At 39.4% G+C, this 72,089-nt stretch overlaps 3 protein-coding genes, 1 long non-coding RNA gene and 1 pseudogene across 5 annotated transcripts; 3 read left to right on the forward strand and 2 right to left on the reverse strand.

The window, feature by feature from the left end:
• Positions 1 to 39,875: 39,875 nt before the first annotated feature.
• On the reverse strand, positions 39,876 to 41,662 carry LOC120293344 (geraniol 8-hydroxylase-like). The gene is made up of 2 exons (XM_039312467.1): positions 40,761 to 41,662; positions 39,876 to 40,666 (listed from the first exon to the last, which is right to left on the reverse strand). Exons 1-2 carry the CDS (start codon positions 41,652 to 41,654, stop codon positions 40,061 to 40,063), a joined length of 1,500 nt encoding a protein of 499 aa, XP_039168401.1. The 5' UTR covers positions 41,655 to 41,662; the 3' UTR covers positions 39,876 to 40,060.
• A 690-nt stretch (positions 41,663 to 42,352) lies between these two features.
• LOC120293266 lies at positions 42,353 to 49,585 on the forward strand. Of its 2 annotated transcripts, none has more exons than XR_005551015.1 (4): positions 42,353 to 42,568; positions 42,684 to 42,978; positions 43,574 to 43,709; positions 49,488 to 49,585. It is a non-coding gene; the product is annotated as an uncharacterized LOC120293266 (long non-coding RNA). The 2 variants fall into 2 exon arrangements; XR_005551014.1 differs by having other exon boundaries at positions 42,689 to 42,978.
• A 7-nt stretch (positions 49,586 to 49,592) lies between these two features.
• LOC104445514 (calcium-dependent protein kinase 24-like) lies at positions 49,593 to 50,380 on the forward strand. The gene is made up of 4 exons (XM_039313846.1): positions 49,593 to 49,655; positions 49,974 to 50,023; positions 50,102 to 50,207; positions 50,303 to 50,380. Exons 1-4 carry the CDS (start codon positions 49,593 to 49,595, stop codon positions 50,378 to 50,380), a joined length of 297 nt encoding a protein of 98 aa, XP_039169780.1.
• A 390-nt stretch (positions 50,381 to 50,770) lies between these two features.
• Positions 50,771 to 51,802, forward strand: LOC104447441 (transcription factor bHLH121). The gene is made up of 3 exons (XM_018874843.2): positions 50,771 to 50,821; positions 50,906 to 51,373; positions 51,453 to 51,802. The coding sequence occupies exons 2-3, from the start codon at positions 50,993 to 50,995 to the stop codon at positions 51,741 to 51,743; spliced, it is 672 nt and encodes a 223-aa protein (XP_018730388.1). The 5' UTR covers positions 50,771 to 50,821; positions 50,906 to 50,992; the 3' UTR covers positions 51,744 to 51,802.
• A 514-nt stretch (positions 51,803 to 52,316) lies between these two features.
• LOC104447440 lies at positions 52,317 to 53,882 on the reverse strand (annotated as a pseudogene).
• Between the last annotated feature and the right edge of the window lie 18,207 nt (positions 53,883 to 72,089).

Here is a 72,089-nt window from a genome sequence, read left to right on the forward strand (position 1 = left end):
CTTTCTTTCATCAATGATGGGGGAACATCTTCTTGATCTGAATAATATCCGGCTCTCACCAGTCCATTGTAGGCATCTGCCACACGCGCCTTCGAGTTCTTAATCCGTCTAACTTCAGATTCTAGGATAGCATTCACTGCACCCTCATGCTTCGGTAGCAGATTCTTCTGGACGTTTGGCCAAGCAGTTTGAAATGAGAAGGCCTTTGTGTCCAAGAGATTTTGGATCTTGTGCTTGAGGGTGAAACATTTGTCAGTTGAATGCCCCAATTCACCATTATGGTAGTCACACTTCTTTGTCGGGTCATAACCGCGAATGTTTTCGCAATTGGGACGCTTTGGTTCATTAGTAAGCAAACCTTTCTTTCGGAAGATCGTCAACACTTGGGATGGAGACCCAAGGAGAGGAGAAAATTGCCTTATATTATTTTCTTGGGCAAATGATTGGCGGCCAGTGGTTTGTGGTTGTCTTGGATTCATTTGGATGGCCGGGGCACATTTGACATTTTCTTGGCTATAAGCCACATTCACATCCATTGCCGTTTCCTTCTCTTTCTTGGCAGTGAATCTTCTACTAGATGGCTCAGTAAACCATTCTTCCCTTATCCCCATCTCGATTTGTTCTCCTACAGGAATAAGCTGATTGAAGCTTTCGACGTACGTACTGGCCATTCGGGTGCAGAAACTCGGATGGGAGGGTCTTCACAAACAACTTCATCAGCTCCTTGTTGGTAGGCTCGGGAGTGATTTGAGCCGCCGGGTTTCTCCATCTTACAACATATTCTTTAAATGACTCGCTCTATTCTCTTCCATCCCTTCCAGGTCTTCTCGGGAAGGTGCGATGTCCATGTTGAACTTGTACTGTTTGAGGAATGCGTCAGCTACTTCGTTCCAAGTGTCGAGCAGGTTCACATTGTGACAGCCTGAATTTTCATAATTTCTTTTCGATTAAATAAATCGGGCCTTTCATCGAAACGCTAATAGTGCTATTCTCACGGCGATCACTCACGAGATAAGCTGGACTATAGGGGAAGCAAGTAGGGAATTTAAATGCAATTGCACTTGAGAATTCGACCAGAATGTTTGCTCAACCGTGTTGATCTGCAAGGGCCATTATGGCACCGTCAGAATCGATCGAAATCAAAGATAGGTCGATTCGGCGAGATATGTGATCAAATTGTGGGTGATTCCACTTGATTGAAAAATTCTCATCGATCGGCACTAAATTGATTTTACGTCGTTTTGGTACCGGTGCTGTAATTGAAACCTTGAGATTTTCACGACAGCGAGAGTTGCTAATGGGTCGAAGATGTACTTTGTGACTTGAGATAAATCGATCACGAGGTCAATTGCACCAAAAATTCCTAAAAGTTATCCGGTAGACTAGATCACGCTAAAAGCACGCCGGATTGAAAATAACCGCAAATTTGAACCCGATTTCAGAAATTGAAAGTTCTGAGGTGTCACAAGCTATTTTAGGAACGTCGACTCACTCTCCGAAGAATTTTCAGAGATTCCGAGATTTTTGTGGAAAATCGATACGGACGTTGCGGAAAATCAGCGGAAATTCAGATGGGCTAAATTGATGGAAATTGGGACTTCTAAGCCAAGCCTGTGAGTGTCAGGAATTTATAGAAAATCGTTCGGGATTTTTCTTCATCAAGATTGGACCTCAATTTGGGAAATTGAGTGAAGGAATTTATCCTAAAAATTAGTGAAATTCGGATCAATAATTGGGGATGGAATTTTGCACTTAAATTGAGTTATTTTGGTGGATAATTGATTGGAAAGTAATAGGGAACATCCAATTAATGGAATGGCTAAGGTTTGTCGAAATTGGGCCCCTCCTTGGCTTTCTTCACACGCCTCTCCACCGCCTCTCTCCCTTCGTGCGATGAGCTGAAGACCGATTGCATCTGTCCTTTTCTTTCTTTCGTTTTTGTCGAAGCTCCCTTCCCATGCTCTCTGCCATTCCCACCATCTCTTGTTCTCCACGTCCGCGAGCCACTCGCTTCCTTCGCAGTGTTGACCAGCAAGTTCTAGCGCCCACAGTCAATGGAAGACACGAGCAAGCTGCCCGTGTGTTGACTCCAACAAGTGGTCGAAGCGCTTCAGCGATCTTTCCCCCTGCGGCCACCACTTGTCCGTGTGCCATCTTTGTTCGGTCAACTTCAACAATCCACCGAAGCTGCTCCATCCACGTCCGCACGCCCCTGCAGCTCTTTGAAACCCCAAGTTCCGGTTAACGGTGCTTCCTCCTCCATCGGTTTGTTGACCGTAAACCCCCCCCACTCATCCATTTCAGCATCACCGCAGCTCTCCACCCAATCTCTCTCTCGCGTTGTTACTTCTTCGTTCAGTTCACGTCCGCACGTCCTCCACCGGCGATTTCTTTCAGCTGCCGTGTCCGAAGTTCCTCGCCAAAGAAGACTGAGCAATCTTCCTCCAAACCGAAGCCTCATGAAGCAGCTGCTCCTTCATCGTTAATCTTCACCGAGTCAGGCCCAGCATCACCGTGGCTCAGCCCATATCAACGGCCCAGCAAGTTACCATTCTTCTGCAACCCATCTTCACGTAAAGCCAGCCCATTTGAAGTCCATGGTAGCCCACAGAGCAGTTTAATTAATTGGGTCTTCAGCCCAATTCAGCAAGGCCCAATTCCAGCAAGTTCAATTGGTTTTAGCAGCCCATTTTGGGCCCAAGAAGAAGGCCCAAGCCCGCGACCAGCAGCTGCGAAGCCCAAGACCTAAACTCAGCCTTGCTGAGTTGTGTTGGGCCCGTTTTAGGCCCGGTCCGAGAGTCCGCCGCCCGCCGCCGAAAATTAAGGTTTCGGCCGCCGTCGCGTCGTTGTCGCGGTGAACCGGTTTCGCGATACACCGGTGAGTTTATACTCTAAACTCTGCTTAGTAGGTTAATGACGTTTAAGGGGTGTTAGATTTATTTTATTAGGAATTAGGTGGTTAGTTAGATTAAATTAGAAATTGAATTATTTAATTGAGCATGTTAGGTGGTTAGCATGGTTTAGCTAAGGCCTAAATAAATTGTACTATTTATCTAGTAGGGTTCGGGAATTTTCCGGGTCCGTATTGGTTATTAATTTAATGATTTTGGCCTAGGTTATTATTTGTAGAATTTAAATTGATTTATTTAATTAATTTCAGTAATTATTTAATTATTAATTATTTTTCCGGAAATTAGGCGGGATAGCCGATGACCGGAATTTCGTGCCGATTGCAATGGTGTGGTCAATTTCTGCAATTGAGTGCTAAGTTATGCAAATTGAGTGCTGATTGGATTTTGGTATTTAATTCCAAAATTGTGAATTTCCAATATTTATTCAGAAAATCCCGAATGTCGGGTTTTGATACCGAAAATAGTTTTTAGTACTATATGAAATAGTGGGATTTTCAAAAAGGATGAATATCAATTTTTCTGGATCAAGTTGACCGTGTACCCACACACGAGTAATTTCATGTGAATTTCTAATACGAAGAAAAAGGCCAGGCTCACCATTTTAATTGAAGCATTTGAGTGCAATGCACGGTGCCCTGGGCCATATTTGAGTGATCGTGTGATGGTTATGAGAAATCGTCCCGGGCTGTTGAGCTAGACGTTATCCTTATTTGGGATACCCCCTGGACAACGGGAAGCCGGTCGTAGTTGATTCTGGACCCTATGCTCCTTCGGGAAAGCCGTCTGATAAAGAGACGTTGCCGTGCTCAATGGGGTGAGACGATGCACGGCAATGCCGAAGACCACCGAAGCGAGAGTAGGCCGTGCTATATGCCGAGATCAAATCTAAGAACGCATGATTAATTGAGTGTGGCGTTTCAATTACCGGAGCTTATTTGTTGCTCATGCTCGTGTTGTCTATGAGATAAATTGTGCGACTGCGGGGGTGGATCCGAGACGAGGTAAGTCTCCTTGATTGTGTGATTGCGTGCTTAGGACGCTTCTTGGCGTATTTCCCTCCTAATTGGGGTTTAGAGCTTAGACTCGCTGAGATGATATCTCACCCCGTTGTGGGACAACATTTTCGGGGTCGTCGAGTGGAGGACCGGAGCCGAGAGGAGGTGATTGGAAGCGTAGGTCGGTTAGGACCGCTTCTTTTGGAAGGCCAGTCTTTTGTAGTTTTTTAGCCATAGACTTGTGTTCATGACTCAGTGTATATATAAAAGCATGTTTGTTTGTGAATCTATTATCCTGCCTTTCTATCCCGAGATGATTACTGTCAGGGGATTTCTTTTCGCTTCCGCATGTGCAATAAAATGGAAAGGGTCGGCGACTCATCCTGGGAAGTCGCAAATTTTTATCGACCAGATAGGGATGGGCACGCGCTCGGGGTCTGGGGCGTGACACACATTCTTCATCACGTACCAGTTTAGTGCTGGTCCAGTCAAACTCGCATGGAATGATTGGATTATGAGGGGCTCATTTTTTATGTGCTGGGCCATGCGCACGTGGTACATCTGCAGATGAGATTTTGGGCAAGACGTACCGTCATATTTCTCAAATTCCGGCATTTTGAACTTGCTTGGCATTTTGACATTCTCATAGACCGAGAGGTCGATCAAGAGGGAGCTTTGTGACTCCTGCAGCTGTCTCACTTTCTCTTCTAGCTTCGCAACACGCTCATCCTGATCTATCTTAGGAACGCCGTCAAGCTTGGCCTTTCCAACAATGACCGAGTCATCTTCCAGGAAGAGCGAGTGCAGCTATTGGATTCGCTTGGAGGAATTGGAGTTGATCTGTCACAAGCTGTATAGGCGAGTACTTGTTGGAGTTGAGTCTCCACAGCGGACATACGATCACGCATTTCATTTTGGTCAGCCATTTTAGCCCTTGATCGTGTAATAATAGGTGATCGCGGTGGATCCGTTACGACCTAACATAAGAAATGAACAAAAATAAGCATTCTTATAAGGAAATACACTGATCCATGGCGATATTCTATAACTTTTATTCATCAATGGAGCTTTTGACAGACTTATCGAAATAGAAACTCGAAATGTCCTAAACAAATGAACTAGGAAAGAAAATGACTCAAACTCCCTAATCATTAATCTAAAACTGAAAATAGCAAGATTGATTCAAGCATTTCATCTGGCTTGATCAATATACACTCGGGACACCATTCGGTGCAAACGTTTATTCTCCTCTTGAGCCTTTTCAGCAACTCTTTTAAGGCGTTTATTCTCAACTCGATTGGTGATCTTCAATGGCGCCTTCGGTATCTTTGGAAGCAGCTCCTCGGGAATCTTGTGTTGTTGGATATACTTGATCGAGGCATAGTATTTCCTTTCTTTGCCCTTCAACTCCTCTTCGGGCCGTTTGAGTTTTCGTGGACGGCACATGTCCTACATCGATTTGATGGCGAGAATGGAATCTTCATGGCCTCAGCTTCCATCAACGAAGCTGACTTGGAGCGGCTCTGCTTGTAACGCTGTGGGAAACTCTTGCACGACTTGGTACTGACGAGTCACTCTAGTCGGATAGTACTCCAATGCTCTAGTGAATCCCAATAGAGGGATTGGGCCAACTTCTCCACACGAGAGTCTTGCCACCCGAACTTGGAACCATTTAGCATGCCATAGGAAACCTTTGGAAGTCGGTTTTTTCATGAAAGCTAGCCACCTAGAGTAATGGTAATCCGGTGCATGTTTTTGATTGTTCTCAAATCTCATAATAGGGTGATTAGAATTACTAACATCATGTATAGTCATTAAACCACCAAACCCCTTTATATGAGAAAGGAATCAGATTTGTAAAAGTTCAGGAGAGGAATGGAGAGTCTTATCACCACCTCCTTTGAATCAAGTGAGAGAAAGAAAAGTTTCAGTCAAGATAATGCTTACAAAAATTTTTCCTTCCAACACTTGCCTAACTAATTGAGCAATCAAAGGGTTAATAGCATTCTTGCAGTAAGGAAATACTATAAACCCAAAGAAAGATAAGAGGAAAATCATATGCATTTGAAATGAGGTGCCTTTTTCAAAACATTCTTTCAAAAAAGATAAAGGACATGCATTACGGTGGGCCTTTAAAACCTTTCTTATGTCATCTTCTTTAATTCTCAGAAAATCATATAAGGCCGTAACAGGATCTATTCCGATAGGCGGACTGATCAATTCAGCTTTCAAGGACTTCCTTATGGTGATGCTATATTCTTCCAAGGTGGGAGTGAGTTCATGCTTACCGCCAAAGATGAAGGTAGAAGTCTCGGGGCACCAACAATGGGTGAGTGCTTGGACGAGGCCGCCATGGATGTTGATACGCAGCAGTGGAAGCAATCGACCAATATGTGACTCTACGAATTGACGGCTATTTTGATCTAACTTGTCCCACCAAGTGCTAAGCTCTTCCTTTGGAGGGAGAATAATCCGAATGTCCGGTGTCCCCATTGTATATTAATCAAGGCTCGGGACAATCCTAATGCCATGGACTGACAAAATAATGTGACAAAGTAAGTAAATAGCAAAGGCAAAAATTAGAGAACTTACTTTACCGATGATTGACAATCACATAGACATGCGCATGGTAAGTGGCTCAATTTCTAATCTATAAGGCTTATCAAGGTGGAGCCACAAGGATGATCAGACTAGCCACGGGCTTGTGGACTATGTCGGGTCCTCATGACTCCGGCTTAGTCAAAGAGCCGACCCGGGTCGCAGGCATGCGGACCGAGGTGGGTACTCTTGACACCATGAAAGAAACTTCGGGATTGAGATGGGCGACTCGTACCGAGAGCATGCGGTCGGAGTGGTATCCATCTCAATACCATCCTAAATGATCCTATGCGGCTCAGGTCCGACAGCAGGTTGTATGTGCAAAGTGTAGTGATAATGCAAGGCATGCATAGCAATTGAAATCAAACAACACTTCAATGTGAAAATAAACCATACATTCCTACTCCAACCTGCAAGATAAGGGTTAGCAATGACTTCTCCCCTTATACCTCCCAATCTGCAAGAACATTTAACACCTAAGTGTTAGGGACGTACCTGGGATCCTTGCTACCAAACAAAAATATTTTTCAAAAGAAAAGAAAAATTGGGCTATGTTGCAAATAACATTTTGCAACATGGCCCATCATCCATTTCATATCCATTTCTCAAATCATCATAAACTTTTCCATAAATCAGTTGCAAAGCAATTTTATATATGTTTCTCCACAAACCTTATATAACGTGCTTTTCAAAGATTCACAATCAACCAAAGAGTAGCCATTGCTCAATCTGGCTTTTATGCAATAAAAATGCTCTTCTCAATTAAATATATATACATATATATACATCAAGACATGATTTTATAAAATCAAAGAAGATATAGTACCACTCACCTTGTCGTCTACGACCAAACGACAAACGATACTTGTATCGTCGAACTCAAAGCCCTATCAAATAACCAAAGGATAATGTTAAAATCTAATAAAATTCTATCTCGACTAAAAAATGACTAAGTTACGCCTTAACTCTAACAAAAGGAGTTCTGCACGCTAACAAGTCGCATAACCAAAGCGATTGTTCAAGCCATTCGCAACATGAAGTTTAAGCGCAAAACTTGATCGAGCCTTAACTCTCTCTTCCAAACCCCGATCCAAACGTACTTATAGTCAATAGAGAGCCCTTGACACATATTGCAAGAATCTCAACTTCACCGTCCCAAAATCAAGCCGAAAAATGACAAAATACGGGTCAAAGCTGCTGGACGCGTACTGTTCACTGCGCATGCGAAACTTTGAAATTTTGTTTCGGACAAACCATAAGCTCAAATCATGATCCATAAAATCCCACAGCTCCACAACACCCTAAACTACCATTCCTACAAAAATACATGGCTCAACGACTCCAAATTCGAACTTCGCCGCTCGATTTTCCAAAAATTCCGAATTTGAGTCCCAAATTCAAAAATTACTTCAATTGGACGAACGAGGGGCTTGATCTCTTACCGGATGCTGCGTTATGGAGTCGAGTCGGCAGTGAGGCATCCGAGGCATGCACGTGCCAAAACTCCTTTCCTTTCTTCCCCTTTCTCTTCTTCTTCTTCTTCTTTTCTTTCTTTTTTTTCTTTTTGGTCGAGGAAACTCTCAGCTTCTATTTAGCCGAGCCCTCTCCCATCTCCTTTTTCTTTTTCTTTTTTTTTTCTTGCGTTATTAACTTTTCGACTTCTTTTTCCGTTTCTTCTTTTGGAGCCTTTAAAACTTCTTTTTATATTTCTTCTTTTGGGGCCCACTAGCTTAATGTTACAAGAAGAGAAGCGAAACCGATAGCCAGGGCAAGCCTAGCTTGTCATGGTCATGAACTGTGATGGAGCTGGGAACCGTGCGATTCAAGAAGACAGCGTCGTGGGTCTGGAGGATCTCTTTGGCGAGCATCGGCGAAGAGACCACCACCGTAGTCACGAAGCCGAGTTCTAGTTTGATGATGGGGCCATGGGTGCGGGCGAGCTTGGCTAGGGACTTGTGGGGAAGATCTCCGAGCTCGAGGAGGTTGCCAATGATCGGGAGAGGCCGCGGACCGGGGGGAAGGTTGGAGGGCCGAGCTCTTCGGCCCTCGTTGGCGACGAAGGAGAGAGCTTGGAGCAAGCCCCAGAGGAGGTACAGACACAGAATCAGAACCAAGCAATCCATATCACTTTCTGAATCCACAATTACAAGAAGTGCGACCACTTCCTTTGTATTTATTACTAAAGTAGACTGCTTCTTCACGGTCACGTGTTTGACTTAAGCCTAAATTTCCAGGCCACATGTTTGACTTAAGCCCGTGAAAGATTGGATTGTCGGCAAGAGCAATTCTACTTTTGCCGAAAACAAAACAACTTGTCGTCCCACGTGTTTGGTCATATGAACTTGCACTAAGGCGACGGCAGATGTCACCATCTTGCGTAAATTTCCAGGCCAAGACAAGCCCTCATGATGCATCCAACCGAGACGATGGGATAATAACCACATTAGTCACTAAATTATCTCATCACAGTCAATTATGTCCCAAATTTTCCAATTTCGTCATCACAGAGACCTTTACACAAAATTTTAAAGTCATCTTTCAGATCAATTGCAGTTAAAAATTACTATTTGCATCTAATCATCCTCGATAGTCCTATGTTTTGCGCCTAGCATAAACAATTTTATTGAAACAACGTCTAGTGTGGACCATCACATCAATGATTTTCCAGTGGCAATTGATTGGAAGAACTTTTGTTGGAATTTCAACAAATTAGAGACTACACTTGCAACATCTAAAAGTTTAAGATTGAATTAACATCTATATATTAGATTTGAAACTGAATTGTTAAGTTTTCCTTTGTCTACCCACAACAGTTGAGTGTGTGCATTAAATGGAAGAAAGACCGTTATGTGTGAGCTTTCAATTTATTTAATGAGATAATAAAATGGGTGGTCTCTGAACTTTTTTTAATATTCAATATGGTCACACTAGCTAACGGTGTTACATTTTAACGAAAGGGGTACATCGAGTGAATTTTTGAAAGTTGAAAGAGTAAGTTGAACAACGGGTAATGCAACAACTCCAGAAAAAAAAAGGGGGGGGCGCTATGCAACAATAACGGGCAAGAAAAGACAAATTTATCAGTAGTAATGGAGAAGGAACCCAATCGGCTGTCATCGGCGGAATTACAGCTGCCAATCTTCGTTAAAAGTCTCATTATAATTGCCCAAACAAAAATGTATAACATGGTTTTGTTCCGCCGATGACGGTCATTTGCTTCTTTCTTTTTTGATAGGTCAAAAGTTTTTGATGATTCATACAGCAAGAGTTTCCCTCGTTAAGTTGGCAACTAATAGAACTTCCAGTTGGTTTAGTATACAGTAAATGTAATAAATTAATTAAGGAAAGATTCTTTCAAAATAGTAGTACTCCTAAGGCTTAAGCTGATTTGCATAGCGTTCACATGCGTTGTTGACACCTAAATTTTGACGACCCAGTCATTTATTCATAAAAAAATTAGGGATTAATTTTTAACCCCTAGACAAAAATAACATATAGTTTTAGAAGAATCCAATATTTAGTTTATATTATTTTTATTACATTTGCATTGGACCTTCGACGGATGATTTTGAATCAGTGGTTTTGAGCTTTAATTTAATGAGTTTGGACTAAGCTCACGGTGATGAAAATTTGGCTGAACTCATCACTCATATAAGCCCGTCATTTCTTTAATGAGACCGAAATTGACATATGCTTGGCACGTGCGAAATTTCAAGTTAGGAAATATAAAGAGCAATACCATAATCTTGAAAATTCAGTCATGAAAGAGCAACATCCTGGGTATAATATATACGGTCAAGTGCAGCCTGCAATGAATAAAATATACATTCACATGGTTGAATGGAAGAAGGAAAGAAATAAAGGGATAATATTGATTGTTTTATATGAAGGAAAATCTGGGCGAGAGAAGGTCATACATTTTTACAGTAAAAGAGACGTCCACATTGGAATGAGGGGAGCACTCGTTGGTAGAAGGGAAGTCAAAATTGGGAGGACTTCTCCTCCGTGGGTTTTGACTTGTGTGACCAGAGACGCCCACGAAATGAACATATAAAAGAAGAGAAGACTTTTCTTTTCTTTTTTTAAGTCTTCCCACGAGATCGAGTGCTATTGTCCACCGTTCTTCGTCGCTGTCTGGCTCCCTTCGATGCAATAATCCGCTGTGTTGAACTACTGCTGGTACCGAGCCACCGTGAGTGCCACAACCCTTTCCCGCTCATCTGTAATTGCACGCCAATTTTTTATTCCATCTATAAGGCTTTAGATAGAATAATTAATCACGCGGAAATAAAATTGACATCATGATCTTTAAAGCTTAACATCAATTTATCGATTTTATTAGCAAAATAATCAAGTTTGATTTGAATATTGTTTGCTAATTGGAACAATGGATTATGTCTTTGATGACCATGAATGATTTGATGCTTATCTTCTAATTGCTTTATTTATCCCAAAAAAACAAAAAAGATTACATTTGCATATCATGTAGATTACAATTAATTTCACGGATAGAATTGCATGATAGAATAGTTAGATACCTTTCTAATTATATTAGAATGCATGTTTAGATTATATCTATGTTAGATGGTATCTTGGAATTAAATTGCATGTCGAGATAAATTTCTAAGTTAAGATAGGATTCAGATTTGTCTATTTCCTAACTTAAAATAGATAATATCTCACTTTAGTTAGATTTTTATTTTTAACAATTACTAATTTCGAATTTTAATAAAAATACAAAAATATCATGTGCATGTCATATAGAATTAGGTTCACAAGAATGCATGTTGCTAGGTCCATTTAATTAGAAATTGTCCGTCATTAGAATTAAGTCATTTGGTTAAATTGCATTGCACATAAATTATATTTTGTTAAACAAGAGAAAATCCTTAAAAAAAGATTGAGTGACTACGTGTTAATTAAGAATCATATCTAGGGCTTTTGATGTGAATTTTGAGCTAACATTGCAGGTGTTCTCGTTGTTATGAGGTAAGTCTTGCAATTTATTCGCTACTTTATCTGGGTGTTAAATTTTTTGTTTGCACACCCGCATTATAACAATTAAAATCAATCCAAGCTGCTTACAAAACATTTTTTTCAAAATAAAAAAGAAAGGTACCGAAATGGCGTTAGAAAAATTTAGCATAACTAAGTCCCCAAACTCACAATCTATCGTTCGCAGAACTAAAGTAAATCTCCCGTTACTTGGGTTTCTAATCGACCCATTGAAAATAAATTAGTGGCAACTCATAATCAAAAATCAATTGTATGTTAAGGACTCGAACTTAGGTCGCAAATTGGTATGAGTTTGGGAGAGCCCGAACTAAGTTTAGGCTTAGTAATCCATTTGGTGGACCCAAGGTTAGGCCGCGACATGCGTCTAATCTCATCTAGTCCTCACTAGTACAAAGAAAAGCACGTTTGCTATGCTTCAACTAACATGACTCCTGGTTTTTCTACATTCAATCACGGGCATGTCCTTAAAATTTTCCGGTCCACGTCCCTTTTGAGTGAAACTAATCAGGCTGAAAAGTTTGGATAACTTTGTGTTATCAAAAAAGAGAATAGAATAGAGAGAGAATGGCTAACTAAGAAAATGATTGTTAGAGTCAAAGATTTGATGGACTAATTTCTAAAACTTTAATGTCGGGAGAAGTACTTATGGTTCTTTTCAGTATAACAAAATATCCTAAGCATACTAATACATGTAAGTAAGTGTGCAGAAGATACTACTTCCTGATGTTATAAAAAATTATTATCTTCTGCAGAACTTCCTCATTTAGTTGTGAGCAATTGAAATCAAACAGATCCAATTTTAGGTTCAGAGCAGGAAACATATTTCATGGATTTAAGCAACGAGTGCATCTCCTTTAGCCAACTCTTGAGGAGTATTTACCAAAAAAAAAAAAAACTTTTGAGGAGTGATTGTGGTTGGAATTTGAATTGAATCTCTTGATTCTTCAATGGATCCAAAGGAGGTAGGTTTGATTGGTGTTGTGACTCTCACATCATTTTGAACAACCTTCCACATCAGACAATCGATAGATTCGATTAAAGTTTTGATTTTATTCTTCCAAATGTCATAATCTTTCTCATCAAAGTAGGGACGTCTGGTGTTGCTCTATCCTTTGAGAATACTTCCTCTAAGCATGCTAGCTATAATAGATCATGAACTCAAAAGTAAACATTTCAAATTAATAAGCACCTTGCTTTGATACCAATAGATGTTAGCTAGCAAAATCACCTAAAGAGGGTTGAATAGGTGATTTCAAGAGACCTACCAAATATTGCAAAATTAAAATAGTCAAGCTTGATATAATCTGAACCAGGTGAAATAGAGCATTGATATAAGCACAAATTGTTTTATTTCGTGTAATGTAGTGTAATGCTTCAATTAGGCAATTAGTGAAAATGAGCAAAGAGAGAGAACAATGCACATAGAAATTATAGTAGTTCAGCTTAATGTTACAAAAACGACCATTCTCCCACATCAACGACTTACTAGCTAGATTCCAATAAAGATCTTCTCAAAGTTACAATACTATGTGCTACTTATACTCAAACACTTCTTCTCAAAGCTTGTGTTGCTTATATCCAAGTTGATAGATCTCACTCTTTCACACCTAAGCACAAAGTTTCATACTATCAATACTTTTTAAAAATTATAAATTTAATACTCTTAGGAGACAATGTTAAGATGTAGAGCTATCTCTAAATTTGGATTTTATGAACTCTTGATGTGTATTGATCTCCTTTTATACTCCTCCACATCCAGTCATCTTGTTGGACAATCTTCAAGAGGTATAATTTCCAAACTAGTTGTTGGACAACTGTTGAGAAGATCAATTTGCCATTGAAGTTGATCAATCAGAATTCTCATAAATTTGGTTGCACATACAATCAAATATTGGCTCCCAAAAATGGAGTGATTCAACTATGTAAATTATCTTGCCTTAAGGATCATTATCAATCAATCAAGATATCTTGCGTGATTGAATATTTCACATAAATAATTTTAAAGATTGGTGATCAATTAAGATCTTCTAAATTAGGAATCTATACAAGATCATTAGCTATCAGGAGATGAGATTAAAAAAAAAAAAAAACCACAAAATAATTATCTTGGGCTGCGTTTGGCAGTCAAGATAAAATTCAAGATGGGATAAAATTTATCATTTCCTACGTTTTTGGTACTTGCTTAATACAGGTTAAAGTCGAATATAAGGGAGATATAAATTAGATAAAATTATCTCATTGGGGTGGTGGGTTAAAGGTACATAAGATTTCTAACATCTATAATAGGAAAGTTATTTTCCTCAAATGGCAATCTTATTAAATTAACAAAATTAAAATTATATTTTCATATAAATAATATTTGAATTCTAATATAAGATATCAAAATAAAAAAAAAATTATTTATTTATTTTAATGTAATCTTACTTTTATTTATATATTCAAATTTAATTCTATTTTATAACATAAATTCAATATATATGTTATTTATATTTATTACTTATTTTAGGCATTTTAGTATTTTAAGTATATTAGTATAGCTTACTATTTAATAAAATTTTATTAAAGAATAATGGAAGGGAAAGAAAGAAATAAAGAATTAATTTAAAAGAGAGGAAATAAAATAAAATAAGCACATAAAAATAAAATAGGCGAGAGTGTCGTGAGACATTTTTACTATCTCTATTTATAAAAATTTTATTCAATTATATTAATGTGCACTTTATAATAAATAATATGATATGATGTGAATATATCCAACTTTATTAAGACAATCACCAAATAATGGATAAGATATAGTAAAATCCCTTTGTTTTTATATCCTATCATATCCTATCAAGTCTTATCATGATCAGCAATTTAGATGATCAAACGTAGTCATGAAGTTTGTGACAAGATTGATGTTGTGGGTAGTTTGAGGCTTCTACTTATATTCCCAGTTCTAATTATGTCAAGCTTTCTAGCTATCTAATAATATCATATTTTTGTAGTATTCTAATTATATCCAACCTTTGCAATACATTGTTGATATCCATGCAATATGCTACTAATATCAAGCTTCCACTTATACCAAGCTTCCATCTTCTGCTCCTTCCATAACTTTTCATTTTAGGCTTGTTCACGTTCTGCTCAATTAACCTTCAGCTTGTAGACACATTTTCACCCAATGCCTTAACTTCTCATCTTTAGACGATCCTATTAGCACATCATCTGCATAACAACTTGTGTATCTTTCTCGTGGTTACTCAACAATTAAACACATTAGTAACTTTTGATTATTTCATCATCTTCGAAACATGATAAAGGATTTTCCCAACAACTCCATTAATACAGTTGTTCCTCAATGCTCAAGCCCTAGTCCAGTACAAAAATTGAACAAAAAGATCTAATGCAACTAAAAAAAATTTGGATATATAAATTTTTTTGAAGATAGGACCGTTTTGTATATTATGCTTGTCTTAGAGTACATAAAAATGTTAGTAGAGCATTTAGGCATGCAATCAGTGAAACCAGTGAGTATCTTGTGACATAGATTAAATTTTCTACTAATGCTCCATTCAATAATGTTCTTATTTCTCCAAATTTCTTTTCTTTTAATTCCTAAAAAAAAAATATAAATCCATTTGGTAACGTTAGCTAATTTTTTTATTCCATGGAATAGAAAATTGGCTAGGGAATAGATTTGAAACAAAAACAAAAAATAGAAACAGTAACTTTTTTTTTCTTAGAAACAATTTCTAGAAGTAAGTTTATTTCTTCTTCTTTTTTCCCTTTCCTTCTTCTTCCTCTTTTAATTTGTGTCTCCACGACCATGCCAAATTCTGTCATGGACATTGTTCATCTCCAAAGTTCGGGATTCCTGCTCAATGGCAGAGAACAGGAAAAAGAAAAAAAAATTAGCCTTCCCATTAGAAACACATGATAAACAACCGCCTATGCAGAATTTTGGCCAAACCAATCTCATAGAGTTTGAACATGATTTCAGGAGAAACTTTACCTGACATAAGGCGCAACACGGACATATGTGTCCATGTGCCAATCCCACCTATAAACACTAAGGGGCTGTTTGTTTAAATTTATTTCTGTTCCTCGGAGCACAAATTTTTGTTATCTTGTTCCGGGGAATCAAAAAAAAAAAAAAAACAGAAATGCGTTTGTTTACACTTTTATTCCCGGAAACAAAAAATCTATTTTTTTTTGTTCCTGGAAACAAATTTAGAACAGAAACAAAAAGTAGAAAAAACTTATTTCTTGTTCCTGGGAACAATTCCGAAAAACACTTCTTCTTTTTCTCCCTCTTCTTTTTTTTCTTCTCTTTTTTTTGGCCGGTCGCCGACCTCAGCCATGGCCAATGACCAACCATCGAGGGCGGATGTAATAGCCTGAATTTTCAGAATTTGTTTTCGATTAAATAAATCGAGTCTTTCATCGACGCGCCGATAGTGTTATTCTCTGAGCTAATCACTCACGAGATAATTGGACTATCTGGGGAAACAATTAAGATATCTAAATGCAATAGACATGAGAATTCGATCAAGAATCGACTGCTCGATCGTGTTGGTCTGCAAGAGTCATTACGACACTGTTAGAAATCGATCAGAGATCGAAAATAGGTCGATTTGACTAAGATATGTGATCAGAGTGCAAAATACTTGCCGATCGATATTAGACCGATTTTTCTATCGTTTTGTTATTTGGTGTTCGTAATTGAAATCTTGAGATTTTCACGACAACTGAGGGTCGCGAATGTGTCGAATATGTACATTGTGACTCGAGATAAATCAATTACGGGTCAATTGCACCAAAAATTCATAAAAGTTACCCGGTAGATTAGGTCACGCTAAAAGTGCGCCAGATTGAAATTAACCGCGAATTTGAACCTAATCTCATAAACTAAAAGTTCTGTGGTGTCACGATCTATTTTAGGAAGGTCGACTCATCTTCTGAAAAATTTTCAGAGATTCCGGGATTTTTACAAAAATTCGATTAGGCCGTTGCGGAAAAATAGTGAAAATTCATATGGGCCAAATTAAATAAAATTTGGATTGCCAAGCAGAGCCTTTGAGTGTCAGGGATTTACATAAAATTATTTGGGATTTTTCTTCAACGAAATCGGACCTCGATTTGGATAATTTAAGCCAAATTAGTGAAATTGGAATTTTGGAGGGATTATAATTTTGGCTTCAATTTAGATTTAATTGGGGCATTAGCTTGTAAGAAAGTATTAGGGGAGATATGTAATAAATTGAAGAGATGAGATTTGTGGACTTTTGCCCCTCCATCCAACACTTCTCCCGCACGGCTTCCCCTCCATCTCCATCAACGCTCAAAGCCAACTTCCTTCGATCCTCATCATTTCTTTTTTTTTCCTCTTGCTAGACCGTTCCTCACTCTCTCTATTCATTTCCTTCACTCCAAACACCCACATGCCTCTGCCCCCTTTGACTTCCTCCTCTGGCCACATGTTTGCTTTCTCCTCCATTTCTCTCCACCTCACGCCCATGCGTCCAAGCCCCAGCACCGTTGGTCAAAGCATAATTGAAGTCTCCATTGTTGACTCCATCCCTCCACGTGAAGCCACCTATACAAAAACCGTTTGTGCGTCCATCTCCAAGCATGGTCTTCTCTAGCAGCTCAAGGACACCCCACGAAGGAGCAAAGCACACAAAGCCACCAAAGTAGGCCATCCCCTTCAGTCTTCACGCCTGCAATCGTTGCCTTTAGCCACGCGTCTTCGTCTTCAATAGCCACCATTGTCGCTCGTGGATCGGTCAACCCATTAGCCCATCTCCCTCTTTCATTGACCCCTCTGCGTCGCCAAAGCTGCCCCGCGCGTGACGCCAACAAAGCCCATCTCCACAACTACTTCTGGTTCGGCCAGCAGTTTCTTTTGTTGTTCGACCCAGCAGCCCAAGAAGCCAGCGAAACCCAACGAATTTGGTCTAGTGAAGCCTGCACGTTTAGCCCATCAACTCCAACAGCCCAAGTGAACTTCCATTCTAGCTCACCTTCAGTTTTGGCCAAGCCCATTTGAAGCCCAAGCCCGCGAAGAAAGCCCAGCCTAACTCAATAACAAATCTCAATTTGGGCTGAGATTTGTTGGGTCAATTCCAGGTCCGGCCCAAATGTTTGTCGACGCCACCAAAAATTTGGATTTCGGCCGCCGTCGCGCCATCATGGGGATGAACCGATTTGCTTAATAAACCGGTGAGTTTATGCTCTAAAATCTCCTTACTAGACTAATGACGTGTAAGGGGTGTTTAGATTTAATTAATTAAGAATTAGGTTGTTAGTTAGATAAATTTAGTGATTTAATTATGCAATTATGCATGTTAGGTGGTTAGATTAGATTAAGCAAGACCTAGATAAATTGTATTATTTATCTAGAAGGGTTCGGGAATTTTCCAGGCTCGTATAAGTATTTAATTTAGTGATTCTAGCCTAAGTTAATGTTTTTAGAAATTAAATTGAATTATTTAATTAATTTGAGAAATTAATTAATTATTAATTATTTTTCCGGAAATTAGGCCAAGATAGCCGGTGACCGGAATTTTGTGCTGATTGCAATAGTATGGTTAATTTCTGCAATTGAGTGTTAATTTCTACAAATTAAGTGCTGATTGGATTTTTGGTATTTAATTCCAAAAATTGTGAATTTTCAATTTTTATTCAAAAAATCCTAGGGGTCGGATTTTGACATCGAAAATAGTTTTAATTACCATATAAAATAGTGAGATTTTAAAAAGGAAGAATGTCAATTTTTTTGGGTCAAGTTGACCATGTACTCACACACGAATATTTTCATGTGTATTTCTAATACGAACAAAAAGGCCAAGTTCACCATTTTAATTGAAACATTTGAGCGTAATGTATGGTGCCTTGGGCCATATTTGAGTGAGTGTGTGATGGTTAAGAAAAATCGTCCTGAGCTATTAAGCTAGACGTTATCCTTATTTGGGATACCCCTAGACAATAGGAAGCCGGTCGCAATAAATTCTAAACCCTATGCTCTTTCGAGAAAGCCGTTTGAAAGAGATATGCCATGCTCAATGGGGTGAGATGAAGTCTGGCAATGCCAAGAGACTGCTGGACAGAGAGTAGGCCGTGCTATATGCCGAGATCAAAACTAGAAACGCATGTTTAATTAAGTTGAATGCGCCGGATTATGGGACAAAATTGTGTGGCACGGTATGGGATGTGTCATAACAATTTGGCCCTATAATCAGGACTCTTGTGCTTATTTGAGAATTTTAATATGGTGTTTCAGTTCATTGAGCTTAGCTGTTACTCATGCTTTCATGCTGTCTGAGATATAAAATGTACTAACCTGAAGGGTGGATCTGAGACTAGGTAAGTTTCCTTGATTATGTGATTATGTGATTAGGACACTTCTAGGCGTATTTCCCTCCTAATCGGGGTTTAGAACGTGAACTCGCTGAGATTTATATCTCACCCCGTCATGAGTTAAATTTTTAGAATCGTCTAGTGGAGTACCCGAAGCCGAGAGGAGATGATCAGAAGTGCAGCTCAGTTAGAACCGCTTCTTTTTGGAAAGCAAGATTTTGTAGTCTTTTGGTCATAGACCTTATACATGACTCTATGTGAAAATAAAAGCATGTTTCGTTTTTTGTGAATCTATTGTCCTGCTTTTCTATCCCGAGATGATTACTATTAGGGAATTAATTTTCTCTTTCGCATATGTAATAAAAAGAAAGGGTCGACGACTCGTCTTGAGAAGTCGCAAAATTTTATCGACCAAAAAGGGATGGGCACGAGCTCGGGGATTGGGGCGTGACGTCCCCATTTAGTGGTATCAGAGCAAAGTCTGTATTTGGAGTGATAAGGTGCAATGGGTTCTTGGGATAGTTAGTAGGAGTGGCATTTATTTTATACCGATACATATGATTGATAGCTATTTGGTAAATTGGTTGTGGTGATCACTCAATTTCTAATTCTCTATGTAATTGGAAAATAGGTATTTTTAAAGAGCCTGTAGGATGAGTGATCGGGAGCCAAGAACTCCTAGGCAGAGGACCATAGTGTTAGTGACTTGAGCTAGGATGCCAACAAGGGTCGGTCCCTGAGGTGGTCAAGGTAGAGCATAGGCTGAGGCCAGCACAAGTGGTATAGTACCGCCGTCGGTTCCACTGGTTGGTGTCGAGGTAGCAGTCCCTGGTGATCCCAGATTTGAAGGGATCATGCAGGCGCTTTAGACTATTGGTAATCTGATGGGGCAGCAGCAGTTGCCTTCAGGCACATGTCTTCATCTTCAGCAGCCCCCATCGTCGCTGGTGGATCGGTCAACCCATTAGCCCATCTCCCTCTTTCATTGACCCCTCTGCCTCGCTGAAGCTACCCCGCGCGTGACACCAATGAAGCCCATCTCCATAGCTGCTTCTAGTTTGGCCCAACTGTTTCTTTTGTTGTTCGGCCCAACACCCCAAGAAGCTAGCGAAGCCCAATAAATTTGGTCCAGCGAAGCCTGCACGTTCAGCCCATCAACTCCAGCAGCCCAAGTGAACTCCCATTGCAACCCACCTTCAGTTTTGGCCAAGCCTATTTGAAGCCCAAACCCGCAAAGCAAGCCCAGCCCAACTCAATAACAAATTTCAATTTGGGCTAAGATTTGTTTGGCCAATTCCAGGTCCGGCCCGAGTGTCGTCAACACCGCTAAAAATTTGGATTTCGGCCATCGTCGCGCCGTCGTCGCGGTGAACCCGTTTCCGCAATAAACCAATGAGTTTATGTACTAAAATCTTCTTAGTAGGCTAATGATGTTTAAGGGGTGTTTAGATTTAATTAATTAGGAATTAGGTGGTTAGTTAGATTAATTTAGTGATTTAATTATGCAATTATACATGTTATGTCACTCCCTGACCCTCGAACGCATGCCCATCCCTCTCCGGTCGATAAAATTTTGCGACTTCCCAGGACGAGTCGCCGACCCTTTCCATTTTATTGCACATGCGGAAGAGAAAATAAATCCCCTGACAATAATCATCTCGGGATAGGAAAGCAGGATATCAATTCATAAAATAACACTTTTACAAATAACAAGATTCAGGCACAATACGAATTTAGTCGAAAACCTACAAAAAGGTCAACTCTCACAAGAGGTTGTCCTATGACATACTGGTCGATCCTCCATACTCCTCCTCAGACTTCGAGACCTTGGTCTTCCACGACCACCTTCTAAGGACCTGAAAATGGTTATTCAATAACCAGTGAGACAATGTCTCAGCAAGTCCACCTACTAAACCTATATTATGAGGGAAATACACTTCAGGGCGCTCTAGCCACACAACCACACAATTGGCATAGAGGACTTACCTTGCCTAGTTTCCTTTCTACACGTCAGTGCAATTCATATCGCAATTGTGACACCCCGAACCCTTCAAGGGTCACCACAAGCACCAACGTTACACCTTACTACCTCTCCCTAGAAGAACCGTCGTAATTCATAGACATTTTTTTTTTTAAAACGGTCCCAGCGCGACTCATTAGCGGAAGCAAAATAAAACATCACCATCTCTCCCCCTACCAACCATGATACAAATACACACCACTAATCACCATGATTAATAGACAAGCCACGACACTTTATTTACATATATTTTCAAGATGGGATTTCTTTGGGTCGATACATCAAAAGGAAAAGCCAGGACTCAGCCATGTCCGGCCTAAAACCCCAAAAAGAACCCTCGACCCGCTACAACTCACGTGCAACAATCCCCATCATCAGTGTCGGCTAACTATCCCAAAAAATCCAGCTCCTACTCGTCACGCACGGGCCCTCACACCCAACCCGGTGCATCAGGCGGTGGCGGCGGCAACATCCCTCGCATCACCCCATCGCGACGAATGTGGATGGAGATGAACTCCTAGACAACCGGGCCCCCAGCCAGGCCTACGTCATACATGACTAAACAGCGCACTCGAATATACATCAATCCAAGAACAGAAGGACAACCAAACTCCTCGCACTTGACCTTGACATCGGATGGTAGACCATAAAACACACCCCGCGTGACGGCAGGGAGCGGCATGCTGCTAATCTGAAATGTTGGTCCCCAAAAGGGGTGAGTACAACCACTCAGCGAGGTAAAGGAATCCAATAGCCACTCAAAGCATCATACAAATCATACATGCATTCCAGGCATTACTTACCTTGAAGCCATGCATATACTATCATGCATCGTCATCACAATCATAACACATACATGCATACCATCATGTCATACTCGTATCATCGTCATCATGACATCATCATATCATATCATATATGCATCATCATCATCATCATCATCATCATATAATGTCATATGTGCATATCATCATCATCATCATCATGCCGTATCATATCATATGTGCACATCATCATCATATCATGCATATCATCATGCCATAGGTGATCATCATCATCATGTCATATCATATCATGCATATCATCATGCCATAGGTGATCATCATCATCATGTCATATCATATCATGCATATCATCATGCCATAGGTGATCATCATCATCATGTCATATCATATCATGCATGGTTCAATTTTCCACTTTTTAACTTTCCATTCGATCACCACATCACCCTTCCTCAAATCACCAATTTCATCTCATATTATACACTCGCGCCTCATCCTGGCATTGCGAGAAAAACCTCCGGCATTCAACCATTCCAGGCCACCGGGCATCCGGCCCCCCACATTCCGGGCATCTCGCATCCTAACTGGCACACGAGGCATCCCCTCGGGCAAAGACCTCCGAGGCTTCCGGCATTTACACTCCCTGGCCGAGCATCCCGCACCCCTATTGGCATCACGAGACATCCCCCTGGGCACAAACCTCCAGGGCTTCTGGCACCCCCAACTTTCTGGGCATCCTAAAACTCCCAGGGCCATCCGTCAATGTATCTCTATACATTCCGGGCATTATCATCCGCCACAAAAATCTCCTCATTTAACATTATTCATGTTCACCAATTTCGGTCTCAATTTAGCATGGCATATGATGTAATGGCAATCAAAATCATATTCAGCATGAAATTCATACATGCATCTCAATTCATTTTCATGCATACATCAAGACCTCATCATACATGCTGCATGGTACAATAAAATTTATGGAATTTATGCCAATTAAAATAATCCATTTACCACAGCCTTTTACATTTATTTAAATTTCCAGCTTGTGCCATTTTCAAAAAAATACTAAATTTAATATCTATATAATTCTTAAAAATTATAAAAATTAAGGCAAGTCATAATCAAGGCAATATGATAATGATTTCATGCAAAATACATGGCCAAATAGAATTCCACACAAATCCACAATTCACACAAAACAGCATGAAATTTTCGGATGAAATCAGAATGCACAGTTTCCAAAATAATTTGATTAAAATATCCATATGACCTCAAAAAATTACGAAATTTTAACGAGTTATATCCAAGACAATAACGTACATTTTTCATGCATACTTCCAAGTCAGATTATTTTTATATTATTTTCTACAGTCGCACGAAGCTTCTGGATTTAACACCGAATCGTCCAGTGCATGCTTCTCCGAAATACTGAGTTTTCACCTACCTATTCTTCTTCATTTCCTCTGAAATTTGGATATGTTTTAAATAAATATTTTCTCTACAAGATTCATGAAGAGATCTAAGTCAAATAGCCAGAGTATAGTCGTTATTTAGGTCCATGAAGTCTCGGGTGTCCCGTACCACGTCTCCAGAATTTCGGTCTTCAAGATTTAGTCGATTTACTAGGTTATACTTGTTCATTTTGCTTCAAACTTGAGTATGTTGCATTTAAAGATGTCCACTACAAATTTCATGAAGAAATCTAAGAGATATTCTTAGCACAAATCAACATGCAACCACAAATCCATCAAAAGGTCAGTGAAGTCGTTCCAGATCTGAGGTCTCCGTAGGATGAGAGTTTAACCCCTTAAATCTCCATCATTTTCCACCAAATTTTAGTATGTTGTATTTTAAGATGTTAGTTAAAACTTTCATGAAGAGATAGAAGTCAAAATCGAACTCTAAACATGTATGCAAGCTCTCACAAATATCTGACTCGGACGGTTTTATACGAAAACAGCATGCAACCAAGAACAAAACACATAGCTTCACTCCCGTGCCTCCAAATAATCCTAGATTCCGACCATACATACAAAACATTGGTGCAAGAGTAGGAAGTGGATTTCCAACTTGCCTCTAGACCGAACGGACGACGGCACACGGCGGCGAACACGGCAGCACACGGCGGACGGACGGCGACTCCTTCCTCCCGGCTTCTCCTCCCACTCGGCCTCACTCTCCCTCTCTCGCACAATCTCTCTCTCTCTCTCTTTGGGCGAATGGCTAACCAGCCATTCTCTCTCCTCTCTTCCCTTTTTATCTCCCCCAAACCTCATCATTTGCAATCATTGTTTGCCACTCCAATTGACCAATGCATTCCATCCCTCTCTAAGCCAATGCATGAAGACCTTTGGCCACTTGTCTTTATAATGGGCTTTTGGGCTTGGGCCAGCCACTCTTGGGCCTCCTCTTGGGCCGGTCGACAGCCCCCCTTTCGTGGGCCTAATTGGGCTGACTAGCTTGGCCCACTAAAGCTTAGGCCAATGGGCCTAAGGCCCAACCTAATTAAATTTTAAATTTTCCTTTTTATAATTTCTTCTATGAATTTTAAATTTTAAATTCCACATGGCCAAAGTCTTGTGACATTTTATTTATAGGAATTTAATTCATAAGGTGCATGGCCAAGCATAGATTAATCCATCAAATTTAAAAATCTCATAAACACAAGCACAAATCACCTAATCTTAAAAAAAAAAAAAAAAAAAAAGACTAATGGCTAAAGCATAAACCATAGGTAATTTCATTACCTAATTAGAGGCTTTAACACACCTTATAACTTGATTTTGAATTTTGGGATGCCACAGCAATGCATATAATCAATGCACATAACAACTGGAACACCCCATCAATTCAATTAATCACCAGAGTCCTAATTATAAGGCTAAACCGTTATGACACATCCTATTCCATGTCACACAGTTTTGGTCTCATAATCGGGTGCATCAAACTCAACAATCATGCGTTTCAATTGTTAATTACACCTCTTAAGGGTACAACCAACTCTATTGGCGGTCTTCTGGCATTGCCAAGCGTCGTCTCACCCCCTTTGAGCACGACAACGTCTCTCAATTAGACGGCTTCCTCGAAGGAGTGTAGGTCCAGAATCTACTGCGACCCGCTACCCTAATGCATGGGTAACCCGAAAAGGGATTTAGTAACGTCCGGCATAATTGCTCGAGATGGGTTCTCTTAACCAACACACGACCACTCAATCTCGGCCCAGGACACTATGCATTGCACTCAAATGCCTCCATTAAAATAGTGATCCTGGCATATTTCCTTCGTATTAAAGACATTCGGTGAAAATAGTCATGCGTGGGTACACGGTCAGATTGGACCAAGAAAATTCATAACCTTCTTTTTAAAATCCCACTGGTATATATAATATATAAAAACCATTTTTGGTGTTTAAAACCCGTCACCTGGGATTTTTTGAATAAATAATTAAATTAACAATTTTTGGAATTAAATATTCAAAATTCCAATTAGCACTCAATATGCACAAACTAACACTCAATTGCAGAAATTAACCATACCATTGCAATCGGCACGAAATTCCAGTCACCAGCTATCTCGGACTAATTTCCAGAAAATGATTAATAAATTAAATAATTTCTAAAATTAATTAAATAAATCAATTTAACTACTAAAATGCCAACCTAGGCCAAAATCACTAAATTAAATACCAATAAGGACCCGGAAAATTCCCGAACCCTTCTAGATAAATAGCACGATTTATCTAGGTCTCACTTAATCTAATCTAACCACCTAACATGCATAATTGCATAATTAAATCACTAAATTAATCTATCTAACCACCTAATTCCTAATTAAATAAATCTAAACACCCCTGAGATGTCATTAGCCTACTAAGAAGAGTTTAGTAAATAAACTCACCAGTTAATTGTGGAAACCGGTTCACCGCAACGACGACGCGACGGCGGCCGAAATCTGAATTTTCGGCGGCGTCGGTGGACACTCGGGCTAGGCCTAAAACGGGCCCAACAAATCTCAGTCCAATCTTAGATTTGCTTTTGAATTGGACCGGGCCTGAAGTGGGCTGACTTCTCGAGCTTGGGCCTCAAGATTGTAGGCTTCTGATCTTGTTAGGCTTCGCTGGACTAGGCCAAAATCCAATGGGCTGAAGACACTTGCTGAACTTGAAGACTTCAACAAAGCTTGCGGCAGAAGATGGACTGGAATTGCTGGACTGATGCGAGCTGAAGAAGAGGACAGCCTGAGCTGAAGACATTGGGTGATGGACTAGGCCACGAAGAAGCAAGTGAGCTGCTTCGGTCGTCTTCACGCGGCCACGAGATGAACTGAAGACACGCGCAAAGATGGAGCTGCTTCGTGGATGGTGTCAAGGATGTGGAGAAGGAGCTGTTGCGGTCACGTTTTGGTGCTCGACAAGTGGAGATGGTGGTCAACAAAGAGAACTCAGTTGGTGGACTTGGACGCGTGGAGAGGCAACTTGATTTCGTGGTTGGACTTTGGTGAGTTATTGGGCTTCTTCAATCAACTAAAGCTTCAAGGGTTGACTTGAGGCATGAGCTATGGACATGGGGTGATGGTGGAAGATGGGATGATGACAAATGGTGATGATGGTTCGTAATGGAGTGCAGAGGGAAATTGGCCGAGAGATTGAGGGATATGGTGGATATGGGGATGATGCAGATGATGAGGATGATGGAGCACAATCGAAAGGAATTGATGGGCAACACAAACAAAAGGAAAAGATAAGTGAAGGAAAAATGAAAGTGAAACAAAGCTGAAGGAGTTGATTGCGTCTTTGAGGAAAATGAGAGAAATTAAGGCAGTGAGATGGGGATGCAGCTAGCAAGGCTCGCCGAAGGAGGGGGAGAGGATAGCGACGGGAGGGGCCCCAAAGTCAGAAATTTTATCCCCTCCATTGATGGCCTTGTCTCCCCTATTACTTTCCAACCAATTTCACCAAAATAATCCAATTCAAATGTCCAAAATGCAGCCTTCAAGCCTAGATCCGAAATTCACTCCATTTCGACTCCAATTTTCATCCTCAAATTCTCCCAATTTGAAGTCCAAAAATTGATGAAGAAAAAAGCCCACAAAATTTCCACACTTTCCTGTTGTCAAGTAGCTCAATTTGGAAGTCCCAATTTCCATTGACTTAGCCCATTCGAATTTCCGTTCATTTTCCGCAACGTCCGAATCAATTTTCCATAAAAACCTCGGAATTTCTGAAAATTCTTCGGAGGATGAGTTGACGTCCCTAAAATATATCGTGATACGATAGAACTTTCGATTTCTGAAATCGGGTTCCAAATCGCAGTTAATTTCAATGCGATGTGTTTTTAGCGTGACCTAGTCTACCGGGTAACTTTTATGAATTTTTGGTGCAATTGACCCGTGATCGATTTATCTTGAGTCACATTGTACATTTTCGACACATTGGCGACTCTCGATTGTCGTGAAAACTTTGAGGTATTAATTACGGGCACCGGGTACCAAAACGATAGAAAAATCGATCTAGTGCCAACCGACGAGTGTTTTGCAATCAGGTGGAATCACTCATACTCTGATTACATATCTCAATCGAATCGACCTATCTCCGGTCTCTAATCGATTTCTAACAGTGCCGTAATGATCCTTACAGATCAATACAATTGAGCAGTCGATTCCTAGTCAAATTATCAAGTATATTGCGTTAAAATCCCTTAATGGTTTCACCCAATAGGCTAGTTATCTCGTGAGGGGCACTCTTAGAGAATAAGGCCATAAGCGCGTCAATGAAAAGCCCATTTCATCTCATCAAAATCAGACTCGAAAATCAAGATGTCACATGTTAAGTGGTTAAATTAGATTAAGCAAGGCCTAGATAAATTGTATTATTTATCTAGAAGGATTCGGGAATTTTCTGGGCTCGTATCGGTATTTAATTTAGTGATTCTAGCCTAAGTTAATATTTTTAGAAATTAAATTGAATTATTTAATTAATTTGAGAAATTAATTAATTATTAATTATTTTTTTGAAAATTAGGCCGGGATAGCCAGTTACTAGAATTTTGTGCTAATTGCAATGGTGTGATTAATTTCTGCAATTGAGTGTTAATTTCTGTAAATTGAGTGCTGATTGGATTTTTGGTATTTAATTCCAAAAATTGTGAATTTCCAATATTTATTTAGAAAATCCCGGGTGTCGGATTTTGACACCAAAAGTAGTTTTAATTACTATATAAAATAGTGGGATTTTAAAAAGGAAGAATGTCAATTTTTTTGGGTCAAGTTGACCGGTACCCACCCACAAATATTTTCATGTGTATTTCTAATATGAAGAAAAATGTCGGGTTCACCATTTTAATTGAAGCATTTGAGTGCAATACACGATGCCCTAGGTCATATTTGAGTGATCGTGTGATGGTTAAGAAAAATTGTTCCGAGCTGTTAAGCTAGACGTTATCCCTATTTGGGATACCCTTAGACAACGAGAAATTGGTCGCAGTAGATTCTAGACCTTATGCTCCTTCGGGAAAGCCGTCTAAAAGAGACGTGTCGTGCTCAATGGGATGAGAGTAGGCCATGCTATATGCCAAGATCAAAACTAGAAACGCATGTTTAATTGAGTTGAATGCGCTGGATTATGGGACAATATTGTGTGGTATGGTATGGAACGTGTCATAACGATTTTGCTCTATAATCAGGACTCCTATGCTTATATGAGAATTTTAATATGGCGTTCCAGTTAATTGAGCTTAGTTGTTACTCATGCTTTCATGCTGTCTGAGATATAAAATGTACTGACTTTCATGGTGGATCTGAAACAAGGTAAGTCTCCTTGATTGTATGATTATGTGATTAGGATACTTCTACGCGCATGTCCCTCATAATCAGGGTTTAGAACGTGAACTCGCTGAGATTTATATCTCACCTCGTAATGGGTTAAATTTTCAAGATAGTCAAGTGGAGTACCCAGAGCTAAGAGGAGGTGATCGGAAGTGTAGGTCAGTTAGGGTTGCTACTTTTTGGAAAGCCAGATTTTTGTAGTCTTTTAATCATAGATCTTGTACATGACTCTATATGAATATAAAAGCATGTTTTGTTTTATGTGAATTTGTTGTCATGCTTTTCTATCTTGAGATGATTATTGTTAGGAGATTTATTTTTGCTTCCGCATGTGCAATAAAAAGAAAGGGTCGGCAACTCATCTTAGGAAGTCGCAAAATTTTATCAACTAGAAAGGGATTGGCACGAGCTTGAGGATCGAGGTGTGACATCGACGACCTTGCCGGAGCATCGCCGGCCCCCGGCAAGGCTCGGCCTCGCCTTGGCTAGGCGTGCTTGAGTTCACCCAAATCCCTCGAGCTCGCACAGATCCGGCGAGGCCGAGCTCGTCGAGCCACCGCCAGGTCGGTGTCGCCCAGTGGTGGCCCGGTGAGGCCAAGCCTTGCCAGTGGCTAGGTGAGGTCGACCTCGTCGAATTTGGGCGAGCTTGAGCTCGCCCAACTGAGGCTAGGCCAAGCCTCGCCGTGGCTAGGCGAGGCCAACGACCATCCAAAAGGAAGAAAAAAAAACGAAAAAGGAAAATAAAAAAAAAAATACTAAAAATTAAAAGAAATTAAAAAAATTATATAAGTTTACCAAACGTGTTTCTGTTCTTTTTCTATTCCAGGAATAAAAATTTTGTGCAGTTACCAAACACATTCTTATGTTAAAAAATTGTTCCCAATAATAGAAATAGTTTTTTCTATTTCTATTCCTGGGAACAATTTTTTAACATAAACGTTACCAAACACGCCATAAATCTCCAAAAGTGGGAATGCAAAACAGCGAATGTTTTGGCTAAACAACATTTAATGGACGAAACGGGTGTCCAACAAGCTACTTTGACAATTGAACATATTTGTTCACAAGTCATATGCTTCAAGATTGACTCGTTCCCAACGAAAAATTCATCAGGGACAAGAACTAGGGCAAGCTGATGCGTGTTGCGAATGCACAAGGGTAAAGTGGACAAAATAAGCTGTAAGGAGCAAATCAATATAGATGACAGACATCAATTGAATGTATTTTTCCCATGAAAGTAAGAGGAGAAAGATTATGAAGTAGCAACTACAGGTTGAAAATGGGCAAGTCGGGTCTATTTCGTATTCATATAGTTTTAAAGTCGGTTACATTAGGTTTTGCTTCCTAGAAGACGAGCCCGGTTCAGGTTTGGCTCTCAACTCATCTCACAATTCAGTTCCTTCGGACATAAGTCGGGAACTACTGCGGTTTAGTCGGGTCAGAGTCGAATGTTTCAAGATGTCTAGCATCTTTTATACCCTTTGGTGTCATGTTCCGTCAAGTCTATTTCTTTCATATAATTTCAATGGAATGTACATGCGCTATATCGAAGACGGCGACCGCATCGGAAGCGTAATGCACAGGGGAACCATGGAAATGTGGCAGGTTAAGATCAGTGAATGCGAACTCCAAACTCTTCAAGATCCACATGCATCGTTCCAAATGCGGCCGCATCAGACAAGATGCAGCGTGTCGCCACGCATCGGTCGTACACTTAAGAAACCAGAAACACTACATCGACCTAGAAGCCTAGAAGACAAGAACAACAGAAAGAAAAGCTCATCCAGCTAGATCAACACACGCTGTAAGACCAAAACAAGAAGAAACGAAGAGAAAAGCGAACCTCTAAAAGCTTTTCTGGGGCTGAGACCGCACAAAGCAAAACGTGGCAACTCTCAAAGGCTCTCTTCTTCTTCTTCTTCTTCTTCTTCTTCTTCTTCTTCTTCTTCGCTCAGTCGCTGCTGCTACTCATACTCCGCTGCCCGGAGTCAATGCACGTCGATGTCCTCTGGTCTTCGTCTTCGTCTTCGCCTTTTCTCTCTTGTCCTTTTCCTAAATCAATTCACATGACAAATTTATCCTTATTAAATTTTATTATTAAATTATTGAGTCAAATTATGCATGATAATTAATGGATATACTGATTTGAAATTTTACTTACCTAAATGTACCGGTTTGATATTAATCTAATTTAACGAAAATTAACTAAAAATAAACTTTTCACAAATGTATTAATTTGGAGCATTTTATGATCAAAAAATTAATTTGAAGTAAATTTCTACTTATTTGGAGGTTTTGATGATGAAAAATTAGTTAAGTATAAATTTATAAATGTATCAATTTGGAATTTTTCATAATATTAATTCTAAAAACAATAATATAAAAGAGAAAAAAAGTGGAATGTATGTATTGCCATATATTTAGAAAAGAGTACATTAATTTGCTTTATATATTATTATCTGAGGTACATATATTAATTGAGATATGCATCATCAAAAAGAGATATTCTGGCAATTTTCAACAAAAGAAATTATCTTCAAATTTTTTTAATTATTTCTAACATCCCAAAGGATAAAGAAAATTTGCACATGAGGACCCGCAACGACAAATTATCACGCGCTATTGCCTTTGTCGTTTGAATCTTGCAGGCATGGTCTAATCATGAAACTTCTTTTTACTTATTTCTATCATCCGCTCGACGAAAAGTGAATAATTTAAAAATCAATTTTTGAAAAATGAGCATTTATATCATTTGAAATAATTAGTTAATTTAAAAAAAAATCATCATTGACGACAATTTATATCTAAACATTTTCATCATTTTCGTGGAAATAAAATCATTTTCATTTTATTCATTTTTATGAGTTGTACAAAAGACCATTTTTAGGGAAAAAAATTCAAATTATTCAGTTTTTGTGGAACAAATATACCCTAAAATTAGTTTATATATTCCCGTGATGTTTTACTCGTATTAAAAATCCTAATGAGAGTCTATTGATTGATGTTGTTAGACTTTGAAATGGGTTGAATTTGCTCGTATCCAATTAATTATAAATCTATCGTACGAATGCCAGCTATCAATGTAGTCCTAAACTTTTATACGAAATTTCAATATAATATATTTCTCACCAATTGCAGTTAGAAATTGCTTTACGTAGCATCCAGTCATCCTCGATCCTCATACAAATCCACTCGAAAACCACATCCTAAGGGATTACTACGTCAGCAATTTCTAATGACAATTGATCGGAAAGATAATATTGGAATTTTACACAAAAATTTTGGATGATACTTGCAAGATGTAAAAGTTTAGGATTGAAATGATAATTTTCTCTATATTAAAATTTTCTTCAACATTTGATATGGTCATATTAGTTCAAGAATTAAATTGAACATTAGATAATACAACAACTCTAGAAAAAAGGGGGAAATGTAACAAGAAATCCGTTTGCTAAAATTTCTGTTTCTTGATTTCTCTATTTCTCTGTTCCCCGGAACAGGTTTGGAACAAAAATCCGTTTGGTAATGCAATTCGATTTCTCTATTTCTGAAACAGATTTCTATTCCAGAAATAGATTTGAAGAAGAAATCAAAAGCTAAAATTTTTAGCTTCTCAGTTTCTGAAATAGAAATTGAGAAATCAATTTCTGGCCATAAATCAATTTCTATGCCAGAAATTTTGTCATGCGTACCCAAATTTGCAGTAGTTACGGAGACATTAGAAGGAACCCAACCATAACTTTTTCTGTCTAATGCCTTGTAGAGTTTATTTAATATTGACATTAAAGTTGCCAATCTTGATTAAATATCTTATTATATTTGGCCAACCAAAAATGTAAAACATGGTTTTCTTCTGCCCACGACCAGCCTTTTCTTCTCCCTTGACAACTAATCGAACTCCCAGTTGGTTTAGTATGCAGTAATAAATTAATTAAGCAGAGATTTTTTCAAAATAGTAATACCCGTAAAGCTCATGATTTAAGTAGCGTTCACATGCATCTGATCTCATCTAGTATTTACTAATACAAAGGGAAGCGGGTTTCTAATACTTCAACTACCATAACTCCTCGTTTTTTCCTCGGGCATGTCCTTAAAACTAACCGAGAAAATAAGTGGTGATGTCAAAGATTTGACGAACTAATTTCTCAGACTTGAAGCTAGGAAAAATCCACATGGTGTTTTGAGGATGACAATATTTTAAGCATACTAAGACGTGGAAGACCGGTTCTTGACAGTATAATCAACAATTATCTTCTCCAGATCTTCCTCATCTTGCTATGAGCAATTGAATTCAGACACATCCTATATTAGGTACAGCGCAGGAAACAAATCTCATGGAGCTTGAACATTGTTGCAGAAGAAACTTCACCTGACACAATGTGCAGCATGTATATATCAAGCAACTATCCTTTTCAAAGTTGAAAAGGCATGAACTTTGCATTGATTTCCTCATGAAAACCTGGATTTTAATACATGAAGATACGGTCTCATGCTAATATGGAGCTGAAGATGAGATGACTTGTGCTTCATGCTTGAAGGCAAGTTTTCCTAAGGGAAAGTCCAGTTAGATCTCTAAATTTCTTTTGAATTTTCAGTTCAATTATGTACCAAACACTCCGGACTGATGTTGATTTTAGTAATTTGTTGCGACATTGCCTGGTGAGGCTTTGAATACTTCTGTGCAGTTTGACGGTGGGTTATAGAGAAGGGAGATCAAACAGATGAAAAGCAGAGTTTCTCACGAAAAGTCATCTTCCTCATTGTGCTACTCAAAAAAAAAAAAAAAAATCAGACAAAAGAGCATCCGGAAATATCAACGGAAATATCAAGAACCTCTACATTTTCGGCTTCTCCAAGAGTTCCTTCTGAACTCTTTGAGATTTGGACAACGCCTCACTTTCAGTACTTGCAAGGAGGCCATTGTAACACCAATTCTCTCTCCAGCTTTGGTAGTTCCATAAGATCCAAGGTCTGCAATGTACGCTCTGCAGGGGCATGATGTTTAAATAGCTCTAGTCTCTCAGGCCTCATTTTCTGACCGCAAATGGTCTCCAGCCTAGTCGCACCGGAAATATAAAGAACTGCTAGAATTTTCGGCTTCTTCAAGACTTTTTAATAAACTCATAAGATTTGGACACAGTCTCACTTCCAGTACTTGTGACGAGGCCATAGTAACGCCGATTCCGTCCAGCTTTGGTAATTTCATGAGATCCAAGGTCTGCAATTTACACTCTGCAGGGGCACGAGTAAATGGCTCTTTGATTTCATCACAAAGTTTGATCTGGATGTAAGAGTTTTTCTAATTGTGGACTATATTAATTGATATTGTAATTTACCGTTTAACGTTTACCGTTTTATGGGGTTTGGTCTAAGGTGAGATAGAAAGTTTCTTAATTAGTCTAATATGGGCTGGCTAGTGTGGGCCGAGTTGAGCCTGGCCCGTAATGAGAGAGACTGGCTGGAAACTCTATAAATAGTGCTCAAGTCTCTCCTCTAACCCTAATTCTCACATGTATCCTCACCTAAGGGGCGTTTACCTAACGCTAAACGTGAGGGGGACCGCCTCATTGAGCCAGTGATACGGAGGGCAATAGAGGAGAAGGACTTGATGCGTGGATCCCCTTAATGTATGTGGGTAATCCTTTTTCTGCTTCTGCTTTATGTTCGATGGATCCCAAAACATGTGCGTTAATCTTTCTACTCAATTATGCATGTTCTTGTTCTGGTTATGGAGATCCTAGGATTGCGCAATTTGCGTCCAACAAGTGGTATCAGAGCCGACTCCCGACCGCGTGTGGGACCACAGTTTGAATGCTATTTTGACGCCCGTGAGGCCACAGCGAGGACGCTCTTCTGTTAAGAGGTGGAGAGTGTGATAGCCTCCTCTCTTGTCCCACATCGCCTAGGGAGGGAGGTCTTGGTTAGCTTATAAAGCTTTGGTCCCTCTAATCTGTGTAACGCGTTTTAAAGCCATGAGGGAAAAGACCGTGACTGATATGGTGGTTCGTCCGCATCAGGGCGGGTGACCCAAAGCGGACAATATTACACAGTGGGGCCTAGGATGTTACAAGTGGTAGCGCGTGGCCACGCGTGATCCCCACGCACCGCGCACTCAGGCGGCGCATGCAGGCGCGTGGGGGCTTCTTTTGGCGCGTGGTTGGCAGCGTTAGACTCGTATGATGATTTCCTATCTTGTGGTATATTTATTTTATATGTTTGATGGTTTTATTGATGTGAAATTGCATATGAAACTCTAAATACGTGTATTTTAAATGAACTTTTGGGTATTTTTCCTTGTATTTTTCTGTGATTTTGGAAATACAAGTGTTGGGTTATAGGTATATTATCACATAATCATTATGAAGGTGTGATTCATCAATAAAAATCAAAATTCATCAATAAAAATCATAATCATAATGAGATACAACCATTATGGAATAGTAATTGAGCTATGTATTGAGCTTATGAGAAACAGTAAAGATTATGAAACTTTTGTTGCTCAAGCATACTCCTTGACACGCTGATAATCTTTGAATGATGGATGTCTTAAGAACTCGTGACCAAACTGATTGTACTGATTAACATATCTGTTGTATGTGGGTAATGCATGTTGATTGAGTTACTGCATATTGTACATGAACTCATCTGATCACTTGTTAATGCCTATCAAGTTGAATATTTTTATGGTTAAGGAGTATGACAATATTTATGCAGAGCAATAGTATCTACTGTTATAGTTTAGATATTTAGTTATGTGGTTTGACTCAATTTATAGGTCACTGGTTGAAGTAATGATATTTGTTACATAAAATTGATTAATAAATCTGTTGTTGGCCTTGGAGTCATTTTTGCCTTATGAACTCATGAGTGATAATGGATCAGCTGTCAAGCTTGTCGATTTGGTGTACCCTGTATTACTATTGATGTTAATTTGTGAGAGATATTTTATATCAGCATTCTTTTTATGTTGTTCTGGTAATATGTAATTGGGGTGCATAAGAGATGTTTTATCCTTTATTATGAGAAGTTTCTTGTGTTACTGTGATCAATGATCTCATTGGAATCTGTCTTTCAGGTTCGTTATATATATATATATATATATATGTATATATTAATATAATTAATTTAATTAATTAAAGCAATATAATTAGCATGATATGTGATTTTGGTGATACGATGCCCCTATCACTAAAGTTAAAATCACATGTATATGGTGTATGTGAGAAGTAAAGTTTATATTCCTAGTATGAGAGAATTTCAATGATTCAATTGAGTAGTGACCGCCAAAGTGGCACGCTTGATTGGGTTTGAGAAATTTTGGTCTCGTATAATGATTGGGATGTCTCCTGGTCTAATGCGTAGTCATACTCCCAAAGGAGGTGATTGTGTATTAGTTCATGGAGGGATACATGATAGTGTGGTGGATGAGTGACTGATTCTAGTGATTCATATGCCTAAAGGTGATGAATTCACGAAGAATTGGAATATATTCTCATAACCTCTATCATGTGGGGAGTGTACAACTACATGTCATATATTCTGCCCAAAGGTGATTATATGATTATGCGTGTAACTCTCTGGATGTGTACTTGTACGTCAAGTTACACAGTACTCACATGATGCTAATTATATACATTGCTTGGTTTTCAGTCACATTTTCTGTAATTAATAACTTCATTATTATTAAGGTTTTTACTGTTTCAAATTTTAAGTTGTGGACATATGATTTGCTGCTTGAGAAAAGAGCAATAGAATTTGTTTACTGTCTATGAGAACACTTGAAAAGAGGTTTGCTTGCGGATTGCATTGCTATAAGATGATGGAAGCCTTAGTTGCTTGAAATTATGTCTTGTTTGATATTGAAATTAGGACATATCTGCAAAGATTGTGTTTAAGTCCTAATGACATATACATTTCGTATATGATTAAAAGGTTGTTTCCGAAATTTTTCTATTTAAGGAAAATGACCGAGACAAAGAATAAAACAATTACAATTAGTCTTAAAAGGTTGTCAGGTTTAACAGTGGCCATGAGTATTTTGGCAAGTATGACAATACGAAATAGCTTAAAGGGTCATTTGTCAAATACTTGGTCTAGGGTGGTAATTTAATTACTATACCTGAAAATTCTGACAAAAAGATTTGGTCGAAAGGCATAAATGCACCATATTGAACATGGTGATGAGTATGATTAGTAAGACTAATTTATCTGGTCTTTTGTGAGTTGATATTATGAAAGCAACTTTTTCATATACAAAAGGTGTCTCTTATCAAAGTTGTTTCATAAACTTCTTTTGAGTTATAGACTGGACATAAATTACTTAAATCATATGAAATTTAGAGGTGTTATGCAAAAGTGAGGTTATCTAATCCAATATTAAGTGCGTTGGAATTCAGATCCACTCGGAATTATTTTGTATCTTATCTAGATTGTTAAAAGGGTATTGATTTTATGACCCTAAAGAAGGTACAAATATTATGGAATCACATACTCTAAAGTTTCTAAAGATTGACGTAATTGTAGAGGATAACTGCTCTCAAACTATTAAAGATAATAGTATGATGGAGGTTACAATGTTTTTGTCTTTACTTATACAGATAATTATGGAATCTCCTGTACCATAGACTAAACTTGTTGAGGTTCAAGGTACTATTCTTGATATAGTTTATAATGAAGTTTCTTAAACCTCTTAAGTGTAGAATGAAGTGGTCGCAGCTTTATTAAGGAGATTTGTTAAGAAAAGACGATCAGTTATATCATCATACTATATAGTTTATTTGTAAGAGCATGATTACTATATCTACTACATGGTTGTTTTAGCAACTTATATAAATGTCGTTTCTTGTTCTCAATTAAGTATGTGATTAAATGCCATAAAAAAAAAAGATAATAATGTTTTCACTCTGAAAGAGGGGTGGATTGTTTATAGTGAAGAAATAACTATTTCTTTATATATTCTTTCAGAGTGAACGTGGCATTAATAATTTATTTTGATATAAAGTTACCCCAAATAGATACAAAATCTATATTGTGCAACTAGATGATTTTGCAATAGATTCAAGTAAACTTGTGTATAGACTGAAAAGTTATAATTTATGGTCTTAAGCAAGTTTCCAGACAATATTATTAAAGTTTCATAGTGTTGTTATTTTGTTCAATTGGGAACAAAGTAATTCAATATATTGCAAGGTTAGTGGGAGGAAATTTATTTTTCTCATACTTTATGTACATAATATTTTGCTTACAAGTTGTGACCTTGAGACATCTTATATCCTTTGTACGAGGTCCGTAAGGATTGTTTTTGCGATATTATATTAGATTTTCTCGGAGGACATTTGCTGATTGTATATTGGAAATATTCAATATATATCATTGCAAGCCAGGAATTGCTCCTGTTGTTAAGGGTGATGGACTAAATCTATCACATTATCCTTATTTAGATATTGAGAAAATCTAATTAAAGGGTGTACCTTGTGTCAATGCACTTAAAAGTATAATGTATGCTCGAATTTGCACTAAACTAAATATCGCCTTTGTGACAAGACTTCTAGGCAGATATCAGTTTAATTCAAGACGTGATCATTGGATTGCTGCCAATAAGGTTTTGAGGTACTTAAAAGGACAAGAAATTATATGCTAATTTACAAATATGTTTAATTCTTGCAGTTAGTAGGGTGTTTAGATGTGAATTTTGTTGTCTGTTATGATGACAAGAGATCAATAACATAATACAAATTTATGTTAGTAGGAAGTGCAATAAATAAAGTTCTATGCCATCTTCTACTATGTATGCTGTGTTAGTAACATTATTTTAGGTTGTTACTTGGGCTATTAGACTCCAGAACCTCATGACGGAGTTGATCGTTTTAACTTGATGGATAGACCCATATGGTTGTATTGAGATAATAAATTTGTAGTATTATTTATTTACTACAGAGATTTCAAGGGGTCTAAATATATGGTGGTCAAAATTTTTTACCAAAAGGAAACAGTTAGTAAGGTGACATAATAATATAATATATTTTCACAGATTATGTGGTTGCAGATCGACTAACTAAAGGTCTATGCCCATGTGTATTTGAGTGACATGTCATTAGCATGGGCCTAGGAGTATCTTCAGATACTGTTGTTTAGTGGGAGCTATTTTGGCTTTACTTTGATAAAGATTTCATCTGTATTCGTTACACTTTGTAACAGTTTGATATGTATCAACTTTTGCATTCAATAAAATATTTTTGAATGTATTGTTATTATGTCGAATACATATTGATAAAGTCTCAAGGGATTGTATAAACCTTGAGTGAAGGCTATGGGCATCCGGGCATCCGGTTATTAGCCTTGTGCATATGTTTGGTGATACATAAAGAAAGATTAACCATAAGGACAAGACATATGTGGGTTCATTGGAATCATAAAGCATTCTCTAGTGGCACAAGTTTTTGTGACAAAGAGAATGGTGACTGACAAATGGGATCTCTCTATGAGAGATGTTATCCATTTGACACACTACCATATTGAATCAATATCAATAAAGTTGAGAACATCCGTGACCATGGAATGCTCTATGTGTATACATGCAGTTACCGCCATGATTCGGTATTTAAGACTTTATGGAATATAATTGACTATTAAGAATTATCTCTGGACCAATGTGCGCACATACAGTACGATTTCAATTAATATGGTCCAAGTAGGAGAATGTAAGAGTTTTTCTAATTGTGGACTATATTAATTGATATTGTAATTTACTGTTTAACGTTTACCGTTTTACGGGGTTTGGTCTAAGGTGAGATAGAAGGTTTCTTAATTAGTCTAATATGGGTTGGCTAGTGTGGGCCGAGTTGAGCCTGGCCCGTAATGAGAGGGACTGGCTGGAAACTCTATAAATAGTGCTCAAGTTTCTCCTCTAACCTTAATTCTCACATGTATCCTCACCTAAGGGGCGTTTACCTAACGCTAAATGTGAGGGGGGGCCGCCTCATTGAGCCAGTGATACGGAGGGCAATAGAGGAGAAGGACTTGATGCGTGGATCCCCTTGATATATTTGGGTAATCCTTTTTCTGCTTCCGCTTTATGTTCGATGGATCCCAAAACAGGTGCGTTAATCTTTCTACTCAATTATACATGTTCTTGTTCTGGTTATGGAGATCTTGGGATTGCGCAATTTGCGTCCAACACTGGAGGGTCTTGAGGTTCTTCGGCGGCTTCAACAGTAGTAAAATGTCGCAAGCATTGGACAGTACTTTATGTATAACCTCTTAAGATTTGAGAAGACCTGTGTCTTAGACTGAAAGTTATCACCACATACAGATTGTAAGGAAAAAAGACTACACAGATAAAGAGAGGCAAGATTTCCGAAAACTCTAGCCTCTTCTTGTACATCTACTATACTGAGAAATTCTTTTTGCTCTCTTATTTCTCTTTGTTTTGCCAGGATACAAATTCAAGAAAAAGTGCGCATTTTTTACCAAAATATTGTGTAGCGCTTTTATTCTGTAAATAGACGATGCAATCATCACAACCCATCATAATTACGTAAAATGTAACGCGAACGTGCATTTCTTTTTCTTCTTTCATATAGGAATGGGCACAGCTTTTAGAGATTGAGCCTTTTGGAGGGCTAATCCGAACTTTTCTTCCATGTTCATGTTCTCGGGGATACCACCATCTTCGAGCTTCCAATTGAATATGTTGATGAGCGAACTGAGCATCAAAGGCAACATTCTCGTGGCCAATGGCAACCCCGGACAAATCCGCCTGCCGCCACCAAATGGTACCAGCTCAAAGTTTTGTCCCCTAACATCAATATCAGATCCAAGAAATCTGTCGGGCACGAACTTGTCTGGATCATCCCAAATGTTCGGATCTCGTCCTATCGCGAACACATTTAGCAAAACCTGAGCACCCTTTGGAATGGTGAAACCGCCTATAGGAAAATCTTCCCCAGATTTTCGAGGAAGAAGGAGAGGACCCGCTGGGTGCAACCGGAAAGTCTCTTTCAAGACAGCTTCTAAATAGGGTAAGCGAGAAATATCGGCTTCCTCGATCGTCTTGCCTTTGCCAATGACTTGATGGAGCTCAGCTTGGGTTCTTGATAGCTTTTCCGGGTTGCGAAGTAGTTCTGTCATTGCCCACTCCAGTGTGGTCGAAGTGGTTTCGCTACCGGCGATGATTATGTCCTGCATGATCCACGTCACAAATCAGATAGCTTTTTTTCCAAGAAATTATATCATAATTATCACAATTAGGGAAGCATGATAGAGGAGACGGTACCAGAAATAGATGCTTGACTAGGGAGATGTCCAGGGTCTCATTTTTCTCTTCAATTAAATCAAGGAGATAATCCAAAACATCGTTACACCTCACCCAACCCTTCTCTGTCCTCAGCTGCAACCTTCTCTGGATCACACCATCGAAAAAGTCGAACAGCTTCTGGATAAGCACCTCAAGGCGACGCTTTGAACCGTGCGGGTTGATCTTCTTGAGCATGGGAAAGTAATCTGCCAGGTAAGGCTTTCCAATCTCCAAAAAAATTTGCCACACCACCTCCTTCAGCTCTCCAGCTGGTTTCAAAGGTTCGATCATGTCCAAAGAGAAAAGCGTGTTTGATACTGCGTTAAGGCTGGTCCTGAAAGCCACCTCACCGATATTCACCGCCTCGCCAGCATCTGCGCATTTCCTCACGAAGGCGACCAGCTCTTGAACTTTCTTGCTGCGAAGGTGTTGGTTCAAATCCAGTTTTTTGCTGGAGAAGATATGCAAGTTGTATACTTTCCTGAGGTTTCGGAAGAGAGGCGAAACTGGTAGCCAGGGCAAGCCTAGCCTGTCATGGTCATGAGCCGTGATGGAACTGGGAACCGTGCGATTCGAGAAGACAGCGTCGTGGGTCTGGAGGATCTCTTTGGCGAGCATCGGCGAAGAGACCACCACCGTAGTCACGAAGCCGAGTTCCAGTTTGATGATGGGGCCATAGGTGCGGGCGAGCTTGGCCAGGGACTTGTGGGGAAGATCTCCGAGCTCGAGGAGGTTGCCGATGATCGGGAGAGGCCGCGGACCGGGGGGAAGGTTGGAGGGCCGAGCTCTTCGGCCCCCGTTGGCGATGAAGGAGAGAGCTTGGAGCAAGCCCCAGAGGAGGTACAGACACAGAATCAGAACCAAGCAATCCATATCACTTTCTGAATCCACAATTACAAGAAGTGCGACCACTTCCTTTGTATTTATTACTAAAGTAGACTGCTTCTTCACGGTCACGTGTTTGACTTAAGCCTAAATTTCCAGGCCACTGTGTTTGACTGCTTCTTCACGGTCACGTGTTTGACTTAAGCCCGTGAAAGATTGTTTTCGGCAAGAGTAGAATGGCAAGAGCAATTCTACTTTTGCCGAAAACAAAACTGACTTGTCGTCCCATGTGTTTGGTCATATGAACTTGCACTAGGGCGACGGCAAATGTCACCATGTTGCGTAAATTTCCAGGCCACATGTTTGACTACTTCTTCACGGTCACGTGTTTGACTTAAGCCGGTGAAAGATTGGATTGTCAACAAGAGCAATTCTACTTTTGCCGAAAACAAAACGACTTGTCGTCTCACGTATTTGGTCATATGAACTTGCACTAGGGCGACGGCAAATGTCACCATGTTGCGTCAATTTCCAGGCCACGTGTTTGACTACTTCTTCACGGTCACGTGTTTGACTTAAGCCCATGAAAGATTGGGTTGTTGGGAGAAAATACTAGGTACCCTAACAGTACCACGCAATCTGTGCTCTGATCCATTGACGGGTCGACACCTGTCCGCTGGCAGGTCCACGTCAGCTCCCTCGGCTCCCTCTTCTCTCCTCTTTGCTCTCTCTTCCTCCTCCGACGATCCTTCCGGTCTAGCGATTCCTCCGACACCGTCGCTCCCTCCCACCGACGGCCTTTCTCTCTCCACTTGATGGCCTCATCTTAGGGCTCCATTCTCTCGGCACACTTCTTCCTAAATCGCGCTCTCTCCCGACGGCCGATTTCGCTTGCCTCTCTCCGTCCCCCGACTCGCGACCAAGAAAGCAGTCGCTCGAGAAGCCCTAAATCTGCGAGTCAGGTTCGATTTTATTTCCCGAGGTTGAGGTTTTATGTTCGCATCTTTGTTTTGGGGGAGAAAGCTTGACCTAAATCTGTGATTAGAAGTTCACTGGTTTATTGCTTCTGATTCTAAGCGCAGCAACGCGAGAAGTGAAACTGCGGCTGTCTCTCTCTCTCTACCCTTGTCCGTTTTTTCCGTTCTTGGCAAAATCGAAGATGAGCCCACTTCTGGATACATGATCTTAGGCCGACCCGTCAAGTCGAAGCCCGACGTAATCTCGCTGCTTCGCTCCACCGAGCTGTTGAATCGCTTGTGTCTGGGGGGTTTCAAGATTTTCTGGGGGGGCAATCATTGCAGACTTCCAGGCGAGAAGAAATGTGCCCACAATAATCACCCCAACACCGAACCGCCTCCTTTGTCCTCTCTCGGTATGTCGTCATCCCTTCTCTGCTTTCGTTTTTTCCCTCGTCGTTTGGTTTCAGGAAGTGGTGGGGATGTTACAAGTAAAAGAAAGGAATCGGGCCGTGAGGTTTCGCCTGAATTGTGAGAGATTAACGCGGGAGTGGTCGACCCCCCACGTCCCGTATATGGCGAACGGTATGATTTTTGAATGAAAGCGGGTTCGCATGAACTATGAGCGTTGGTGGGGAACGAGCAAGAAAGTGGGTTTTGCTGAAAAATCTGATCTTGTTGAAGTTGGACAAGTTGGGAGTCACGGCATTTCTGTTTGTTGAAAGCTAGTTAATCTTAGATGCTGTTTGTCAAGAAAAATTATAGGAAGAGTAGACACTGAACTAATGTGACTCTTTCGATGAACTAAACACATGGGGAAGCTGATATTACTTGAGATCTCTTGGAATAGTTGGTGGGTGTATCTAGATTCATGAACCCCCTGGAATTGAATTAAATGGTTGCATTTCTTTTATTGATAAGCGTTTTCTGCTCCTCTGCTCATGCTTTGTATCTGACTTTAGTGTCCATTTTTCTTGTTTTCTTATTCTCTTTTTTGGTTTTGCCGTAAAGGGAATTAGTCGAATTGCTTGTGAACTTTTCGTCAAGCACATGAACAAATGGCTCTCACTTTTCACTAGGACAAAATGTCCGGACGAGGATAAAGCAATTCTCTTTGATGAATAAGTTCAAGAAGAAAGTTCTCAGAGTGAGTCCTTGAACATTGCCTTGTTGGATTTCATTGCTGCTCTTAGTGCAAAGTTAAACTCGGATTGTGTTTCCCGCATTGTTTTTTTGTTTTTTTTGTTTTTGGTAAAGGGTAAGAATATATTAAGCAAAGGACAAATATACAAGAATTCGGAGCCAAAGCTCACACTCTAGCTACGGGAAAACAGGGAGAGTGAGAGGGAGCCAAATCAAAAGAACAAAGGCAAAAAGAACAAGCTAAACAACTCACGGCACTACAAACTACCACAAACCAGACCGCCGACCCTCAATCAAAAGGCGAAGAACGGAGGGGTGTTAGGAAGATGTAGCCGATTCAAACACGGAGGGATCGAATCCCCAGCTTCTCTGGAGTCTTTTGTTTCTTGGAGTAGGTGGAGCATTATTAAATGTAAGAGCCTTGTCCTTCACAACCTTGATTAGGTGATTTTTCATAGCTGGGACCACCAAGGAATCTCCCCGAAAAAATGATGGAATTCCTCTTTTTCCAGATAAGGTGGCACATGGCCCCGAAAGAGAAACGTGCAATACTATGAAAGAAATCCTTTCCAGTTAGGAATTTTAACGCCCAAGCCAGGTTATCCACCCACGTCCTATTCATCCAAGGAATATTACACTTGGAAGCCCAAAAATATGCAAGAGTTGCGGAGGTCTCACATTCAAAAAACAAGTGGTCAACGGAATCAGGAACGGAACTGCAGAAGGCGCACACTGAAAACTCGATTCTTCCATGAGAAAGGAGTAAGGTTTGAGTTGGCAGCCGATTTTTAGTGATTAGCCACATATTAAATTGAAACCTAGGGGCAATCGCATTATCCCAAATAAAAGAAGTCCAAGGCACACGTTCCCTTTTAATCCTGATAGTATTCCAGGTGGAAGCAGCCGAAAATGAACCTAAAGGGTCATTGCACCAAGTGAAGCGGTCATGGGTCGTGGAGCGATCGGGAATAGGGATGCCCCACGTTGCGAGGAAGAGTCCGAGCGATCGACCTGCAGGGGAGAAGAGATCGGCCACCACTGCATAGCTTGGAAGGTTGAAACTCGCCATAAGATTTGGTGGTACAAACAAATGTAATGGTCCACAAGTTAGCCAATGGTCGTGCCATAGAGAAACTGAGTAACCATGACCAATATGCTAAAAGAAAGACGACCTCAAAAATCTTCGAATCTGCAGTATTTTTTTCCATGTCCACGAACACACGGTGGGTTGGGAAGAATTCCAAAAATTGTCCTTCTTTAAGAAATACGAGTGAACCCAGCGACACCATAGAGATTCTTTATCGATGAAGAGAAACCAAATATATTTAAGCAAGGAGGCTGTATTGCAATCTTTCAACTTACGAATACCTAAACCACCTTCCTCCTTAGGGAGACAAATATCATCCCAAGACACTTTGGCCCTGCCACGACCAAGTGAGGTGCCCTTCCAAAAAAATTGTCTTAACAATTGTTCAATCCTATCAATGACAGAAGCAGGCAAAGAAAAAACACTTGCCCAAAAGGCCTGGATAGAATGCAACACTGACCTTATAAGTTGAAGCCTTCATAGATAAAAACCGATGGGTCCAAGATTGAATCCTTGCGGTGATACGATCAATCAGCATAATACAATCACCTTTCCCGAGTCTAGAAGGGATGATAGGAACTCCCAGGTAACGAACCGGAAGTGTACCTTCCCGTAAGCCAAATGCAAGCCAAATATTATCTCTAATAGAAACGGAACCGCCCGAGAGAAACACTTCGCTCTTGTTTTTGTTCGGATTCAGCCCACTCCAAGATGAGAAAATGTCTAAACTTCTCTTAAGCATAGTAGCTGAGACCCAATCAGCTTGGCAAAAAAGAAAAACGTCATCGGCAAAAAAAAGGTGCGAGAGCTTCACTTTCTTGTATCTCCAAAAGTATTTAAACTCCTTCATCGACGAACGGGCATTTAAAATCCCTGAGAACACCTCCATAACAAGCGTAAATAGATAGGGCGACAAGGGATCACCTTGGCGAAGTCCACGACCACCAGAGAAAAAACCATGTAATTCACCATTAATAGATACAGAGAATTTAGGCGTTCTAACACAAACCATAATCAAGCGGGTGATCCAATCAGGAAACTTGAAAGCCAGAAGCGTGAGTTCCAAGAAATCCCAATCGACGGTATCGTACACCTTTTGAAAATTGACTTTGATGGCACATTTCGGTAGATATGGCTCTAAGTGGAAACCAGAATACAATTCCTGAGCTAGGAGAATGTTATCTCTGATTCTTCTACCTTTAACGAACGCGTTTTGGGAAGAGCTAATCAAATCATTTAACACAACAGCCACTCGATTGGCAAGGATTTTTGTAATAACCTTATAAATGGTGTTACAACACGCAATAGGCCTATAATCTGTGACAGCAGAAGCATTCGGAACTTTGGGAATCAAAGCAAGGATAGTGTTGTTTACCTCTTTTAGAAGATATCCCGAAGAAAAGAAGTCCTTAACTGCTTCTAAGACGAGTGATCCGATTGTTCCCCAATTGGTTTTGAAAAATTCAATAGAGAAACCATCAGGACCCGGGGCTTTACCCCTTGCAAGAGAGGAGTGTTTCCTTTATCTCGACATCAGTAACTGGACAGGCGATAGAGCAGCATTGCGCATCCGAGAGTGGCCGGTGGATGAATGTCTTCAACTCTTGAAGAGAAGGCTTAGAAAGACCCACCTGAGGTGAAAGCAGCTCAGAGAAATAGGATACAAACACTTGTGGCACAAGAAAAGGGTCTGTGATGATGGAGCCGGATGGATCTTTCCTTTGAAAGGATGTGGTTATTGAGTTGTCTATTCTTCATAGAGTGGTGAAAGAACTTGATGTTTCGATCACCCTCCTTTAGCCATTTCACCCAAGACTTTTGATAGTAAAATGATTCTTCTTGGAGGCGCAGTTCAACAAAAGCACAATGCTGAAATTTCTCAAGATCTGTAAGAGAAGAATTAGCGGGATCATCTTGAAGACCAACTTGAGTGCTGCGAAGAGCTTCTCTAGCTTCCGCCGTTCTCACCAAGATGTTCGAGAAAGATTCTTTGTTGAGGGTCTTGAGGCAACCTTTTTACAATCTTCAGTTTAGACACAAGGCGAAACATTAGTACTCCCCACACCGGGCTATCCCAAGCATGATTGATAATTGATGAGAAATCCGGGTGTTTAGACCAAAAGTCAAAGTATTTAAAAGGCTTTCTTCTTTGTACCAGATCAAGAACTATGACAATCATAGGAGAGTGATCGGAGATCCCCGAGTTAAGAAAAGAAGCTTCGAGAGAAGGAGAACGGTGGTTCCATTTAGAGTTAATCGAACCCGGTCAATCTTATGCATCTTCCTTTCAGCACCGGACGATGTAGACCAAGTAAAACGAAGGCCAACATAACGAAGATCCACCAAATCAGTCCGAGCTAAGCATAACCGAAACTCATCAAAATTAGAAATCCAAGAATTTGAACCCCCAACCCTATCCGAGGGGTCTCTTATGGCATTGAAATCACCGGCAACAAGCCAAGCTGAGTCCTGCAAGACTTCATTGTAATGGATAAGATCATCCCATAAGGGTCTACGTCGCACAAAAGTATGATCTCCATAGACTGCCGAAATGTAGCAACTCATGCTAGAGATGTTGAAAGTAAGGTAACCATGAATAGCTTGCGCATTAGAAGAGAGGGGATCAAAAGCAACAACATTGGGGTCCCACCCGACCCATATTCTACCTTGCAAAGAGTAGTCATAATTAGTCCACTTACATCCTCTTAATAAGGTCGAGGAGATGGAGTCAAACAAAGGTTCGGGGACGTGTGTCTCAAAAATGCCAATCAAGCACAAATTGTTCGAGTAAACAAGCTTCCTGATCTCAGCTTGTCTAATAGGACCGAGAATACCCCTAACATTCCAAAATCCAAAATACATATTTACAAAAAGGTAGGGAAAGAATCACCTCTTTTTAGAGGCCTTACGACCAATAGAGGTCGTGTTGGTGTTCACCAAAGGGGGCGGGTCCGATCGAAGAAGCAACAGTTGCTCCTGGAGACTTTCTGGCCTTACATCTGAAATCTGTGCCCGAGGAGAAGAATTGATGGAAAGTAAATCTTCATCGTCCAAAGAAGCATGTAAAATGGAACTACCAATTTCATCGGAGCACTGAGCAGTATCCGAGTGGGAAATTGGGTGTGACATTTTTACACAACCATCATGCACCTTAGAAGGGGCCTTTAAGAGGCCCTTAGAAATCTGCATAGGTGGAAGGAGTGGTGGTTTAATTGGTGCCGAAGTCTTCAACTTCAACTTCAACTGCTGCCTACCTTCACTAGGTCGAGGTAAACCGAAAGAATCCACCTCTTTAGTTACAGGTTGTTTTTTCTTCTTCCCTTTTACTTGTTGCCATCCCTCATCAACCAAAGATGAATTAGTCACAAAAGGAGTCGAGGCGAGAGGTAGGGGCACCTTGTGAGCAACAATAGAGTCTGCTTGAGGAGCATTATGTTCATCTACAAGGTCTGTAATCATGTGCCGATCCGAAGTGGTCTCCCCTGCTGGGCAATGTCCAACATTCGGCCTATTAATAAATAAGGGATTGTCTCGCGTACTGTCTTTAGTCTGTACACGCTGAGGGGGATTTGCATGACCTGGAGACAGAGCAGGAGGAGCAGGGGCCAAAGAAACATATTGAGGGATCGGAGGTGTAACGTTCAAAGGTTGTTGAACATTCTTTTCAATAGAACACGCAGCAACTGGATTGCATTTATGGCCAAAAATGCCACACCCTACACAAGCCGTGGGTCTCCATTCATATTCTATATCAACCACGCATGATTCACCATGATGAACCACGTCAATTGTTTCACATGAAGGCTGCTTTGCTGTGATTTCTACACAGACTCTAGCATAGGCTAACGTTTTCATCTATTCCGTTCTTTGGTCTACATAGAGTGGCCTCCCAACGGCGCTAGCAACTTTGCTAATTGCCTGAGAGGAAAAAAAGCAACATGAAGATTTATAAGTTTTACCCACACAGGGAACGGTTAGATGAGCATCCATCCTCATCTCTAGGGCAGGCCTCCATTGTTGAAGAACGATAGGCACTTTTGAGATGGTAAAAGGCCCACCTTCTAATACCTTCCTTCGAAAATCATTGTCCGGAATGTGGAAAAAGAAAAATCCATTTTTATTGGCCATAACTTCAACCAAGTTCACGCCCCAAGCTTTCTTGAAAGCAGCTTTAGTAACTTTGAAGGGAATTCTCCTCCCAATATAGTAGCCAACAAGACAATCTTGAAGTTTAGGATCAGCGGCTTGAAGATCTTCATCGGTCATTTCAATAACCGGTTTATTATCAACATAAGTTGGAGGGCAGAACTCCAAATCGTATCCTTTGGTTGACACCCTAGCCACAGCCACACTCGCCCAAGTACGAAGATTGGAGCTCGACGAGGTTGCTCCCTGAGGCCGTTTAGAACCTGACCTGCCTCTACTCCTACCCCTCAGCCCACCTTGAGCTTGGGTAAATCGAGCATGGGCAGAAGCATCATTCAAACAAGCAAGGTTCTGGGCGGTAACACCCCTATTCTCATTCACGGGACCACCAGAAGAGGATGGACCATTATCGAGATGGGGAAGGCTACGAATTCCAGACCCTGGCCCCTCATTTTGGGCCAAAGCCATTCCAGGAATCATAGCTGCACAGAAACAAAACCGCAGAAACAGGGGCGGAAAACCCTAGTGTTTCCCGCATTGTTAATGTAGGTAGTAGTAGACAATTTGCCTGATGAGCAAGTGGATCATATGAAAGAGCTGTTCGACGTGATGGACACCAATAAAAATGGAGATCGACATTTGAAGAGTTGAAACATGGCCTGCACAAATATGGACAGCAAGTTGCTGATCCCGATGTGCGAGATGCTGATGGATGCGGTAAGATCACCTATTCAACAGCTTAGCACATTTTGTTTTGGACATGGTTATGTTTTCTTCTTCCATGTCGACGCATTGTATGCTGTGAAGTGCATGCTTTTGCTTAAATTGCAAGGCATTTGGAAGATTAAGGATGGTTTACATAATACATAAATATATTTTTCATTAGTTAGTCAAAGATTTGATCATGAGGTTGTGTCACCATTTCACATAATTGATAGAACTTCTTGTAAAATCAAGTGGGTTTCTAATAATTTGATGAGTCACGATTTCTTGTATTAGCATCTAAAAATAGAACTCCATCTTATATGAGAATAGGCTGATGAAGATGGAAGTGGAACACTGAGCTTAAAGGAGTTTGTGACTATGTCAGTCCACTTGAGAAGGATTGGCAACGATGACCACCTTACTTGAGCTTTTGAATTCTTTGACAAGAATTGAAGCAGATATATTGAATTTGATGAGTTGAAAGAAGCTTTGATAGATGACAATCTTGGTCCGAACAACGAAAAATTTATTGAAGACATCATTTTCGATGCTGATCTAGATAAGGTAATACATAACTAGAACAACCTACAATTTGGAATCTGTGTATATCTTGTTCATATACGAAATAGAGTGCTCATTCTGGGATGGATGTATTCCAGGACAGTCGAATCAGTTATGATGAATTCAGGGCCATGATGAAAATGGTCATGGACTGGAAAATGGCTTCACGCCAGTAGTCGAGAGCGATGCTAAACGCGCTTAGCCAGAAGATGTTCAAAGACAAACCTTCTTCTCTCATAGGCTAAAAGACGTTCCACCCATGGCTTCTTAATCTGATCCAGATGAACCATGGAGAAACAAAATCGAAGTCTCATCAAAAGGGTATTTGGGAAGGAGGCATTATACAAAATCATTGCATTGGTTTGCTACTGCAGGGACATAAATGTTGTGGTTATATTATTTAGCATGCGCCGTTTCTCTGTAATTAGAGCTGCCTTTTGTTCATGCTAGACTTTTGAACAACTGCTTTGCCTTTCCTATATGAACTGCAGATCCTGATTGACCTAAGAATGACAAGGCAACCATTCTTACGGACACAATCCAGGTGCTGAAGGATTTAACCACGGATTAACAAATTGAAAGCTAAATGTGCAGCTCTTATTGAAGAATCTCGTGAGGTGATTTTATCTTCATCCAGTATCCTGAGGTTCTAATGTCCATTGTTTGCCTTGATGCTAATAGTAACTTTGCATTACAATCAGCTGATGCAGGAGAAGAATGAGCTCAGAGAAGAGAAATCATCTTTAAAATCTGAAGTTGAAAATCTTAATGTCCAGTAGCAGCAAAGGATGAGGTTTATGTATCCTTGGGCTGCCATGGATCCATCCGTCGTCATGGGTCCAGCCTACTCATATCCAGTTCCAATACCTGTCACTCCAGGTCCAATACCCATGCACTCACAACTTCAGCCTTTCCCTTTCTTTGGAAATCAGAATGCAAGTGCTATTCCCGATCCGTGTTCTACCTTTATCCCAAATTCAATGCCTGCCAATCCCACATTTGAACAGCAGTCAACCCAATATGCTTCCAGGTCTCACGTGTCAAATAAAAAAGACTCCAAAAGCAGGTCTTCAGATCATCAAAGGGGCAGCATTGCAGAGCAAGACGAAGATTCAAATGACGTGGCAACAGACCTTGAACTTAAGATGCCTGGAACATCATCACAGCAGGTTTTTTTTTATATTCTGAACCAGAGCTAGATCTACTCTGTAAATTGGCACAATATGCATAACAGTATATATTATGCAGGACTTGACGTCCGGAGAAAAGAAGGGCAAGCAGACCCAGAGGAAGGAGATAAGTATCTTACTAATGGGAGCTCGTCGAGCAAGCTTTCCTCATCTCAGGCTTTTCCAGATAGTTCCTCCAATAGTGTTAGTGACAACCCAAAGTCCAGTAGATGAAGAGTTAATTCCAGAAAATCTTAATGCCACAATTTTCTTTTCCTGTTACACGCCTAACTCATTTTCTAGTCCTTTCGTAGTTTGTACCCTAGTTAACCGAGGCTGGTCAGTTGTATATTATGTTGCGTTTGCTTAACTTACAGGGAATTTTTTTAGTTTATACAGATTTCAGAGCATATGCCTGAAACTTGAACAATGAAAGGGCACATTCGTTACTTTTTTAAGGGTTTAGCTCCAGCAACCATGACGTAATTGATTGGAGCTCAGATTTTGCATCCAAACTATCTTGCGACTTTTGACCTACCATGAGGCATAAGCCAGGTTGTACTCCTGCATGAGTCATTCGCATCGTGTATTTGTGATGCCCTGGTGGTTATTAGATATAAAAAGTCTCCAGGGATGCTGTCGTCAAGAGGTAACGAATCAGTGTACCGATGGAGATGCGAGCTAGCATACGCTTTTGGGTATTCCCAACATCATTGACCGGAGCAGAAAAAGGCGAATTCTTTATGTTCTACGCATCACCTCCTACACTCGCTATTCTATTGGCCATGTTTCAACGCGATGATGAATGGCTCTTGATACTAACTTTTGTACAGGGATTTCCACTGGCAATGGAGCGGAGTACGGAGGCGGTCATCATGGTTGGCTCGGTATATCTTGAGTAACCAAAATACGTAACCTGTCTCGTGCTCCCTCCTCTCTTTTTAACACCCAAAAGTTCCAGAATGGATCTATATCTTCCTCAAATTCCAATAACCAGATGGGCTCGGCAAGTTTTGAGAGCCCATGCTTGCAGTTCTTAACAGTCTTCTGAACTCCGATAAACTTATTTTCCCATCTTTGTCGACGTCGGCTTCCTCTAGCAGAGGACCGAGGGAGCCTTTCAAACCTGTATGCTGAAAAGGGCATGGGAGCATCATGTCAAGGTTACACGTTAACTGCTTAACCATTTCTTTGTACCAAGCAACATAAAAAACCTGCGCCACTACTTTGTGCAGAATATACAACAAGAGGCAATACATTCGGCTAGTATTTTCAGATGAGACAATAACCAAATTATCAAGGTCACAAGCTGAACAATTTCTTTATGTGAAGCTGCAACAGAAAATAGCTATGCTACTATTTTGTGCCCAATATGCAAAAAGACAGACGACTTATCCCAACTTTTGGGCAATTTTGCAAGAAACAAACTTCAAGCTCCCAAGAGACAGGGTCAAAATTCAGTTACAAATTAAAACAAATACATTTAGCCCTGTCTACGTAATTTAATTTTCACTCTAGCCATACCCATAGTGACACAAATGAGAACTAGAGGGCAAATGAATGTGGAAGGGATGAATAAATGAAGATAGTCAAAATTACCAGTCGAAGTTCTTCTGGGGTTATATAACCATCACGATCAATGTCAAATTTTTCAAAAAGCGGCCTGTGACCGCAGCTGCCACTTCTCTGAGTTATGTTCCTCCATTCGATGCACATGAAGAGTAGCTGCAACAAACTCAGTAAAATCCACTTAGCTCATCCATGTTGCTATCGATCTACATGAAGGAAAAATAGAAGAGATTCTTATGCACCATTCAGGACTCACATGTTTGTGCAAAATCTATAAGCTTGGCAGCAGCTCATCTTATGAACGAAAAAATCAGTCCAACATTTCTTGGCTAACAACACAAGCAAGTTTTCAAAATGATGAAACATGAAGCAAGAACTAAATAGAAGCTTCAAGCATCGAATATGAACAAAAGCGAATCACCAAAACATTAAAAGAAGAAAGTGAAACTGACAGAAATGGTATTCCACAAAACCCACCAGAAAAACAAATCTCAATTGCTAATACACAAGGAGAAAACAAGGCCATAACAAAGGTAAAGATAAAAGTTACCGCTTGAAGAATCTCTAAGACACGCGGTTCCTTCATCTTCCAGGGAAGATCCTGAGCAAGGGCCTGCATGCATACAACACTCATGATTATGATGTAATTAAAATATTCATCAGAGTGAATGTGGAATGAGAAAGAAATGGATACCTCTTTCATTTCTTCAAGACTAACAGAACCATTTTTATCTACATCAATTGCAGCAAATTGATCCTTGAGGTCAGCAAGTTCCTCTTCATCAAGTGTGCTTGCTAGTGCCTGCAAGCAATATTTGTTAGACATTGACATGATATAATATCCTTTCCTCCTTGAACAAATCTTACATAACAGTTTTGTTACCCGTAAAGCAAATTGTTTCAGTCGACCGTACTTCACAAATTGTCTCATATTGTTCAAAATTGATATATCAATAGGGATATCTGATGCATTTCCTCCTTCTCTGACCCATGGATATGCTGAAAGTTGCAGCAATGAATAAAGATCAATGTTAAGAGGAAACAGAAAATCCTCAGTTCCAAAGAAAATGAAAACCTCAGTTTTCAACCTCAATACTAGACTTGCGGCCTTTTACATGCCAAATCTCATGCCATCCAAAATTCCAGTTTGATAAGCAATTCAAGGGGCTTGATCAGAAAGACTCTTAATATGAAATCTCATTTCTTCGCAGAGAATATGGAGAACCAATAAACAATCCACACGAAAGAATAGTGTCCATCTCTCACATATCAACAAGAAATAAGTTGCGAGAATATATGTACACACAACATACATAGGACATTCCAAAGTTTGATTTAACCGGCAGTGACAAAAGTTGGGAAAGGGTAGTGTCACCTCAACAAAAAGATAAAGAAAAGGGACACCAAGAGGAGCAACCATGATTTTCAAAATGCTCCATTTATCCAGTCTTTTCATTTCCACAACCGTATAATGGGCAAGCTATACACACCGTTCACTCAAAAGTTCGCAACCATGCTCTACAGGGACCTGGATAGCTTCAGAGCTACCCAGCTTAGGGTTAGCACTCATCCTCAACAATGCTTTAAATATCATGATCATACAAAACCATGTACATGATCAAGTCTCAGAAAATTGACTCTGTAATTCAGTACCAAGTCCATTAGCCTCAGAAGTCCTCTTAATTCGAAGTCTCTTCACAGAATTCACGAACATCCTGATATAAAAAGTTTAATTCCACAATCAGATAGAAAGGATGGCATGCATAGAGAAAAATTTAACTGAGAACACATACATAGATATCAATTTGTCGAGCATTTTCTGTCACTACATCGCCTAGTCGGTGCTCTTCTAATATCATGCACTAACCGCTTTTATCCACACAACCCCAAATATCCCAGAAGAAAAGCCATAGAGTATTAACATGGCACCGAATTCTACCAAGTAGAATCCAAAAAAAAGAAAAGAAAAAGAAAACAAACCTCGGGACGTACAAGAGTCACCAATGGGATGCCTATCGGTGGGGCTTGGGAAGGCGACGGCATTGGCGGCGTTCGCGTTCAGGAGCAGGGGGCGCTTTGCAGAGGAAAGATAAAGAGCAAGCAGAGCGACCTTCGCTCGTGGAGAGGGAGGCCAAAACGCGAGCAGGGGTTCGTCAGCATCGGGGTTGGGCGCTCCGCAGAGGAAAGAGGGAGAGAGTGGAGTGGAGGTCGCGAGAGGGAGGCAAAAGGGTGTCGGCGTCAGCGTCGGGCGCATAGGCGGAGGCGGAGGCGGAGGCGTTGGCGTCGGAGTCGGGGGCGACGCACTCCGTGCCACGAGGCAACCGGCGGAGGGGCGTCGGTGGAGGGGTTTGCTAGAAGAGAGGCGAAGGAGCATCGGCATTAGAGTCGGGTCCAAGGGAGGAGGCGGAGGCTGCGTCGGCGTCGGAGTCGAGGGCGGCGAGGCAACCGGCGGAGGCGGAGGCGGAGGGTCGTCGGCGTCGCGTTTCGCTAGAAGAGAGGCACGACTTCGCGGAGGGGGAGAGAGAGCAGAGCGGAGGTCGCGAGAGGGAGACGTCGGCGTCGGCGTCGGCGTCGGTGGGGGACGATGGAAGCAACCAGCAGAGGCAGAGGGGAGAGAGACAGAGAGGAGAGAGAGGAGAGAGACGATCTGCAGAGGAGAGAGCGCGTCAGAGGGCTTATGCTCGAGAGAGGAGAGGGAGAACTTCCCACGCCATTGGTTTGAAATGGAGAAGTGGACAACATGGACTGACACTTGTCCAGGTGTCACGCTCTGAATGGTTCAGAGCACCGATTGCGTGGCATTGTTAGGGTACCCAATATTTTCTCAATTGTCGGCAAGAGCAATTCTACTTTTGCCGAAAAAAAAAATGACTTGTCGTCCCACGTGTTTGGTCATATGAACTTGCACTAGGGCGACGGCAGATGTCACCATCTTGCGTAAATTTCCAGGCCAAGACAAGCCCTCATGATGCATCCAACCGAGACGATGGGATAATAACCACATTAGTCACTAAATTATCTCATCACAGTCAATTATGTCCCAAATTTTTCAATTTCGTCAACACAGAGACCTTTACACAAAATTTTAAAGTCATCTTTCTAATCAATTGTAGTCGAAAATTACTATTTGCATCTAATCATCCTCGATAGTCCTATGTGTTGCACCTAAGATAAACAATTTTACTCGAAACGACGTCTAGTGTAGACCATCACATCAACGATTTTCCAATGGCAATTGATTGGAAGAACTTTCGTTGGAATTTCAACAAATTAGAGACTACACTTGCAACATCTAAAAGTTTAAGATTGAATTAACATCTATATATTAGATTTGAAACTGAATTGTTAAGTTTTCCTTTGTCTACCCACATCAATTGAGTGTGTGCATTAAATGGAAGAAAGACCGTTATGTGTGAGCTTTCAATTTATTTAATGAGATAATAAAATGGGTGGTCTCTGAACTTTTTTTTAATATTCAATATGGTCACACTAGCTAACGGTGTTACATTTTAACGAAAGGGGTACGTCGAGTGAATTTTTGAAAGTTGAAAGAGTAAGTTGAACAACGGGTAATGCAACAACTCCAGAAAAAAAGGGGGGAGCAATGCAACAATAACGGGCAAGAAAAGACAAATTTATTAGTAGTAATGGAGAAGGAACCCAATCGGCTGTCATCGGCGGAATTACAGCTGCCAATCTTCGTTAAAAGTCTCATTATAATTGCCCAAACAAAAATGTATAACATGGTTTTGTTCCGCCGATGACGGTCATTTACTTCTTTCTTTTTTGATAGGTCAAAAGTTTTTGACGATTCATACAGCAAGAGTTTCCCTTGTTAAGTTGGCAACTAATATAACTTCCAGTTGGTTTAGTATACAGTAAATGTAATAAATTAATTAAGGAGAGATTCTTTCAAAATAGTAGTACTCCTTAGGCTTAAGCTGATTTGCATGGTGTTCACATGCGTTGTTGACACCTAAATTTTAACGACCCAGTCATTTATTCATAGAAAAATTAAGGATTAATTTAACCCTAGACAAAAATAAAATATAGTTTTAGAAGCATCCAATATTTAGTTTATATTATTTTTATTACATTTGCATTGGACCTTCGACGGATGAGTTTGAATCGGTGGTTTTGAGCTTTAATTTAGTGAGTTTGGACTAAGCTCACGGTGATGAAAATTTGGCTGAACTCGTCGCTCATATAAGCCCGTCATTTCTTGAATGAGACCGAAATTGACATATGCTTTGCACGTGCGAAATTTCAAGTTAGGAAATATAAAGAGCAATATCATAATCTTGAAAATTCAGTCATGAAAGAGCAACATCCTGGGTATAATATATTCGGTCAAGTGCAGCCTGCAATGAATAAAATATATATTCACATGGTTGAATGGAATTCATTAAAGAAAAGAAATTAAAGCAGAGGATATTGTGAACACTCACCTATGGAAAATAGAAGATTGTGTCCCTTCCTTTTTTTCCTTTTTTTCCTTTTGTTTTCTTTTTTCTTCTATTCTAATTCTTCTTCAGGCCGACCGCCGGCCCTCATCGGCTCGGCCTTGCCGGTAGCTGGGCGAGGCCCACTTGGCCATTGGCAAGCTCACCGGACCTCGCCCTAACCTAACGAGCTTGCCGGACCGATCATAGTCCTCATTTGTTGATTGTGCTCGAGACCATCCTGCACCGTCACTATAGCCTTCCAAAAGGCTATCCGTCAACGACCAGGGGCGCCATTGGCGAGCGCAGATTCTCTCACTTATTTTCTCCAATATTGATTGTTTTATATGAAGGAAAATCTGGGCGAGGGAAGGTCATACATGTTGACAGTAAAAGAGACGTCCACATTGGAATGAGGGGAGCACTCGTTGGTAGAAGGGAAGTCAAAATTGGGAGCACTTCTCCGTGGGTTTTGACTTGTGTGACCAGAGACGCCCACGAAATGAACATATAAAAGAAGAGAAGACTTTTATTTTCTTTTTTTAAGTCTTCCAACGAGATCGAGTGCGATTGTCCACCGTTCTTCGTCGCTGCCTGGGTCCCTTCGATGCAATAATCTGCTGTGTTGAACTACTGTTGGTACCGAGCCACCGTCAGTGCTGCAACCCTTTCCCGCTCATCTGTTTCCGCTGAGTTCAAATTTGGCAATATTATTTACGAAATTAGGTAATTATCTTATCTCAATTTGATTTGGATATTTTATTGTCATGCTTTTCAATATCTTACGTGCATATTTGAATTATCGGCGTGTTCCAAATTATGATTTATTGCCCAATCCGCAACTGCACGTAATTTTTATTCCATCTATAAGGCTTTAGATGGAATAATTAATCACGCGGGAATAAAATTGATATAATGATCTTTAAGGCTTAACATCAATTTATTGATTTCATTAGCGAAATAATCAAGTTTGATTTGAATATTGTTTGCTAATTCGAACAATGGATTATGTCTTTGATGACCGTGAATGATTTGGTGCTTATCTTCTAATTGCTTTATTTATTCTGAAAATACAAAAAAGGTTACATTTGCATATCATGTAGATTACAATTAATTTCATAGATAGAATTGCATGATAGAATGGTTAGATACCTTTCTAATTATATTAGAATGCATGTTTAGATTATATCTAGGTTATATGGTATCTTGGAATTAAATTGCATGCCGAGATAAATTTCTAAGTTAAGATATGATTCAGATTGGTCTATTTCCTAACTTAAAATAGATAATATCTCACTTTAGTTAGATTTTTAGTTTTAGCAATTTTTAATTTCGAATTTTAATAAAAATACAAAAATATCATGTGCATGTCATATAGAATTAGGTTCACAAGAATGCATGTCATTTAGTGATTGTTGCTAGGTCCATTTAATTAGAAATTGTCCGTTATTAGAATTAAGTCATTTGGTTAAATTGCATTGCACATAAATTATATTTTGTTAAACAAGAGAAAATCCTTAAAAAAATATTGAGTGACTGCGTGTTAATTAAGAATTAAATCTAAGGCTTTTGATGTGAATTTTGAGCTAACATTGCAGGTGCTCTCGTTGTTATGAGGTAAGTCTTGTAATTTATTCACTACTTTATCTAGGTGTTAAATTTTTTGTTTGCGCAACCGCATTATAACAATTAAAATCAATCCAAGCTGCCTACAAAACATTTTTTCAAAATAAAAGAGAAAGGTACCGAAATGATGTTAGAAAAATTTAGCATAACCAAGTTCCCAAATTCACAATCTATCGTTCGCGGAAGTAAAGTAAATCTCCCGTTACTTAGGTTTCTAATCGACCCACTGAAAATATATTAGTGGCAACTCATAATTAAAAATCAATTGTATGTTAAGAACTCGAACTTAGGTTGCAAATTGGTATGGGTTTGGGAGAGTCCGAGCTAATTTAGGCTTAGTAATCCATTTGGTGCACCAGAGGTTAGGCCGCGACATGCGTCTAATCTCATCTAGTCCTCACTAGTACAAAGAAAAGCATGTTTGCTATGCTTCAACTAACATGACTCCTGGTTTTTCCACATTCAATCACGGGCATGTCCTTAAAATTTTCCGGTCCGCGTCCCTTTTGAGCGAAACCAATCAGGCTGAAAATTTTGGATAACTTTGTGTTATCAAAAAAGAGAATAGAATAGAGAGAGAATGGCTAACTAAGAGAATGATTGTTAGTGTCAAAGATTTGATGGACTAATTTCTCAAACTTTCATGTCAGGAGAAGTACTTATGGTTCTTTTGAGTATAACAAAATATCCTAAGCATACTAATACATGTAAGTAAGTGTGCAGAAGATACTAGTTCTCGATGTTATAAAAAATTATCATCTTCTGCAGAACTTCCTCATTTAGCTGTGAGCAATTGAAATCAAACAGATCCAATTTTAGGTTTAAAGCAGGAAACATATTTCATGGATTTAAGCAACAAGTGCATCTCCTTTAGCCAACTCTTGAGGAGTATTTACCAAAAAAAAAAAAACTTTTGAGTGATCGTGGTTGGTGTTGGAATTTGAATTGAATCTCTTGATTCTTCAATGGATCCAGAGGAGGTAGGTTTGATTGGTGTTGTGACTCTCACATCATTTTGAACAACCTTCCACATTAGACAATTGATATATTCGATTAAAATTTTGATTTTATTCTTCCAAATGTCATAATCTTTCTCATCAAAGTAGGGACGTCTGGTGTTGCTCTATCCTTTGAGAATACTTGCTCTAAGCATCCTAGCTATAACAGATTGTGAACTCAAAAGTAAACATTTCAAATAAATTAATAAGCACCTTGCTTTGATACCAATAGATGTTAGCTAGCAAAATCACCTAAAGAGAGTTGAATAGGTGATTTCAAGAGACCTACCAAATATTGTGAAATTAAAATAGTCAAGCTTGATATAATCTGAACTAGGTGAAATAGAGCATTGATATAAGCACAAATTGTTTTATATCAAGTAATGTAGTGTAATGCTTCAATTATGCAATTAGTGAAAATGAGCAAAGAGAGAGAACAACGCACATAGAAATTATAGTAGTTCAGCTTAATGTTACAAAAACGACCATTCTCCCACATCAACGACTTACTAGCTAGATTCCAATAGAGATCTTCTCAAAGTTACAATACTATGTGCTACTTATACTCAAACACTTCTCCTCAAAGCTTGTGTTGCTTATATCCAAGTTGATAGATCTCACTCTTTCACACCTAAGCACAAAGTTTCATACTATCAATACTTTTTGAAAAATTATAAATTTAATACTCTTAGGAGACAATGTTAAGATGTAGAGCTATCTCTAAATTTGGATTTTATGAACTCTTGATGTGTATTGATCTCCTTTTATACTCCTCCACATCCAGTCATCTTGTTGGACAATCTTCAAGAGGTATAATTTCCAAACTAGTTGTTGGACAACTGTTGAGAAGATCAATTTGCCATTGAAGTTGATCAATCAGAATTCTCATATATTTGGTTGCACATACAATCAAATATTGGCCTCCAAAAATGGAGTGATTCAACTATGTAAATTATCTTGCCTTAAGGATGATTATCAATCAATCAAGATATCTTGCGTGATTGAATATTTCACATAAATAATTTTAAAGATTGGTGATCAATTAAGATCTTCTAAATTAGGAATCTATACAAGATCATTAGCTATCGGGAGATGAGATAAAAAAAACTTCAAAATAATTATCTTAGGCTGCCTTTGGCAGTCAGGATAAAATTCAAGATGGGATAAAATTTATCATTTCCTGCATTTGGTGCTTGCTTAATACAGGTTAAAGTCAAATATAAGGGACATATAGACTAGATAAAATTATCTCATTGGGGTGGTGGGTTAAAGGTATATAAGATTTCTAATATCTATAATAGAAAAGTTATTTTCCCCAAATGGCAATTTTATTAAACTAACAAAATTAAAATTATATTTTCATATAAATAATATTTGAATTCTAATATAAGATATCAAAATACAAAATTAATTTATTTATTTTAATGTAATCTTAATTTTATTTATATATTCAAATTTAATTCTATTTTATAATAGAAATTCAATATATATGTTATTTATATTTATTACTTATTTTAGGCATTTTAGTATTTTAAGTATATTAGTATAGCTTACTATTTAATAAAATTTTATTAAAGAATAATGGAAGGGGAAGAAAGAAATAAAAATTAATTTAAAAGAGAGGAAATAAAATAAAATAAGCACATAGAAATAAAATAGGCAAGAGTGTCGCGAAACATTTTTACTATCTCTATTTATAAAAATTTTATTCAATTATATGTGCACTTTATAATAAATAATATGATATGATGTGAATATATCCAACTTTATTACGACAATCACCAAACAATGGATAAGATATAGTAAAATCCCTTTGTTTTTATATCCTATCATATCCTATCAAGTCTTATCCTAATCAGCAATTTAGATGATCAAACGTAGTCTTGAAGTTTGTGACAAGATTGATGTTGTGGGTAGTTTGGGGCTTCTACTTATATTCAGTTCTAATTATATCAAGCTTTCTAGCTATACGATAATATCATATTTTTGTAGTATTCTTCTTATATCCAACCTTTGCAATACATTGTTGATATCCATGCAATATGCTACTAATATCAAGCTTCCACTTATACCAAGCTTCTATCTTCTGCTCCTTCCATAACATTTCATTTTAGGCTTGTTCATGTTCTGCTTAGTTAACCTTCAACTTGTAGACACATTTTCACCCAATGCCTTAACTTCTCATCTTTAGACGATCCTATTAGCACATCATCTACATAACAGCTTGTGTATCTTTCACGTGATTACTCAACAATTAAACACATTAGTAACTTTTGATTATTTCATCATCTTCGAAACATGATAAAGGATTTTCCCAACAACTCGACATTAAAATAGTTGTTCCTCAATGCTCAGGCCCTAGTCCAGTACAAAAATTGAACTAAAAGATGTAATGCAACTAAATTTTTTTTGGATATATAAATTTTTTTGAAGATAGGACCGTTTTGTATAGTATACTTGTCTTAGAGTACATAAAAATGTTAGTAGAGCATTTAGGCATGCAATCAGTGAAACTAGTGAGTATCTGTGACATAGCTTAAATTTTCTACTAATGCTCCATTTGATAATGTTCTTATTTCTCCAAATTTCTTTTATTTTAATTCCTATATATATATATATATATATATATATATATATATAAATCCATTTGGTAACGTTAGCTAATTTTTTTATTCCATGGAATAGAAAATTGGCTAGGGAATAGATTTGAAACAAAAACAAAAAATAGAAACAGTAACTTTTTTTTTTTCTTAGAAACAATTTCTAGAAGTAAGTTTCTTTCTTCTTCTTTTTCCCTTTCCTTCTTCCTTTTTTAATTTGTGTCTCCACAACCATGCCAAATTCTGTCCTGGACATTGTTCATCTCCAAAGTTCGGGATTCCTGCTCACCGGCAGAGAACAAGAAAAGAAAAAAAATTTAGCCTTGCCATTAGAAACACATGATAAACAACCGCCTGTGCAGAATTTTGGCCGAACCAATCTCATAGAGTTTGAACATGATTTCAGGAGAAACTTTACCTGACATAAGGCGCAGCACAGACATATGTGTTCATGTGCCAATCCCACTTATAAACATTAAGGGGCTGTTTGTTTAAATTTATTTTTGTTCCTCAGAGCACAAAATTTTGTTCTCTTGTTCCGGGGAACAAAAAAAAAATAGAACGGAAACGCGTTTGTTTACACTTTTGTTCTCAGAAACAAAAAATCTATTTTTTTGTTCTTGAAAACAGATTTGGAACAAAAACAAGAAGTAGAAAAAAACTTGTTTCTTGTTCCCGGGAACAATTCCAGAAACACTTCTTCTTTTTCTCCTTCTTCTTTTTTTGGCCGGTCGCCGGCCTCGGCCATGGCGGCGATCGGCCATCGAGGGTTGATGTAACAGCCTGAATTTTCAGAATTAGTTTTTGATTAAATAAATCAAGCCTTTCATCGATGCACCGATAGTGCTATTCTCTGAGCTCTAAGCTGATCACTCACGAGATAATTAGATTATTTAGGGAAACAATTAAGGAATCTAAATGCAATAGACTTGAGAATTCAACCAAGAATTGACTGCTCGATCGTGTTGGCCTGTAAGGGTCATTACGGCCTTTGTTAAAAATTGATAAGAGATTGGAGATAGATCGATTTGACTAAGATATGTGATCAGAGTGCAAAATACTCGTTGATCGGTTTTAGATCGATTTTTCTATTGTTTTGTTATTTGGTGTTTGTAATTGAAATCTCGAGATTTTCACGACAACCGAGAGTCGCAAATGTGTCAAAGATGTACATTGTGACTCGAGATAAATTGATTATGAGTCAATTGCACCAAAAATTCCTAAAAGTTACCCTGTAGACTATGTCACGCTAAAAGCGCGCCGGATTGAAATTAACCGCGAATTTGAACCTAATCTTAGAAATTAAAAGTTCTGTGGTGTCACGATCTATTTTAGGAAGGTCGACTCATCCTCCAAAAAATTTCCAGAGATTCTGGGATTTTTACGAAGAATCGATTTGGACGTTGCAGAAAAATAGCGAAAATTCAGATGGGCCAAATTAAAGAAAATTTGGATTGCCAAATGGAGCCTTTGACTGTCAAGGATTTACATAAATTTATTTGGGATTTTTCTTCAGTGAAATCGGACCTCGATTTCAATAATTGAAGCCAAATTAGTGAAATTGGAATTTTGGAGGGATTATAATTTTGGCTTCAATTTAGATTTAATTGGGGCATTAGCTTGTAAGAAAGTATTAGGGAGACATGTAATAAATGGAAGAGATGAGATTTGTGGACTTTTGCCCCTCCATACAACACTTCTCCCGCACAGCTTCCCCTCCATCTCCTTCAACGCTCAAAGCCAACCTCCTTCGATCCTCATCATTTCTTTTTTTTTCCTCTTGCTGGACTGTTCCTCACTCTCTCTATTCATTTCCTTCGCTCCAAACACCCACACGCCTTTGCCCCCTTTGACTTCCTCCTCTGGCCACATGTTTGCTTTCTCCTCCATTTCTCTCCACTTCACACCCACGCGTCCAAGCCCTAGCACCATTGATCAAAGCACAGTTGAAGCCTCCATCATTGAATCCATCCCTCAACGTGAAGCCACCTATGTAGCATCTGTTTGTGCGTCCATCTCCAAGCATGGTCTTCTCCAAGCAACTTAAGGACACCCCACGAGGGAGCAAAGCACACGAAGCCACCTGGCAGGCCATCCCCTTCGGTCTTCACGCCGCAACCGTTGCCTTCAGCCACACGTCTTCATCTTGATAGCCCCATCGTCGCTCGTGGATCAGTCAACCCATTAGCCCATCTCCCTCTTTCATTGACCCCTCTGCCTCACTGAAGCTACCCTGCGCGTGACGCCAACGAAGCCCATCTCCACAGCTACTTCTGGTTCGGCCCAGTAGTTTCTTTTGTTGTTCGGCCCAGCAGCCCAAAAAGCTAGCGAAGCCCAGCGAATTTGGTCTAGCGAAGCCTGCACATTCAACCCATCAACTCCAACAACCCAAGTGAACTTCCATTCCAACCCACCTTCAGTTTTGGCCAAGCCCATTTGAAGCCCAAGCCCGCGAAGCAAGCCCAGCCTAACTCAATAACAAATCTCAATTTGGGTTGAGATTTGTTGGGTCAATTCCAGGTCCGGCCCGAATGTCCGTCGACGCCGCCAAAAATTTGGATTTCGGCCGCCGTTGCGCCGTCATCGCGGTAATCCGATTTCCTCAATAAACCGGTGAGTTTATGCTCTAAAATCTCCTTAGTAGACTAATGACGTTTATGAGGTGTTTAGATTTAATTAATTAAGAATTAGGTTGTTAGTTAGATTAATTTAGTGATTTAATTATGCAATTATATATGTTAGGTGGTTAGATTAGATCAAGCGAGACCTAGATAATTTGTATTATTTATCTAGAAGGGTTTGGGAATTTTCCAGGCTCGTATCAGTATTTAATTAGTGATTCTAGCCTAAGTTAATATTTTTAGAAATTAAATTGAATTATTTAATTAATTTGAGAAATTAATTAATTATTAATTATTTTTCCGGAAATTAGGCCAGGATAGTCGGTGATCAGAATTTCGTACTGATTACAATGGTATGATTAATTTCTGTAATTTAGTGTTAATTTCTGCAAATTAAGTGCTGATTGGATTTTTGGTATTTAATTCCAAAAATTGTGAATTTTCAATATTTATTCAGAAAATCCTAGGTGTAGGATTTTGACATCGAAAATAGTTTTAATTACCATATAAAATAGTGAGATTTTAAAAAGGAAGAATTTTAATTTTTCTAGGTCGAGTTGACCATGTACTCACACACGAATATTTTTATGTGTATTTCTAATATGAAGAAAAGGGCCAAGTTCACCATTTTAATTGAAGTATTTGAGTATAATGTATGGTGCCCTAGGCCATATTTGAGTGATCGTGTGATGGTTAAGAAAAATCGTCCCGGGCTGTTAAGCTGGATGTTATCCCCATTTGGGATACCCCTAGACAATAGGAACCCGGTCGCAATAGATTCTAGACCCTATGTTCCTTTGGGAAAGCCATTTGAAAGAGACGTGCCATGCTCAATGCGGTGAGACGAAGTCTGGCAATGCCAAGAGACTGCTGAACAGAGAGTAGGCCGTGCTATATGCCGAGATCAAAACTAGAAACGCATGTTTAATTGAGTTGAATGCGCCGGATTATGGGACAAAATTGTGTGGCACGGTATGGGACGTGTCATAACGATTTGGCCCTATAATCAAGACTCTTGTGCTTATTTGAGAATGTTAATATGTCGTTTTAGTTAATTGAGCTTAGTTGTTATTCATGCTTTCATGCTGTTTGAGATATAAAATGTACCGACTGAAGGGTGGATGCGAGACAATGTAAGTCTCCTTGATTGTGTGATTGTGTGGTTATGACACTTCTAGGCATATTTCTCTCCTAATTGGGGTTTAGAGCATGAACTCGCTAAGATTTATATCTCACCCTGTCATGGATTAAATTTTCAGAATCATCAAGTGGAGTACCCGAAGCCGAGAGGAGGTGATCAAAAGTGCAGGTCAATTAGGACCGCTTCTTTTTGGAAAGCCAAATTTTGTAGTCTTTTGATCATAGACCTTATACATGACCATATGTGAAAATAAAAGCATGTTTCGTTTTGTGTGAATCTATTGTCCTACTTTTTATTCCGAGATGATTTCTGTCAAGGAATTAATTTTCGCTTTTGCATATGTAATAAAAAGAAAGGGTCGGCGACTCGTCTTGAGAAGTCGCAAAATTTTATTGACCAAAAAGGGATGGGCACGAGCCTGAGGATCGGGGCGTGACATCCCCATTTAGTGGTATCAAAGCGAAGTCTGTATTTGGAGTAATAAGGTGCAATGGGTTCTTGGGATAGTTAGTAGGAGTGGCCTTTATTTTATATTGATGCATGTGGTTGATAGTTGTTTGGTAAATTGGTTGTGGTGATCACTTAATTTCTAATTCTCTATGGAACTAGAAAACAGGTATCTTTAAGAAGCCTGTAGGATGAGTGATCGAGAGCCGAGAACTCTAGGAAGAGGACCATAGTGTCGGTGACTTGAGCTAGGATGCCAATAGGGTCAATCCTCGAGGCGGTCAAGGTAGAGCACGAGTGAGGCTTGCGCAAGTGGTATAGTAACGCCGTCGGTTTCACCGGTTGGTGCCGGTAGCAGTCCCCAGTGATCCTAGATTCGAAGGGATCATGCAGCCACTTTAGACTATTGGTAATCTGATGGGGCAGCGGTGGTTGCCTTCAGCCACGTGTCTTTGTCTTGGCGCCCCCATCGTCGCTGGTGGATCGGTCAGCCCATTGCTTTGTCTCCCTCTTTCGTTGACCCTCTGCCTTACCGAAGCTACCCCGCGCGTGACGCCAACGAAGCCCATCTCCATAGTTGCTTCTAGTTCAGCCCAACAATTTCTTTTGTTATTTGGCCCAACAACCCAAGAAGCCAGCGAAGCCCAACAAATTTTGTCCAGCAAAGCTTGCACGTTCAGCCCATCAACTCCAAAGAGCCCAAGTGAACTCCCATTGCAACCCACCTTCGATTTTTGGCCAGGCCTATTTGAAGCCCAAATCCACGAAGCAAGCCCAACCCAACTCAATAGCAAATTTCAATTTGGGCTGAGATTTGTTTGGCCAATTCAGTCTCGACCCGGTGTCCATCAACTTTGCCAAAAATTTGGATTTCGGCCGTTGTCGTGCCATCGTCGAGGTGTACCCATTTCTACAATAAACCAACAAGTTTATGCACTAAACTCTTCTTAGTAGGCTAATGACGTTTAATGGGTGTTTAGATTTAATTAATTATGAAATAGGTGGTTAGTTAGATTAATTTAGTGATTTAATTATGCAATTATGCATGTTAAGTGGTTAGATTAGATTAAGCAATGCCTAGATAAATTGTATTATTTATTTAGAAGGATTCGGGAATTTTCCGGCCCGTATCGGTATTTAATTTAGTGATTCTAGCCTAAGTTAATATTTTTAGAAATTAAATTGAATTATTTAATTAATTTGAGAAATTAATTAATTATTAATTATTTTCCCGAAAATTAGGCCGGGATAACCAATGACTGGAATTTTGTGTTGATTGCAATGGTGTGGTTAACTTTTGCAAATTGAGAGCTGATTGGATTTTGGTATTTAATTCCAAAAATTGTGAATTTTCAATATTTATTTAGAAAATCCCGCGTGTCGAATTTTGACACCAAAAAATAGTTTTAATTACTATATAAAATAGTGGGATTTTAAAAGTGGAAGATATCAAATTTTCTGGGTCAAGTTAACTGTGTACCCACACATGACTATTTTCATGCGTATTTCTAATACGAAGAAAAATGCCAAGTTCACCATTTTAATTGAAGCATTTGAGTGCAATACACAGTGTCCTGGGTCATATTTGAGTGATTGTGTGATAGTTAAGAAAAATCGTCCCGGGCTGTTAAGCTGGACGTTATCCCTATTTGGGATACCCCTAGACAACGAGAAATTGGTCGCAGTAGATTCTAAACCCTATGCTCATTCGGGAAAGCCATCTGAAAGAGACGTGCCGTCCTCAATGGGGTGAGAGTAAGCCGTGTTATATGCCAAGATCGAAACTAGAAACACATGTTTAATTGAGTTGAATGCGCCGGATTATGGGACAAAATTGTGTGGCACGGTATGGGACGTGTCATAACGATTTGGCTCTATAATCAGGACTCCTATGCTTATATGAGAATTTTAATATGGCGTTCTAGTTAATTGAGCTTAGTTGTTACTCATACTTTTATGCTGTCTGAGATATAAAATGTACTGACTTTCATGGTGGATCTGAAATGAGGTAAGTCTCCTTGATTATATGATTATGTGATTAGGACACTTCTAGGCGTATTTCCCTCATAATCAGGGTTTAGAACGTGAACTCACTGAGATATATATCTCATCCCGTAGTGGGTTAAATTTTCAAGATCGTCAAGTGGAGTACCCAGAGCTGAGAGGAGGTGATCGGAAGTGTAGGTTAGTTAGGGCTGCTTTTTTGGAAAGCTAGTTTTGTAGTCTTTTGATCATAGACCTTGTACATGACTCTATGTGAATATAAAAGCATGTTTCGTTTTGTGTGAATCTGTTGTCCTGCTTTTCTATCCCAAGATGATTACTATTAGGAGATTTATTTTTGCTTCCGCATGTGCAATAAAAAGAAAGGGTCGGCGACTCGTCTTAGGAAGTCACAAAATTTTATCAACCAGAAAGCGATCGGCACGAGCTTGAGGATCGGGCGTGACAACCGGCGACCTTGTCGAAGCATTGCTGGCCCCCGGCAAGGCTCGGCCTCGCCTTGGCTGGGCAAGCTTGAGTTCACCCGGATCCTCGAGCTCGCCAAGATCCGGCGAGGCCGAGCTCGTCGGAGCCATCGCCAAGTCGGTGTTGCCCAATGGTGGCCCGGTGAGGTCGAGCCTCGCCGTGGCTAGGTAAGGCCAACGACCATCCAAAAGGAAGAAAAATAAAAGAAAAAAGGAAAATAAAATAAAAAAATACTAAATAATTAAAAGAAACAAACAAAATTATATAAGTTTACCAAACGTGTTTCTGTTCTTTTTCTATTCCAAGAACAGAAATTTTGTGCGATTACCAAACGCGTTCTTATGTTCAAAAATTGTTCCCAAGTTTTTATTTCTATTTCCAGGAACAATTTTTTAATAGAAACGTTACCAAATACGCCATAAATCTCCAAAAGTGAGAATGCAAAACAACGAATGTTTTGGCTAGACAACATTTAATGGACGAAACCGGTGTTCAGCAAGCTACTTTGACAATTGTACATATTTGTTCACAAGTCATATGCTTCAAGATTGACTCGTTCCCAACGAAAATTCATCGGGACAAGAACGAGGGCAAGGCGATGCGTGTTGCGAATGCACAAGGGTAAAATGGACAAAATAAGCTGTAACGAGCAAATCAATATAGATGATAGACATCAATTTTTCCCATGAAAGTAAGAGGAGAAAGATTATGAAGTAGCAACTACAGGTTGAAAATGGGCAGGTCGGGTCTGTTTCGTATTCATATAGTTTTAAAGTCGGTTTACATTAGGTTCTGCTTTCTAGAAGACGAGCCCGGTTTAGGTTTGGTTCTCAACTCATCTCACAATTCAGTTCCTTCGGACACAAGTCGGGAACTACTGGGGTTTAGTCGGGTCAGGAGTCGAATGCTTTACAAGATGTCTAGCATCTTTTATAACCCTTGGTGTCGTGTTCCATCAAGTCTAATTCTTTCATACAATTTCAATGGAATGTACATGCGCTATATCGGAGGGCAACCGCATCGGAAGCAAAATGCACGGGGGACCGGGAAATGTGGCAGCTTAAGATCGTTGAATGCGAACTCCAAACTCTTCAAGATCCACATGCATCGTTCCAAACGCGACCGGATCAGCCAGAAGCGGTGCGTCGCCATGCATCGATCATACACTCAAGAAACAAGAAACACTGCATCGACCCAAAAGCCCAGAAGACAAGAACAACCGAAAGAAAAGCTCATCTAGCCAGATCAACACACGCTGTAAGACCAAAACAAGAAGAAACGAAGAGAACTGCGAACCTCTGAAAGCTTTTCCGGGGCCGAGACCGCACAAAGCAGAACGTGGCAGCTCTCAAAAGCTCTCTCGCTCTTCTTCTTCTTCCTCTTCCTCTTCTTCTTCTTCTTCTTCTTCTTCTTCTTCTTCTTCTTCGCTCAGTCGCTGCTGCTACTCATACTCCGCTGCCCAGAGTCAACGCACGTCAATGTTCTCTGGTCTTCGTCTTCGCCTTGTCTCTCTTGTCCTTTTCCTAAATTAATTCCCATGAAAAATTTATTTTTTATTAATTTTTATTATTAAATTACTGAATTAAATTATGCGTGATAATTAACGGATATACTAATTTGAAATTTTACTTATGTCGATATATCGATTTATGATTTTTCATTATATTAATCTAATTTAATGAAAGGTAAATTTGTATTTATTTGGGGATTTTGATGATGAAAAATTAGTTAAGAATAAACTTATCATAAATGTATAATTTGGAATTTTTGTAATATTGATCCTAAAAAAAATAATATAAAAAGAAAAAAAGTAGAATGTATGTATTGCGATATATTTAGAAAAGAGTACATGGATTCGCTTTATGATATTATTATTATTTAAGATAATACATATTAATTAAGATATTCATCATCAAAAAGATATATCGGCAATTTTCAACGAAGAAATTATCTTTAAAATTTTTTAATTATTTCTAACATCTGAAAGAGTAAAGAAAATTTTCACACGAGGACCCGCAACAGCAAATCATCACGCGCTCTTGCCTTTGTCGTTCGAATCTTGCGAGGCATGGTTTAATCATTGAGCTTCTTTTTACTCATTTTTTTATCCAATCTATTTATTCAACGAAAAATGATTAATTTAAAAAATAATTTGTGAAAAATGATCATTTATATCGTTTGAAAAAACTAGTCAATTTAAAATATTTTCATAATTGATGACAATTTATATCTAAACATTTTTTTCGCCATTTTCATGGAAATAAAATTGTTTTCATTTTATTAATTTTTATGAGTGAGACAAAAGACCATTTTTAGAAAAAAATTCAAATCATTCAATTTTCGTGGAACAAATATACCCTAAAATTAGTTTATATATTCCAATTAACATGATGTTTTACTCGTATTAAAGATCCTAATGAGAGTCCTTTGATTGATGTTGTTAGAGTTTGGATTTGGTTGAATTTACCCATATCCCATTAGTTCTAAACTTGTCATACGAATGCCAATTATCAATGTAGTTCTAAACTTTTACCTGAAATTCCAATATAATATTTCGTGAAAAATAAATATTTGAAATCTTTCCAGGATATGAAAGTCCAAGTTCAACTTACTTGGAGCCCTCGAGCTGCTGACTCAGAAGCGCAGCACTACATTACCCAGATGGTTTATCAGTGCGGAACCATGCACTTGACCTCAACTTCAACAATGGTAATGAAGATGCTTTGTTTATCTCCATGCAGAATGACCAAGCATCATATATCCATGTTCCTAGACAGATTCCAGAAGGATACGTTGGCCAAGC

This window comes from Eucalyptus grandis, chromosome 5, assembly GCF_016545825.1.
Source record: "Eucalyptus grandis isolate ANBG69807.140 chromosome 5, ASM1654582v1, whole genome shotgun sequence".
Taxonomy (NCBI): domain Eukaryota; kingdom Viridiplantae; phylum Streptophyta; class Magnoliopsida; order Myrtales; family Myrtaceae; genus Eucalyptus; species Eucalyptus grandis.

What these genes read in the sequence shown, in the direction of transcription:
- LOC104447441 (XM_018874843.2), top strand. Translation starts at nt 50,993, where the DNA reads ATGAGGTTTATGTATCCTTGGGCTGCCATGGATCCATCCGTCGTCATG. An exon ending in CTGGAACATCATCACAGCAG is followed by an intron (nt 51,374 to 51,452) that starts GTTTTTTTTTAT and finishes TATATTATGCAG; the next exon opens with GACTTGACGTCCGGAGAAAA.
- LOC120293344 (XM_039312467.1), bottom strand. Translation starts at nt 41,654, where the DNA reads ATGGATTGCTTGGTTCTGATTCTGTGTCTGTACCTCCTCTGGGGCTTG. An exon ending in TAGTCAAGCATCTATTTCTG is followed by an intron (nt 40,667 to 40,760) that starts GTACCGTCTCCT and finishes TGGATCATGCAG; the next exon opens with GACATAATCATCGCCGGTAG.
- LOC104445514 (XM_039313846.1), top strand. Translation starts at nt 49,593, where the DNA reads ATGGCCTGCACAAATATGGACAGCAAGTTGCTGATCCCGATGTGCGAG. An exon ending in GCGAGATGCTGATGGATGCG is followed by an intron (nt 49,656 to 49,973) that starts GTAAGATCACCT and finishes ATATGAGAATAG; the next exon opens with GCTGATGAAGATGGAAGTGG. An exon ending in TCGATGCTGATCTAGATAAG is followed by an intron (nt 50,208 to 50,302) that starts GTAATACATAAC and finishes GATGTATTCCAG; the next exon opens with GACAGTCGAATCAGTTATGA.